Source organism: Seriola aureovittata, chromosome 4 (genome assembly GCF_021018895.1).
Source record: "Seriola aureovittata isolate HTS-2021-v1 ecotype China chromosome 4, ASM2101889v1, whole genome shotgun sequence".
In the NCBI taxonomy this organism is placed as follows: Eukaryota; Metazoa; Chordata; class Actinopteri; order Carangiformes; family Carangidae; genus Seriola; species Seriola aureovittata.
Window position 1 is genome coordinate 2,499,964 of NC_079367.1, and position 72,089 is coordinate 2,572,052.

A 72,089-nucleotide genomic window follows, 5' to 3' on the forward strand; every position below is an offset into this window, starting at 1 on the left:
CCCGCGGTAACCAGCCGCTGGGGCCGCCAGGACAACACCTCTAAAGCAAACAGGCCCGCCTGCTCTTTACAGCAGCTGCATAATGGCGGGCCTTTGTCCCGGCCCGTCCTCCACCCCGGTCCTCCCGCTCCACAACAGGTGCCGCTCAAAGTTGCTCCTCTGATTCATTGTGTCTTCAGTTCCAAAGCTCGTCTCTCTTTACGTTTGTCCTCCTGACTTTCTCTAAATGTACTCAACAAACCTGAACAGCCTTTTATTTCCTGTGGTGCAGTGAAAGCACGGCTTAGCAAGTGTGTGTGTGTGTGTGTGTGTGTGTGTGTGTGTGTGTGTGTGTGTGTGTGTGTGTGTGTGTGAAACGACATGGCTCCAGTGCTGCAACAAGAAAAATTCATTTAGATACGACTGAAATAATGTTCACGTACTGGCTTTTTCCAGAGCTTTCAACCACATCCAAAGGTTATTGAAACCTTCGTCACAAATACGAGAGGATCCGATATTTTACGGGATGAGTGGCAAAGAAAAGTTGAACGTTGTTCGCGCGGTGCTGCAGCGTGATGCGTCGCGTTGTCACAGATCCAACTGCATCAACAGTGAAATGCTGCCGTGAAAACTTTCTGAAGCTGTAAAATTCTGCTTTATTTTATTGAGCTTCCTGGTTCAGTTTTCTACGTTTTAACTTGTGACTCAGTCGATCAGCCTGGTGCTGCACTGGCTCGTCTTTTTTTATTGATTACCTAACCCAGATATTGATCTCAAAAACGATTGTACGTGCCATTACATTGGTCGGCTGGTAGTGACTCATGTCCTGTGTGATAGGAGGCTTCACTTTAAGGTGTCAGTCAGTCTGAATATTAAAGCTCCGTCATCAGGTTTAACAGGTTCTTCAGTTCACGGTCCGACGCTCTTAAAGTCTTAAGACAAAAGTCCGGTAGTTGAGGTCAGGGTCGATGTGAGGTTCCTCCACAGAGGTTCAAGCAGAGGTCAGCTGTAATCAGTTACCAGACTTTTTCTCCTCCTTAATCTTTTCAAGCTCGTGAAGAATAACTGATGTTGATTCATGTGGTGGAAATAAGGTAAATGGAAATAATACGTACATATGGGGGTGTCGTCCCCGAAACCCATCATCTGACCCCAAGCTGGGTTGGGGTCATGGGTGGTATGATGTAACCTTCATTAGATCTGCTGTATAATCCCGACGCTGGCCTCAAACTCCGTCCATCTATAAAACCTTTTCAAACCGACTCTGGATCATATGTGATCACTCACCCGAGAGCTGAAGTTCCTACACATCTAAACCCTGTAAATACAACACAATGACAGTTAGATCCTTTTTTAATATAAATATATATATATATATATATATATATATATATATATATATATTTAAGATGGAAGTGACAGGAAGTGCCCAGAAAACAAAATTAATCCGGCCCATACTCGGGCCACATGCTTGTTTTCTTCTGGCCCAGTAAACGCCCGGTTCCACGGCCCGAATCTGGCCCATATACGGCATGATTATCAGATGCTACTTCCACAACTGGACCAGTTCTTCTGGCCAATACAGGAGGAAGTGTTTGTACATACATGTATGGAATTTCCATATGTGAAATATATGGACATATGAAGTAAAAACATCATATACTTGATATATTTACAGATATGTCTAGCTAATAGAAACATGTATTCATTCAACCCTTCATTCAGTAGAATACAAGTGAACAAACATGATAAAAGTAATGGGTGACAACAGGACACCTCAATAAGTCGAGTTACTGCAAGTACAAAATATAATTTCAGCCACAAAATACCTGAAACCCTAAAAGAATAAAAACTGCATGGTCCAAAACATCTGTCGCATCAGTCCATGTATCAGTTTAATCAGCAATAAAAGCAAGAGAGGGGGAGTGATAAACAAAGGTCTCCTGGAGGAATCAAACCGTGAAGGTTGTGTTTCATATATCTCAGCAGAGCTGAAGACTTTCATATTCTGACTTTAGTTTAGGTATTTGAAGTATTTGGTGGGTGTTGCCGTGGAGACCAGTCCTAACAGGCTGAGACAGCGATTGAAAATATCACGATCTGAATTCAGTCCAGGACATTTGTTGCGTGTCACAACAAAACAAACTTTCACAACTAAATGGAAAATCAGTTTTCTCTGCATCCCAACGGACCAATCAGACGCTTCCTGAAATCTGCTCAGTGGAGGTTACACTGGAGTACAGGCAAATTCATCTTAGAGTGAAGGAGAAGGTTAAAGGTCAGAGAACCACTGATGTCACGATTTTATTGTGTCAGTTAATGTCAATGAAACATTATTTATTTCTTTATTTCTATATATTTTCTTCTTCTCCAGAAATGTTCAGATATTAAAATGAAAAAATGAAATCTGAAGAAGAAGCCTGTTAGAAAATCCATAATGTACAACACAGATGTAGAAAACGTAGAAAGATAAAACTTTATTGTGTCGGTTAATGTCAATGAAACTTTATATATTTCTTGTCATTTAAACATTTTCACACAAACTTTTTAACCTTATAACTTTTTTTCTCTCACCACAACCCAGAAGACTGCGTCCATGAAGCCACACCATATATACATATATATATACATCCATACAGTCAAGTCCATATACAAACACATACACACATGTACATACGTATACAATAACAATAAAATAAATGAATAAATAAATGTATTTAATGAATAAAATAATAATGACGATAATAAAATAAAAGGAGACAGTCACTTCTTCCCACGACCACAAGAGGTCGCTGCCAGGACTGTAGACGTGGTGTATTCTGTATTTTGTACAAAGACTGAAAGTATAAAAATATATTTTTGGTGCAAGATAAAAACACGAAGCGTTACATGGATGAAATAAATCAGTGGCTCCAAACATTTTCCAACTCGTGTCCCACTTAAAAATCTCAAAACTGTTGGCGGCTCACGTCCGACCCTGTAACGATACGGAGGCCGAATAATGTCGCAGAGCTTTTTATTCTAATGATAAAGATCAAACTCAGGACTGAACTGAAAACAGACGAAGCTCAGTTTCTCTTTCTTGTTTGACTCCTTCTTTTTAACTTCCTGTTGCTAACCAGCTAGCCTTGATTAGCACCATGTGGTCGGTCTGGTGGCGACATAAAGGTTCCTTTCACTGTCTTATCGCAGTGAAAGGAGTTTTTCAACATCTCACATAATGTTTTTAAAGATCATTTCATTTAAAACATTTAAAAATACTATTAATATTTAATATTTTGCAATAACTTGAGAGAAACACGACAGACTGTTGGAGACATTATTCTATTTCAACTCACTCCTGCCTGTAGGAGTTCAACATGTCTGACTGTAACCATGACGATTCACAGTCATAGTGAAACCTCTCTCCACTTTACCTTTACCTCACCTTAAGACAGCGCTGACACCTGAGCTGCTAATGACATCCACATCAACAATATCATGTTAGCCACCAAACCAGGTGTCCTCGGTGTATTAATGACCAAAATCAGATTGTTATTGATCTTTAAAGAAATCGAACTGCAGCATCACGTTCTGTTGCCCACAGATACGATACCGTAGATGTTTCTGTGAACTATAGTGAACATAAACACCTGTAATTCTCCTGTATGAGACAGAAATGTTCTGATATTAAAATGTTCATTTATAATGTGAAAAACAAATATAGAAAATAACAATATGTAGAAGGAGGTTTCCTGAGATGTTATTTTTATTTTTATACTTTATTTTGTCGGTTAATGTCAATAATGTCATAGTAATACCATATTTACTGTAGTAGAAGTACACACATCTATACACACATGGAAATCAGATCTTAGGTCTAAGTGATAAATACTAACGTTTGCAGTCAGGAGTGTTCATGTTGTCAGTATTTATCCTAACCTGAACTTCCAAGCATTTTCTTTTTATCATTTCCCCTTCACATTGTTTTTGTGTTCTGCTGTTTCTCGCTGTTTGCTCACTCGCTGCAGAACTGGGAGGTTGGAGAGAGCGAGCAGATGAAAAGGCGGCGATGAAAAGAAAACATGTCAGAAACTGCTAACTGTAATCCCCGTGTCCCAGGCAGTGGTGGAGGTGGTGGAGGCGCAGCAGCAAATATCTGAGCAGAGCTAAAGCCACGGGCTCATGAGAGAGCAAACAGCATTATTGACAGAAACACAAAGGGAGGTTTAAGGGAGTCTCATCCCAGCTGTGTGAAACTTCAGCCAAACACAGCCGTGTGTGAAGAGGGTGGGCAGGTGACAGGACCCACCCCCAGCACCAATGTGTGTGCAGTTTCCTTTATTCTCTCTTTTTGTGGTTTTCAGTGATGACCCAGTTTTTTTTTTCTTATTTGGGGGGGTGGGGGGACAAAGCCCCTCGCCCCCCTGTTGTGCTTGTAATAGCTCTGTCTCCAGTTAATAGGGCCGTCTGTATTTTTGTGTGCGTGCATCTTTGTACACTGATCACGGGGTAACCTAATAATCCCGGTTCTGTGACATGAAGGTGTTGCAGACGTGCTGTCTTTGCCTTCGCCCACCTCCTGCGTGAGTCTTTAAGCCTTGTTACCCTTGACACGCTGCCCTGCAGAGAGTCGTTTGCCTTCCTCGCCGCGGACAGACCGGGGCACTGTTTCCCTTCTCTGAGATCCGGCAGTGTGCCGAGTGTTTGCTGGGTGTTTACCCTCGTGTCTGTTGTGTCAGCAGCAATAAAGAGACATCTGTTTCTGAAGCTAATTCTGCTCATTTGCAACAAAGTGCCCGGCTTAGACCCGGAGACAACGAGGCTCCCCCGTCCCTCACTTCATCGTGTCACTTTTGTTTTGCCAATCTGTCCAAACAGATTTACTGTGACTGAGATGAACCCTCTGAGGTCTGAGGGCATTTCCTCCATCTCTACATGATTTCTGAAATTCAGCTTTTAAAGGGAACTTGTATATAACATCATACTCAAGTGTTTATAATGATGAAGAGATCATTCGGCTCAAATGCTTCAAACCTTTCCTGATGTGGATGAATTTGTTTTGGTGCTTGAAATGTGTTTGTCAAAGTCCGGAGGTTCAGAACAACAGTGCAATACATGAGTGAAATAGTAGATAAATGCCTGAAAACAACTTTGAGCTTTTCTATAAATGATTGATTATGACTAAAGCTTTGAACGTTTTCAGGTGCCTGTTATATATTTCATATATCTTGGGTTCCTTCATTAAAATGGACTCCAGGGGGTTAACAATATACTGTATGTTTAATTTAGGCTCAAGTTTATTAAAACATCAAACATATAACAATTCTGTATGTTTATATGTTTTCTTATTAATTTCTCATTAATCTTAAACATGTCTGGGAAAGTGTCTCAGACATTTCGGATTCTACTGTTTATTATATCAATATATTCTAACAGGCTTTGATGGATAGGTATTTATGTAACGTACGATATAAACATACATACTTAAATGTATATATTTATATAAGCTAGATATATATGTCGATATATGAAATTGTTCCTGTGTCTGTCTGTGATTTTTACATATATGTTTTAATTGTATAGGTACATATATTTCATGTATAGAAATTGAATATAAGGACAGGAGCGGAGGCTGAAGCACCCTGCGGACGAACCAGTGACAGCAGCAGTTAAACCTCTGCTCCAGCTGAGCCTGGGCTCCTTCTGAAACCATTTACTATTATGGCATCGCTTCAGTGCGCCACGTAAACATTCGGAGACGGACTGTGGCCCAGACGAGAGTGTTTTGTTCACGGTGCCACCGAGAGAGAGGAGAAGCCCTGAGTCATTTATTCTGAAAAATGCTAACAGTGGTGACATCACCGCAGCTCCTCCGGACTCCCGGGTCGCGCTCGCTCGGCTTTGGTTTCCAGGCTCCGGGCCTCGCGGCTGTTTGCTCAGCTGACGAAAGGCCTGGGTGAGGACTCACAGCTACACACAGTTTGACAATGTATGTAATTTATCTGTTTTATATTCACTGAGTCGCCAGCGTCTTCGTTTGTTGAAGCTGTTACAGACACAAAACTATCACCTCTGAATGACCAGGATATTTAATGTGTTCTCTTCATTACTCTGCTGAAGCTGAATCAGGAAACTTTATTGATCCCAGGGAGAAACCAGGTTTACATTTACATCCCTCAGAAAAGAAAAGAGAATAGGACGTAGATTAAAAAGATAATGATAAAATACAATCATGAAATATATAAATATGTACTTATGCTATAATATATGAATAAATTTAGAATCTATCTATCTATCTATCTATCTATCTATCTATCTATCTGAGGAGGATCATTGTTGTAACTTTACTACAGAGACCTCTACAGCCACTTTATACATCAAGTTATATAAGAGTTTGAACTTCTCTCCTAAGCTGTTTTCCATTTTTCACAAATCTCTTTCTGTCACTTTTTGCTCGTACGTTTGAGTGCACCACCTTCGAAGCCTTTGTGCACCATGATCCGCATTAGTGTGAGTCACTGGGTCCAAACTACAAAGACGTGCAACTGCAAAAAAAACATCCGTTAAAGAAACAGGCATCAACTCTTACGGTGTATCGTCCATTCGTGTGAATACTGTACCCACTTAGGGGTTGTAGTGCAACAGCAGTGAACTGTGTAGTGTCTTTATGGGAGGTTTAAGGAGGTTTGTAATTGTCACTGCAAAACATGCCATTATGAGGGGCCAGCGGGGGCCCCTTTGCCCTTAGGGGCCCCGAGCATTTGGCAGATTCGCCCCTCCTGATGGTGCGCCTCTGAAGTCAGGATCCATTAATGACTCATTAACACTCTGAACATGAATCAAAAACAAACTGGTTCACGCTCCCAGTCGAACATGTTGAGTTTTGATTGACGCGGCGCTTGTGACTGTTAATGTCACTGAGGGTGTCAACTCCTGACACACACAAACCAAACACAGGGATTCAGCCAAAACCAACACACTCCTGTCACCGAACAAAAACAACCTGGCTCACTCTCACCTGGTGAGTTCACACTCCGACACAAACACGTGCAGAGAAAACAAGGGAGTGGAGCGCCAACCTTTCAAACTGCTCTGTGGGCGCCAGCGACAGCTCTACCTCTCACCTTTAGAGCTGTGTGTGTGTGTGTGTGTGTGTGTGTGTGTGTGTGTGTGTGTCTGTGTGTGTGTTTGCACTGGTCTGGATAAAAGTGTGATGTTTGCTCTCTTAGCCTGTTTGACAGCCGTCTCTCAGCTAAAGCCTCGTTCAGTATTAGCCCGAGTGCTGATGGAAAAATGGGCGTTAAAATCTGACACAACACATTAATTAGCAGTCAGGTTCTTTGTATTCACTGACTGTCAATACTTAACTTCACATAAATGTAACAGAGATTAATGAAGACTTAAACGAGACACTAATTCATCTGAGTCGTTACAGTGGAGTTTGATAATGTTCAATCATTATGAATCCCTATGTTTTCACTTCTTTGTAATACAGCTCCAAATCAACAAGTCCTCCAAACTGATCATTTATACATAATTTATAGCAACACACAGAAGCTAATCTGATGCCTTTATTGGCAGAATGAACTTTTACAAATCACAGTAGAAAAATAAATCTGTTTTATCATGTTATAAAGTTGTGGTTAGTGGTTGATTAAGGTTAAGACCAGAAAACGACTCACTTCAGTTTGGAGAAATATCATGTTTAGGTTAAAACGAATGCTATGTTAAGGTTAGGGGCCTTTGTTGTCATGGTTACAATAATAAACATATGGTTACAGTTTGGTAAAGATTGTCATCTTGGTGTTAAAGAAAACACTTTGAGTTAATCAGGAAGTTTAGCTATTGCTACATAGCTAACGTTAGCATTAGCAGTTGTTTGCTTAGCAGCATCAAACCATTGTCTCCAGTAGTGGAAAGCAACACCAATGTTTTGCTTCTTTTCTACTACTGAAGTTAGCATGCTAACATGCTAGCTCCAGCCTTGGTCAACCCGTCTCGACACTTTCCGATACCGAGTCACTGCGGCGTCCAGTCTGCCCAGAGGAAGAAGCTGCTCAGAGGACTTGTTATAACCACAATGGCTTGAAGCTCTTGCCAAGCTAAGTAAACAGCTGCTAATGCTAACGTTGGCTATGTAGCAATAGCAAAACTTACAAATAGCTCCTTTAATATCTTTTATTTTGTTGAGCCATCCATTCACCCCGACTTCCTCCCCACTCAGAACTTCCTTTATTACAACACCTGACTTTCTCCTTTTTGCCATGACACTAACTACAGCCACCAGAGGGCGCTGCAGCTGCACGTTTACAACATATCAGCCAGAAGAATGACAGATGATGCAGAGTTCAATCAAAAAGTTTGCAGAATGAATTAACGACTTCATGTGTGCACGAATATTTTTAGTAGGAAACAAAATAAAAAATAATTCTGACGTTGTTTCTTTCACAGTATTTTCTAAACAGAGTTTCCTGGTGACAATAAATGTGAGAAAGTTGTTAAAGGACACTCAATTATAACAGTTTATTCCCTTGAGATCATGAACGTGTTCATTCCATGATAATCTGCTTCATAGATGATAACATAATATTTTAGTCTGATGGTGGCACAAGATGAAACAAGAGGAAAGTTCACGTGGTGGAAAGAGACATCCATCAGCCCCATGGCGTTCGGGTCGGCTGATAATCCAGATCTAACTGATGAACTGTGTGTTTGATGATGTTCATACGAAGGAGTTTGTAAACCAGAGAGTCCTGACCAGATTATTCTTCACTATTCTTTAAAACAAAAAGAAATTTAAGGGTTTGTTATCAAAGATGTTTATCTAAAAGAATCAATATCGGCCAATTTAATTTATCTAAAACTCTCGAATATTGATATCAGATCAGAATCAGCCTGAAAAATCCAGTTTCATGCATCTTGTGTACGAGTGTCAGCCTGGTCATGTGGTCACCTAGAATATAAGGAAACTTCCTCCTGGGACCAGATTTCACAGCAATATAAGAAGTTGTTGTGGAAAATCCAGGTCTGGACTGAACTGCTGCTCAGACCGTCTTCCATGGTTTAACCCCTCCCTCTCCCATCAGCCCCCGCTCTGTCTTCCTCCCTCTCTCACATCCAGTGCAGGGCACATGTGCCTGCTGCAGACACACTGTCTTGTTAATTTCCTGATTGTGTAATTATATCAGGATGTTGTTTGCGCTATCAGAGATGTTGCGAGTCATTGTTTGGGCTGTCTGTGTTTCTGTCAGATGAGTGCCACAGATAGCGAACCTCGGCTCCATGCTTGTGCTATCTGAGCCATCGGACAGAGAGCAGTTCCTACACTTTGACTTCCTCACACAACACGCCCTTTCATCCAGCTCCGTGTTCTGAATGACCGAGACGTCGCTGGGAGTCCGAAGAGTTAAAGGATCTCTTACATCTTTGCACAAACCTCAGGAGAAGGTGTGTTCGCAGGCTGAGCGGATGTTTTTCCAGGGCAGACAGAGGAGCAGAGATCCTATCCAGCCCATTAGCTGTAATTGTGCTTGTTTAGAGTTCATTTGACGAAGAGTGGGCCCCGTAGGAAGAAGGCGATAGAAGGGGAGGTGTCGTCCTCTCACATGAGACATGAGGAGGAGAGGAGGTGCAAATGAGTTTAGGTCGCAGCGAAAAAAAAAGGGGGAAGATAGATGAGATAAGCTGTGCTGCCGCTGCCCACCCTTCCTGCCCCTGGTGATGATAATCACTCAGCTTGTTTTGCCTTCGCTGCCTCATGATAGGAGCCAAGAGCTACATGACAAGACACTAAACAAACACTTGAGGTGATAAAGGACAGACGGCCGGTTTACACAAGTGAGACTAGTCATGCTCTAAAAACACTGATACACTGGAGACTTGATGCTTTTTCCTGCAGGAGCCTGAATCCTCTCTTCATTTAATTTTTCTGGCAATCATACAACACACAAATAATCCTGTTTAATCTGCAGCGTAGAGTTTCTAACGCAGAGATGTTCACTGAGTCTTTTCCTGTCCCAGTCAAAAGAGACAAGAATCCTCGACTCAGCACAGAAGTGTCGTGTCTTGACCTCGTTATGAACTGTCACGAATGTTACGACAGATTTCAAACATGGTTGAGCCAAAAACAAGATGGACTTACATGTGGAAGAGCCAGATGTGGAGTCACAGTGAAGATCCTCCTGGTCAAATATTCCTCCAACACAAGAGAAAGTTGTTCAGTCAGATTTTTACTTGAGTTAACCCTCTGATCTTTGTGATAACACGGCGTAGGTTTAAATGTTGTTAGGATCTGGACACTCTCCACTTACATGTTCTTGTGAGATCATACGTGACTCACTGCCTCCAAAATTTGGTTAAAGTAGAGCGACAGACAACAACTAGGATTCTGATAATACAAAATTTCATTTTAGGCATTTATTATCCACTTATCCTCTATTTTACTCATGTATTGCACTATTTCTATGAACCTAGAGACTTTGGTGAACACACGTCAAGCACCAAAACAATTCATCCACATCAGGAAAGGTTTGTTTTCACAAGAGATTTGAAACATTTCAAAAACCTTCAGTTTTTCAGCTTCTGGGCCAAATGATCGTTTTGCAAACGTTCATTTTCTATCTCAATTCATTGTTCTATTGTTCCACATTTACAGAACCTAATGACTCTGAAACAACCGACTGACTGACTGACTGACTGACTGACTGTAGAACCTGGAGAATTAAAAGACTGTAGGATATGGTACAAAGACTGAAGACACGGACGTAAAAACACGATTGAATCAACAACAGTCGTTTTCATATTTCCTTCAGTGATGAAGATGGGTCGTCGTAAACTCAGCAAACATTTCAAACTCAATGAATCTTTCTTTATTTCTAAGGGTCAAACCCTAACCTTCAAACACAGACCTCAGATCAGACCTGTGAAGAATCTTCTGCCTCATCTTTATCTAACGTCGCCATCGTTAGGACGCTGACAGTTCAAACATGGCTGACAGTGGAGGAGTTGGCTGTGAGTCTTGGTCTATCACATTTTCAAAATAAAATAAAATTAATTCACTAACTAAAAGCTCTGCTTCAAAGTAAGAGTTCTTCATAGAAATGTAGTGCAGTCTAAAGTTCAATATTTGTCCTTTAAGTACAGTAATACTCAAGTAAAGTCGTGCTTGGACAACATGCGATACGACCTCATTTGAAGGATCCTGGGACTTTGAATCTGAAGGGTCTGATGTCGTCCAGACGTGTTAATGGACGTGTTCACACATGGTCTTCATGGTCAGTGTTTTTTGGGCTGATGACACTGACGACCTGCTCAGACCTTTGTGGACATGGGCGGATGAAACAGTGCAGGTCATGTGGATCCTTGTGCCCTCGTGGACGAGGAGAGTGTAATTTGGTTTGAGACCGGAGATGAACAGAATCCGATGAACGGACACCAGGCAACACGAGGACGGAGGCAGTGACCCGCCAAAATTACAAACAGTCTTCCTCTGTCATACCTCATTACTACGAAGCTGGACAAACAACAACAAAGTCTTTTTTTTGTTGTGTACCATGATCCTTTGCTCCAGACGTGGAATAATCTTGTAACCTGTACACCTCGTTTGAGATCACATGACTTGTTTGAGCATCCTCAGGTCAGCAGCCTGGGGAGTCCTGCAGTCTGCTGTTAGCTTCAGTGACATCTGTTAATCAGACCGACACAACTGCAGCTCGCTCCCTCCTGCATGACACAAACAAGCCTGACACATGTTAGCATATGTCCTCTAATTGTTTCCTGCCAAAAGCTGCTGTCAGAATCCTTCCTGGACCTGTTTTGGAACACATTATGCAGTTTTCAATCCAGTGTAATGGGATCACCCTTTAAATACCCTTTCAAACAGCTACACTAACAGGATGTGTGACCTGTTCTTCAGCCATCTCCCCGATCAACCTGGCCGCACTGCGTTAAGTAGACACCTGATTTGATAGTGGAGCTTCAACAGATCGTCACAGCCTAAGCTCAGAGGGGATGAGCCACAAATCACCTGCTAAGACTCTTTGGAGTCGGAGCTAAGGTCCTAAATCCCCAAGTTTACCTTTTCTTACCTGTGCTTAGTCCTCTTACTGTATGCTCACTTTGCAGGGAAGCCGGCCTTTCCAGGATTGTGTCCTGGAAAGGCCGGCTGGTAATCCAACACCTGCTGTAAGGACACCTGGTGTCCAGATTAACTGACATTAGATGCAAGACCTGCTTTTACACCTCAGCTACATAACCTCTGAGAGCAAAGGTTTTTCTATTGTTATTCATCATTAGGAAATCAAGATATTTGTCTTGCATTGGCAGGTATCATCATTCACAATTTCATGGTACAGGTGAAGATGTGGCAACTTGGTATTCAGCATATTTGGTATTTATTTAGTTAGATCCCCATCACCCATTGTGTTATAACAATGGCTCCTCTTCCTGGGGTCCCCTTAAATTCATAAACAATACATCAATACACATCCATATCGTTCATACTCACAACAAGACTCACAATACACAACACAACCCCTACGACGCGCATCAACCATATCTGATCCACTCTGAGCTGATTCTGGACTCAAGGAGAGGGAACACCTCTCTCTGGAGCTTCTGGTGACAATTTACTGTACAAGACATTTTGAGAGGCCAAGCTAATATTTCAATTCTTATCTTTCAAAAAGATTTTACTTGGACAATATTGCTGCAAAGTTTAGTTGAATTTTCCATTATTGGTCTTTCATTCAGGCACAAAATCCAGTCACTAAAACATCTTGATCAATTAACATCAATTAACATGAGCTGTAGTGAGGCAGTCATTACCTCTTCTTCTCCACTAACATTTATTGTTGTGTATTGAGTTTATTAAGACTACAGTAGACCTAGCAGAGTAGGATGTACCAGTAGGAATCAGTTGTTATTTGTCAGTTATTTCATCAGAATACATTCTGGCCTGTTCACTGTCTTGTTGTCTGCTTTATTTTTTCCTCCGACTGGCTGCTCTGGGAACAGCTACATTAAATTAAAAAGAAACAGAAGACATAAATTCAGTCTCACTGGGAATGTATTTACATTTTATTTGACTGATATTCTGCATGTACCAGTGTTATGCCTGTGCACTGTGAAAACGGAGGAAACAGGTTGGAGAAAGTGTGGTCATCAAGTCAAATCTTTATAGAGCACATTTAAAAACACAAAAAAAGAGTCATGAATTAAAAGCTGTGTGAAGAAATCAGATTAACATCTCTGTTAAATCTATTCTTAAACTGACTGGAGATTGGACAGCTTCTCCTGCTTTTACTTGATTTGTATTGATTGATTTTTTAAAAATAATTTGTTCTTTATTTATTGCATATTTATTTTTTGTCCAATGCTCTCCTGCTTGTAGCTTGTTATTACTATTATTTGTTATATTTTCTTATTAGTCTGAAATATTTTTATCATCTACTTGTTTTGAAGTTGGTGCCTTGTGTGAAGCACGAGAAACGTTATTATTATTATTATTATTATTATTATTATTATTATTATTATTATTATCAAACAAGACAGGCAGATATTTAAATTCGATTAAATAATGCAGTGGTTATTTAATGGCATTTTATATAGCTAAAAATTGTACAGCAATGCATCATTTGTCGGTTTTAAGCTTAAGCCTAAGCGAGCACGGATTTTGCCCATTTGGGCCTCCCGCCGCTAGGGGGTCTCCAAACTCCCACCAACTGTGGCCTCATCCGGGTTTTTTATTTTTTATTTCTATGAAATCAAATAAATCAATTGAGTATCTGTTTTGAAATACGAACCGATAAATGCAGAGTTTTTTTATTTTGAAATAAGAAAAATATTCTGATTGGTTCTGATTGGCTACGTCTGTATCGTGTGATGACGTGTCAGGTCAGGAGGTCAGGTCAGGTGACCGTGTGGGAATTCAGCGGCAAAGTTGACCGGTTGTTTGAGGAAGGAGCTTCGGAAAACATTGTAAAAACAAACAGACGTTGGAGTAGCAAAGCGAAGGGCGGGAATACAAAATGACATCAGAGAAACTTTAACTTCGGAAAAACAAACTATGTCGACTGTTTTCAAAATGTCGGCTCGCTAGCATTAGCGAAGAGTCGGGAGAGGACGATGCTAACGTATCATCTTTTGCTAACTAGCTAGCTTCTACCGTTAACTAGCTAGCTTCTACCGTAAACTAGCTAGCTTCTACCGTAAACTAGCTAGCTTCTACAGCTCAGATCCTACATCTGGGATCAAAACAAGTCGCCATCAAAGATACTGGACACCGTGTTGGAACTTGACCTTCAGTAACGTGTGTGTAGCCTTGAGGATGTTTGCTGGTAAACACCTGCAAAGGGGTGAATAAAAAATGAACCGAGAACAAGGACTAGTCAACAACGGCTGAACTCTTCATCGGCAGTGGCAGTAGAGTCGGAATTCGTCGGAAACCTGCACATTAATGATGTGGTGAAGTTTTCCAGGAGAAAGGCCAGGAAGAAGACTGTTATATGAGGTAGGACTGTCCCCATTTACACTCTTGTCTCCAGGGTATTGTGTTAATACAGTGAGACACTGATGGTGGTTGTTTTTGTACAATACCTTGTTGTATCATTGTCTATGTGAGAGGATGTGTGATATAGTGGAAATCCTGTATGATACAGGTTATATATATTATTATTATTTATATATAGGTTTATCTACAAAGAGTATTTGTGGATCGCTGTGTGTGTATTGGTGGAGGTGGGGCAGTATGTGGTTGTGTGTGTAGGCTAATAAGTAGATGTTGTTGCTGCTGGCTCAGGACAGTATTGTTGCTATCACGTAGTGTAAATCCTGTATGATAGACTATATCTACAGGTGTTGATACTGTCCTTCAGGTTGTGATAATAGGCTGTATCCTCTCAGTGTAAATCCTGTAGAAGCTACAGGTGTTTCCAACAGTTAATAGCCTCAGCTGAAAACCTGGATTGTGTGTTTGTGGAGGGGGAAGCTTCAACATTTTATTTACTTTATATTACATTCTTAATCAGGGTGACAAGACTGACTAGTTGTAAGATTGTCAAGAACTAATGTGCTTTGTGCAACAGATGAATTCAGACGTCTGTCTGAAGTGTGACTGTTTGTTATAACTAAGCCACAGTCAAAGTCTGTCTTTGTGAAACCAGTGAACACTGAGCAGCTTGGAGGTGGAGGGAGTGATGTGGTGGGCAGAGACAGTTCAGGAGTAGGCCAGGGGAGTATGAGTGTAAAGACACTGGACCAGTGACCTGATAGAGTAATGCCACTAATATGAAGACTTTGAATAAGCAGACCTAATTCTAGAACCAGATCAAGGTTATGACTGTGGACATGTGTAGGTGATGTACTGTACTTTGTAGGATCTCAGGAGTCAATGAGGTGCCTTGTTGTGTTTTGTTTGATCCAATCATGGGCTCTACCTGCGAGCGTGCAAAATGACAAACTTAGCTGTCTTGTGCCTCTCACCCAGCCTTTCTTTAGGTACTTAATCACCTTCAGGAGGATTGTTCCTCCTTCGGCTAACCTGCCCATCAGCAGCATGTGATCCCTGGTAAACCGTACTTATCAAACTAAATACTTGATCCGGACCAGGCCGACAGCTAAAGATGAAGCTCTAAGGAGCCAGTGATTACAGACTTAGTGGAGGACAAACATCTTAAGGGGATATATGTGACCACCCTGCTCTGAAGCCCACCTTTACTTGGCCTGACAGATCAGTGGCCAAACTGCCTCTTCTTAAGCTCTTCTTTCTGGGAAAAGCTGGGATAGATGTGTTTAAAATATTTTTCTCAAAAGACAGAGAAAAGAATATTAAAATGAAGCTTTTCATTAGTATAATAATGGCTTATTTATAAGTATTTATTGTATTTTGGTGAAATAAGAGCAGTCAATTTATTTTGCTAACACAAAGTTCATAAGAATAGTATAAACATTATTCACAACATCAATTAACACAGCCACAAGGAGTAAAGCAATAAAATAATGAGTGATAATAATAAAATAAATTATAAAAAGAAATCTAGATTTTCAGTAACTAGAAAAAAAAGATTTATAAATACAAATAAACAAAAACAAACAATATTCTATTTCTCCAGGTCCTTAATTGTAATGAGTTGATGTCAGACATCTCTGAGACATAAATAAGATGAGATATTTCTTTATTAGTCCCACAGTGGGGAAATTTGCAGTACTACAGCAGCAAAGTGACAGTACAAAGAAAGAAAACTGAAATATGACGATAAAAATACTTAAAAAGATAAATAATACAATAATATAATATGTACAATCAAGTACTTACATAAAATAACAGCAGATATATAATATTGTACAGATGGTGAGTTAAATTATCGCATATGGTGAATTGTCAGTCTTTGGTGTTTGGTCTACTGAGTGCAGTATTTAACACAAAATAGATCAAATAAAGCCAAATACATACACGGACAGATACAACTAGTGTGAATACTGAGTAATCAAATAAAATAAAGGTTTGTGAGTAAACTGACCCCTTAAATTAATGGAAAATGATCTGTGAGCTTTATATGTTGCAAATTTTTTTTTTAGATTATTTATTTATTTAGCCATGCATTTTAAGGCAATGCAGCCCACATATGAACAGGTTGCACAAAAAAGCAGGTTGTTTTGTAAATTATGTTTTATAAAGATGCAGAAGATAAACATTGAGAATTCTGACACACTAAGACAAATGCAGACGCTCCTCCTCTGATATTTGAGAGGACTGAAGCTCATCCCTCTTTGATGTTACACATTTCATCCAGTAGAGGGTGTAGGTGCTCCAACAGGATCTTCTCCTGCTTCCAGGCCTCATTGTCTCATTGTATACCAATAGCTTCTTATTCCACGTCTCCACTGCCTGTTTGTACAGTGTCTGCACTGATGTCATGCTTCTTCTTCCCAGGAGCACAGCGTGAGTCACTGCCACACTCTGTACACCAGTCCATTTTTTTCACCCTCTGTTCATCAGCTGGTGTGAGGCTGCAGGTTAAAGAACCATCTCCTACTTGTAACCGTGACAACACAAGATCTTCAAAAGCAAATTTAGAAATCTTTCAGGACTCGTGTGAGTCTGAGGGAGTTGTTAACTAGAGGCATGCACTTTGAATAAACCCACTAAGCCGCGATGAATCTGGTGGAGGTGGGGGTGGAGGGGGGTTCGGTCTTTGTCTCATGGTGCTTGCCTAGAAAGCCAGACATCAAATAGTCTCCAGCCAGAGGTGAAAAGGGCTGAGCTGGTTAAAGGAAATAATTAGGGATCCAAAGGGTGCGTCTCAGAGCTGGCTCAGCTGATGACGAGGCAGGCGTGTTATTGAGAAACATTTTGCTCATGGCTAATTATCTGCCTCATCACAAGTGAAGTGTTTTTTTGTTTTGTTGAAGATTTCCATCATTAGCTTGTAGCGTGTTGGCTGAAGTCAGACCAGAAGGAAGCAGAGTCCGTCAGTTAGCTAATTTAAGTCTTGTTGACTGTATCAGAGTATGTTTAGCCCACAAGAGCTCCAGATCATGAATTACTATCATGATAATGATCATAATAATAATGATAATAAACTTTATTTATAGAGCACTTTTCGTACAAGAGATGTAGCTCAAAATGCTTTACAGTAAAAAAACAAATAGTACAATAAAAAGAGGGCAGATTGAAGGACAATGGAAATACACAATACAAAAACGGTAGGTGATGAAATATAAATATGAGAGAATTAATTAAAAGTCATGTTAAATAAAAAGGTTTTCAGCTGTCGTTTAAAAAACAAGACATTAAAGAAACCAGCCGATACAATACAAAAGTAATAGCTGCTGTAGAAGAAATGCATTCTTTATTTTACTGATACAGGTTTTCTAATCAAGCCTGTTATTTGAAAATAGCAGAGTTTAACTTAACAAGTCACATAAGAAGTGCTGACCAATAAATTGTATTTTCATTATCATCATGATATGAACATGTACACTAAACATCACACAAAACAACACAAAAGACCGACTGAAACATGATGAATTAGAAAAAATAAATTTATTTACACAAGCCACCATGCAGTTACAGGGTTTTCAAGGTGCAGCACCTGAGCCAAATTAACCTGTTCAACCAAATTGAAACATGTAGAAAAGACACGTTTTCAACTTCTCCACCCATCGCGGGTTGTTTTACACTAGTGCAGCGAGCTAACGTTAAGCTAATAGTGTTATGGACAAGCTAAAAGGTAAAACTCACTGTGTGTAGACTACAGCTTCATTTGTCACTACTATTTTATAAACTTATAGCTACAGCCTGAGACGATGGTGCGATAATGCAACTTAGAGGACTATTTGTTTGATAGAACAGTCATTCATGAGGCTGTTTTTAGAACGGTTACCTTTTTATTACAGATAATACAAGAGGAAAGCATCATTGTTGTGAGGCATTTACTCTTTTATTGCTCTTTGACCTCCAAAGGAGCTTTTGATTGCACAAGAGAAGTAACAGCCTGTAACAGGCCAAACAGTAAATAACAGGATCTGTTAACTATGTTTCCTCAAGTACATAAAAAGAGCAGCCAAAGAAGAAGCTCAGCCAGATAGTAGAGAGGTCAGGAACTTAGTTGTTCAGTTTTATGTGTTGAACAGCTGTTAAACTGGTGACAACAGTTACTGGTTACAGAGATACTTTAGATAATGACTGATGCACCGCTTAGCACACTGTTACAACTCTTTGCAGCCAAACATCATTCCAGCTTCTCACAATTTCATCGTATAGTGTATGAAATGATGTGTAAGATATGTCTAAAATGTATATTTTAATGAATAGCGCAGCCACAGAAAACTTGAATATTTCAAATACCATGTATCTTCATTGAAGAGTTTGAACAAGCTGATCTGTACAGTGTGAAAATAATTGATTTTAACATCATTAAAGTTATGTAAGGGGAAACACTATGTTAAGGGATTTTACCCGTAACTATTTCACTGGTGTTTCCAGTGCATGGGTCAGTAGCTTCAACGATTACTCCACAAGTAGGTCAGGGTCAAAGGTGCTGTTACATCTATAACACAAGCAGAGGAGGCACTATAATTAATTATGAGTCATCAGTGTGACAGACAGATTTGTTTCAATCTGCATATATGTTATTACGCATATTTATTTACATGTTAACATGACTCCTACAGTCACACAAAGCCAAATAACACCTTATCTCATGACAACTATCTCTTCTGAAGTGCATTCCCTGAAATGTCAAACTGTTCCTTTTAAAGAAAGTTAGATCAGATAAATTATGAATTATGATGAATACAAATATATTTTTCTGTATTCTTTTTTTTTTTTTTAATTCATTGTGTCGAGTGATGATTGTGTCACAACAAATGATGAGAGCTGATGGTGAGCCTGCTTGGATCCACTTTAGTAACAAACACACTGAAACACACGGGACCTGACCCGGATCAGATTAGACTGAATATAATCTGGACCAACTCGGGTCAAAGGTCAGACTTTTGTTTAGTAGGAATCAAGGACTGTAAGCCTCGACGTAGCCTGTCACCTGCGAGTTTCTGAAGAGCGGTTTTTGAAGCTCAGTGTGAGCTGCTTCACTGTTGCCATCTTGGCAGTGCCTGACTCCGCCCCTAACCTCCAGCTAATCCAAAAATAAACAAAGAGTGTGTGGAGTTGAGACTTTGGTGCGTGCTGGTTTGTAGCAAGAATACGCTTACCCACCTGTCGCTCAAAGTGGCTACGCCTCCAATTCTCCATAACTTTAGTCCTTAATGAAATGTAAACAGATGAATTATATGGGTGTTCTTGGATGTAAAAGGGATAATTTTCATCTGGAGGGTTGCCACCTTTTATGTGAAAAAAGGTGGCAACTGGTTTGGTTTTATTGGCATTACATTATTCCCAGCACTTTGAGGACATAACATGAACGAATATACGAGACAAATTGCATCCTGTATTGATTCAAATCCACCGACTCCCGGGAAAACAAGTACTAGAATCATTTTATTTTCAAATACGGGACGATCCCGTATTATATTGGACGGGTTGGCTGTTTGAAGAGCCGCAAAATCAGGTCGCCACTTCCTTCCACAGGCAGAAAATCCAGCGCGTTCAAATTCTTCTTCTTTGGCAAATTACGATGGCTCTGCCTGATGCACGGATTACGATACAGCGCCACTACATTGCCATAGTGGCGTACACCTGCAATTGCAGTTACAAATGTCAAATCCACCGAGTACCGAGAAAACAAGTAGGCCTACTAGAATTTTGTCGGTAGGCGGAGGCGGCACGCCTTCCAATTCTCTATGCAGGAAAAACCTTGCGAAAAGCTCGTCAGACGTACAAAGAAATATCGCTGTAAAGAGCAGCTGAATCCTCCCAGCTTCTTTTGTCATAATGATTTAATTTGTTAGTTTTATGATTCTCACCCTCACAGTGATTGAAAATGTGTGATGGTTGTTTTTGTAGATGTCATTACAGATGTGAATGAGCCTCATAAATACACTGCACATCCCTCAGTTTTCTAACAACAGCTCAGTCATAAAAAGCTGTGGCAGATGCTCACAGCCAAGCTTGACTATTATTGGCAGGTAACAGAGTGAAATGCAAGAAAGAGTCAGGAAGAGAAATTTCCTTTTTTATTTTTGATTTCACAATCGTTTTATGAACCAGTTGAGAATACTTTGTCTCCAGAGCTGCTGCTAATTTATGACCCAGCTCAGTTGATGCAGTGTATGTTTGTTGCTGTGTTTCTCCACAGTAGTGCACAGTATCATCATGCTTAGTTTGGTATAGATTTTGCTAAAAGTTTGGGTTTTAAACATTAAAGTCCAGAGACAATACTCTTTACTGGATGTTTGTGTCTCTGCTGCTTTGACTTTCTACATCACCACAGAGGAATGTGAGTTTTTCTGATGTGAAATGTTTTTGTCCAGTGTAAAAAGTAAATAATCTGCCCCCCCCTCCCCCTTTTGTTTCCTTCTCTAAATGTCTAATCCAGGAATTTATTGTAATGATTATTAGTTTTTACAGATGCTTTTATCTGAAGCCACTTTGAAAAGCAGGAATCCTGTTTTATACAACAAGATTTAGCTCTGGTTTATTCTGCTGCCAACCAGCTGCATGTTTGATCAGAGGACACAAACACAGTTTAATGTCCCTCCACCAGAGCTTTGAACCCAGACCGTATGTCCCTCTGGCCCCGTCCTCAGGCATCCGCCTCCCCTGAGCTGTGTTGTGTTCCTGTGGGCTCCTGTACACAATCAATCAAGACTTGAAACACCTTAGCTTGTGCATTTTCCTCTGTGTCACCCTGTACTTGTGGCACATGGATGGTAACCCCCCCCCCTCCTTGTCCTTTCCGTGGCAGATCTCTCTGCATGTGGATCAAATCAGAATTATCCGCTAATTGACTATTTACAGGGCTCGAGAAAAGCCCTAATGGACTTGATATTAAATCCCCCTCAGATATTTAAAGTGTCTTTTTGGAGCGGCTTGCCGAAAAAGCAGGCCTTTTTCTTTTTTACAAGATGGCCAAGTTAAGCCCCTCAGTGTGTCGGAATGGGCCAGCCAAGCCCGGGCGGCTGTTAGATGGGATTATGGGACGACAGTAAGGAAGGGCAGTGCGATGCAGGGGAGAGAGGAATGGCCAGATCTCCCCCTCAATGACTTCCAGATGGACTGTGAGCCCGAGTTCTCTCACTGGAGACACTTGGTTAACTTGTGCTCCATAAGGGGCTTAAAGTTGGCTTCTTTATAATGAGAGTGACTGGAGTTTTATGTGGAAAGTTAGATAACATAAATTTCAATATGCCTGCCCTGCCCTTTTAAAGTACTATTAATGCTTTGACCAAAAAACTGGACTATTAAACTGAAGTCAGGGATCTCTGGTGTAAACTTGTCTTCCTTTGCTTTTAATGTCCAAGTATCTGACCTTAAACTGTAGTTGTTGTTTTGGATAGAACATTTTAACATCGAAAAATTACTATTTCATATAAAGGCACAGTTTGATATGTTTTAATACCTATATCATCAATTTATCTTTTAGGTCAGTGGTTCCCAACCTTTTCCAACTCATGGCACACTTGAAAATGCTGATGGCCCACAACCAACCCCATAACAATACACATTTTATTTTAATTATAATGATCAAACATTCAGGACTGAATTGAAAGCAGGGAAAGCTCAGTCTTTCTTTTTAGTTTGTTTGTCTGCCTCTTGACTCTCTTTCCTTTTAATCCCTTATGTTGCTAACCAGCTATACATGCCATGGATGTCATTTTTTAGCGCACGATCAGCCTGAGATAACAAACAAGTACATGATGTGGTCCGGCAGTAACAACATAAAGTTCCTCTCATTAGACAATGAAGAAACATGAACATTTTTAATGATTTTAAAAAGAGCATTTCATCTTTAAAACATTTAAAAACTATATTTATATTGTTTTTTTTTCATAATTACATCTTGATTTGTCAGCCCATTTTGAACACCTTCGCGACCCACCAGTGGGCCCCGACCCACAGGTTGGGAATCACTGTTTTAGGTAGTATCACATTCTGTTTTGTGTTTTGAACAGATATGACTGGTCCACCTTTGCTCTGTCATCCATGTAAAAGCTGAAGCTTAAACAGGCCTGTGTATGAATTTTACTTTTGCTCCCACTATATTTAAATGTAAAAGCTACTTTTAAAATATGACCTTTGTGTTAAGTTGTCAGTGCTTGTTCAAGTCCAAATAAATGAATTATGTGAACCTTAACTTTATTTTGTAATTGTACACATAGTTAGTCATGTTATATTCATTAACACAGAATGTTTAATTTGAATGATCCATGCCCTAGAATTTATGTTTATATACCGCAAATATGCTACAGCAAACACACTGTGAGAGAAACATAATTCCACTTAAATTAACATTAAAAAAAACATTTGCAGCTTGAGACAAAGGATGTGTATCACTTATTAACATTTAACCAAAACCACAGTCCTTCCCTCACCAGAGCATTCTTGTTCCTGCACCGACCCACATGCGAGACTCGGGATGCGAACCCCGGTCTCCGGTATTAAATTCCTGCACTTTGTACACGCACCATCCACCCTGACCATCTCCCTTTGACTTATGTGCGGTATGAAAGTCAACGTAGAAAAAATGCGAGTGAAGATAATCCAGGCAGAAGTTATATTTCCCCTCGCTGTCTTAGCAGTATATGAACATAATTTCCAGCAGACAGGGGTTTCCATACCAGTGGTTTTTTGCATGTTTTATCCTATTTACTGCAAATCACATAGTTTTCTGTTACAGCTAACCAGTTTGTGTGTTTTAGATTCTTGGATGAACTCTGTCTGGTATTCCAGGCAGCCACTGGTATCCATTTGTTTCTGTGAATGTATTATCTTGAAATTTAACAATAAATCTGACAAAAGCGAACGCAGACTCGATGTTTACTGCGATGGATTACACAACCTGGACGGGTTTCAAGAGGCTTGACGATGGGTTCTTCTGCCATGTGACTGCAGTGAACATCAAAAACTGTGCAGCGTTTATTTGAAAATGCTCAGCAAAGGAAGAGTGTTCATGATTTGTAGTTGAGGGAGATTTGTAGCTGCTTTGGCCCTTTCAGCAAATCAGGTCAGAGAATAACGTCGCCGAGCGAAACCGTGCCCTGACAGCTAAATGAATGTCTGATCGCTATTATCAGGCAAGTTATAGCTCAGCATTTCAAGATAGCTGCCTGATGATTTGTTGATTTGAGTGGTAGCTCTCCACGAAGAGCCTCCCTTGAACTGCATCAACAGCTGAGACAGAGATAGAGAAAGAGGTGCTGACATGAACCAGGACCGAGCCATCAGCATAACTCATGATCTAATAAGAGCGCTGTGCGAGAGGAAGCGGTGCCCCGTGTTGCCGATGTGCTCGTCCCGCTGTCTCCACATTCCTCTCAAGAAATTTGCCTCACCTTGACTTTTAATTTCAGTGTTTACTGATTGGTTCTCAAGTGGATGCTCTGCTGTTAAGTGCTTCCTTTTGACTCTATCAGACAGCACCGTGTAGTGGTTTTTATAATTTATAAATCACATGTCGTACAAACCAGAAACCAGTGCAGCAATGGAGAGCGTGGCGTCTGAGAAATGGCACTGAGGTTGTTTGAAGATTTGTTCTCTGTCTCCATAGATCTTCAGGTTATTGTTTCCATGACTGTACTCCTAATAAAGCTTTCATCTAGTCTGTAATAAGCTGAATCTTATTTGATTTCGATGCAGAACATTAGATTTCATTTCACGTTAAAACCCAAAAGTTATGTTAAAAGGAACGATCTGTGATTTGTTAACAGAACACTGAAGAGAGTGGGGTATTTATTAGATGTATGTATTTATTTTTACTATTTAAAAACAAAAAACATAGACTGTAAATAAGGATGGATGTTGCCTCTTTGACGTCACCCACAGTTTTCTGAAGCTCAGAGTGAGCTGCTCTACCGTCGACATCTTGGCAGTGTCTGAGTCTGCCCCTTAACTCCCAGCTAATCCACAAATAAACTGTGTGGCAGAGACTTTGGTGCATGCCGGTTTGTGGCAAGTATACTCTCACCCACCTGTCACTCAGAGAGGCCACGCCCTCAATTTCTCCATAACTTTAATCCTTAATAAAATGTAAACAGGTGATTTATATAAAAATTAGCTCTAGAGACCAAAGCAGTTTTTGTACCAGGCTGTAAACATGTTTATTTCTGCTGTAAAGTTGGACATTTTATCATGGGAGTCTATGGGGACTGACTCACTGTTGGAGCCAGACTCTAGTGGTCGTTAGAGGAACTTTTCAGCCTCGGAGGTTGATGCTTGATGAAAAACACAACACATGATTGTACAGAGAGGATGATTCTGAAAAACCATGAGATGGTTTTTCAAATTCTCATTTTCTACAATATCTACACATACAGCAGGTATGTATGGCTAAAGTTAGGTACAGATTATGGTTTAGGTTTGGGCTGATCTTTGATAATATTGAATAGTGTGATATTCCCCCCATTTTTGATATTTTTCATAATATTGAAAAAAATACATTTATTTTATATATTTAATTTTTTAGATATTTTATATGTAGCATGTATATATTTTTTCATATATAGCCTATTTCTTCTGAAAAAAAATTAACACATGACTTTGATTTGCTGTTCTAAAACCCTTCAGTAATCTCATATATCACAATAATGTTAAGGTTAGAGAAAGATCGTGGTTGGGAAAGTGAATTGTGAAAGGATGCGACTCATAAACCTCATCCCACCTTCTGCACTGACATTTAACATTAGCACTGGATGTAAATACTGAGCAGAATCATAAGTCCCAGGGATACTGAGCTGTAAAAACAGCACATTACTTGTTCTTTACTGCAGTGGAAGATTTCTGAACAGTTCACACATGATGTAACGGTAATGAAGCTGCCAAAGACTGGCTTTAATTTGAAAATGCTGTAATATGCAAAACCTCAGGTATCAAGAAACGGTAGTTTCTTAAACTTTAGTGTATTGTAGTTCAGTGGTACCATGCTGGTCTTGGATTGAATATAGCAAACAATTAGAGACATGAAAATGTTTATTTATCAGGTGTGCAAAAATGTCAATATATTCAAAAACGTTATATTGAATTTAATAACACGAAATAAAGGAACAATGCGCAAATACATGAGGGATCACCAACATATCCTACAGATAATCACTCCTTGTCAATGCAACTTCAAACTGTATGTGAAGCCACTGAGAGCCTCTTTTCTCAGCTTCCCTGCCTGCTCAGGCTGTTTTGTATTTGCAGTCTTAAGAATTTTTTCCAACTAAGTCATTTGGGAGTGGGATTTGTGTGCAGCTCTCTTTTCCGGTACTCACCATGGCTTAACAGCAGTTCTTTAAGCTCCCATCTGGTTCTGCCTGAGAGTTCTTTGCTGTCCTTTTTAACTAGAATATTGTTTGGAGTCGTGAGTTCGGAGCCAAGGTCTGACAACCAGCCACAGCAGAACGGCTCAGTCTTTCACTCATAACATGAGCACTAGCAACATGCAACTAGCATGGGACAAGACCTGTACACTGACAGCTCTCATGATGGGTGGTTTTGTGCTGCAACTTTCACTTAGGGAAAAGACTGCCTTACATAGCTCACACATTCAATTCTCAGTGTGTGCATGATGAACTGAAGTTTCTCTCTGTTATGTTCTGATATCATCAAACTCACTTTGCAGTGAACTCAATGCACTTTTACCTTAAACATCATGGAGTAGTTAATCTTATTTTGGCATATGTGATTGAGGATTCAAAGGACCTTGGCTCCCCTCACAGTTGATTCTGTATTTTTGTTTTTGTCAACAAATCCAATGAAAAGACCCAAACCAACAATTAATTGATCCTTCATATCTTCCTTATATGAATGGATAATTATGCTAATGTAGATATATAAAGTGTTGATATGGATTGAGGCTCTGACCTATCAATAAATCAGCAAGCTCTGAATCACAGGAAGTAGGAAGTGGTAATAATTTGCTCCTGAGGGGAGTGTAGACTTAGAGCTTACAGGTGGAGGTGGGGCTTTTGAAAAGCAGTAGCTTAGCAGTAGCATAAAGTGACATAGTGTTCATGTGAGTGTTGTGGGAGCGGACACCTGAAGTAAGCTGCCATAATCAAAAGGGTGCGTTTGATCCATGTTGCTACATTAGTGAATTACCATCCTCAGATTGACTGTTTTGCTTCATTAATCAACTTAAAATAGTCCCCAACAAATACACAGTTTAATTCAGTAACATGTCCTGCAAACTAGGGCTGAGTGATTATGAAAACAAGAAAATAGAGATAAAACGATTATTGTGCCGCGTTCTGTTTTGTAACAAATTTCATCTCCCTTACAAAAACCATCCCCGCATCCACTTCCTGGTTACGTTTCGGTGTAGGATAGCAGTGTATCTTTAACTTATATCATGTATAAGCGGAAAAACTACAAAGACGCAACACGTTTTGTTTTAAAATCTGTTTTTTATTTTTACTTTTTATTATTTATTTATTAAGTTCAATAAATGCGTGGTCTTCCCAAAGTCGATGAGTAATCATGATTTCAATATTGATCAAAAATAATCGTGATTATGGTTTTTGCCATAATTGAGCAGCCCTACTATGAACTACAGTTCCCAGCTGTTTGAGGAACAGAGTGAATCTTTTTCTCTTTTGAATGTAACGACTGTATGTACAGTATTTATTTCATCTACAGTAGGAACCACTGTCACAAAGTGTTGCGAGATGGACTGAAAGATTGTTGTTCTGGTTTTTTCCAAGGATTTGTTGACAAGAAAAATACAGAATGTACCAGCCTCATGCTTTGAACTTGTTCTATGTAGCTGTAGCTCTGTACAAAGAGATAAGTCTGTTTTCTTTGGAAGCCTGTCAGGTATCTAAAATGTAAAGTATGACCCTCTGGAGAAAGAACAGCATCTAATTTTCCCTTATCTCTTTTTCATTTTATGTTAAAAGGTTTATCCTCGTTGTTGCTACAGGTTAGCGACCTAACACTTTTGGGAAAGGTCCTGTTACAAGCTGAATGCTCCCTCTGACAAACCACGGTACTGTATCTGATCACAGGCTTTAGTATATATTCTACACATACAGGAGGAGCTCACTGTTCACCAGACACAGTGCAATTTGGCCTTGATTATGACTGTAGTTCGTTACCGTTGGCAGCCTGCAGTGGAGCAGAAACCTTGATTTGTTTCAGACTTGTACATTGGACCGATCTGGTTTCTCCATTAGCTGTCAGTCCAGTGAGTCCCAGCGCTGCTCAGCCCCACTTGGTACTGATAGGACGGATCCCGGATGGATATAGCACCTTGTGTGGGATAGGCTGAGAAATCTCTGTGAGGCCGGAGCGGCGACCCGGGCTTCTTGTGGTACAGAGATGGATGGCCTGACCTATCTCTGGATCCAGCTGGAGAACACGATGAAGAGGAGGAGGACGGAGCTATGACTGGAAGGCCGCGCTGGACTGACGCAGAGTTGTAGACACCCAAGTCGGCCTGTGACCTCGAGACCATGGAGGACGTGGGGTGTGGGACCACAGGTGTGACCGCGGCAGCGTTGGTGAAATGAGCGGTGAAGGGCTGGTATGGGACGCCCTCCACGCTGTAGCGAGGGTACGGCTGCATCGTAGCCCACATATTACAATTTATGGATGGGGAGTTGGCCAGGTCGTCTGCGTCCCCTGCCCCGGATCCAGACTCTGTCTCCATGCTACCATACATACAGGCCTCTCTGGAGGTGATGGCCTCTGTGCAGTATGGGTGAGACAGTAGGGACGACTCATAAGAAGGAGCTGAGCGGAAGTAATGCTCCTCTGAGCCTGCAGATGAGGTCTCCAGGTATGGCCGCTTACATCCCAGCTCCAAGTGTCGGGCGTTATCTGCAATGTGACAGAGTTAACTGCAGTGGCTTTAAAGGAGAGGAACCGTTATTGGACTGAACGACGGCTGAGAACATACCTCTGTGTTTGAAGCAGTGGTACAGAAGGCTGGGGTCTCTGCTCTGAGGGAAGTGGTTTGAGATGGGATCTTGGGGGTCTGAGTTGGACAAAGGAACCCCGGTCTCGTACTGATAGGAGGACAGGACTTGAGGGTGCCCTGTTAGAACTCCTGCCCCGAGCTTCCCTGTGAGGTGATTGTGAGAGGAGAGGAGCCTCTGGCGAACCATGTTCTTTGAAATCACTGGATATTCTTTCCTATAAAGTCAGTAGTATCATCAGAAAAGAAACAGAATCAGTTTGTCTCGTCTTTCAAGGAGACAACGTAGATTGTTATATCAAGAAATAACTTCTGCAGAGTTGCAGAGTTTCAGCATATAATCTACATACTCATTTCAGACGTGGAGGCAATTTGAATATGACCTCTAGTGACTTTGATAGGTCATTGCATTTTTCTAGTTTTTGGCCCATTCCTCCTTTATAATCATGTATATCTTTGCCAAAATTGCAATATTGGTTCTAATTAAGATGCTTATTTGCTGCTATGGCGATGTAACATGATTTTGCCTAGAGCATCAATTTTGCCAGGGGGACTCCAGACCCCACCATTTCCAAGTGTTAAGGTAGCTATAGCTTCTTCTGTTGTGTGTTCTATGGAATTACATGACTAGCTAGCACATTAGCGGCCATTCTAATCAGAGGCTAACATCCTAGTTTGGTCTGGACCGCACTCATAACTCCAGGTTTCTTCCTGGCTTATAGCAACGCTGGAGAGAGTTTCATGGTTTAGTCAAAAAATGCACAATAACCTTCATATACAAACTCATCTGCTGCACTATGTAGATATCAGTTCTACTCTCCTGGTTCCTGTTTGGTGTAAACGTACCCCTGTAGTCTTGAAACACGCAGATCTCCTTCTTCACTGCCTCGGAATCCTTTGGCAAATGGGTTGTTTTCTATTTTCAGCTGAGTGATCTATAGAAAATAACATAACATTAAAGCTCTCATTCTCAATAATACAAACCAAAACCATAGCATAGCAGTTAGCACAACATTTCTGTCTTGCTTTAATATTATTATAAATTATTATTTGTATTGTATTATTATACAAATTAACTAAACTAAACTAAAGGAACACTGGCTGTTTGCAACCTTAGGGTGGGGAACTCTTACACTCTTTACCTCATTTCAGTTTAATCAATCTGCACCTAGAAACAACAAGTGTAACAAGGTACTTTTCTATTTTTAAAAGTATGAATTTTGCATTAACTTCATGTGTTGCTGGTTGCTGCCGTACCTTGTGGTTTTGATAAGAGGTGACGGAGATGAAGGCCGTCTCATGAAACACATGAGTGCAGTAGGCGGTGTTCTTGGATCCAAAGGCATTGTTCTCGTCGGCTTTCACTATGTGTAGTCTGGGCTGGTACTTGTGCATAGAGTTCAGGATGATCTGTGGAGGAGAGAGGAAACACATTTCAGTTCAGACTTACTGTAGCAGCAACACTCAGCCACTGTGGTGGGGTTCATCGGGTAAACAAACACCAGTTCCAAGATGGCTGACATTTCTGGCAAGGAAATGTCTTTCTTTACATAGAAAGCGAAATTTAGCACATTGAAAATGAAACTTTTACAGTTTACCCACATACATTACGATAGACTGGCCCTTAGACTTATCTCACCCCCAGTCAGCAATTTATTTATTTATTCTTAATTAAATTATGCGAACTTTGCAATTCTGGCACCTTCATTTTAAACTCAAAGCCTTACATATTTGTCTTTTCTTATTTATATATAATAGTATAAGTACATATTTTTATATTTTATGATTATATTTTATCTTAACCTTTGTAATCTACTTATCATCCTATTTTCTTTTCTGAGGGAGCAACTGTAAGCTAACGTCATTTCCCCCTGGGATCAATAAAGTATTCTGATTGTGATACATTTTCACAAAGTAAAAGTCCTGCTGAAATAGAACAATCATATGGATTTTAATTATTTAAAATTATATTTAATTGACATTAAGAACTGTGAGTTTGACATCTTTATAGTAAAAAAACATAGGATTCAATCGCAAAATCATTGAAATCTTTCCATTGGGTAAAACTTTGTGGTGTTTCCTATGCTGGAAATGGCAGACATCTAGGAAAATGGTGGCCTTTTGAGATTTCAAGGGGATTTTTCAAATGAATAGCCTCAAAAGGAATAAACATACCAATTTTGATCCTTGTATCCACATTTGAAAGATTATAACAGTTATCTGCAATGAACATTGAGCCTCTGATATGAGTAAATGACCTGGGACGTAATTTAAAAGCACCTTGTGATAATGAGTGAAGTCAGTATGAGAAAGGACGGAGGCGTGGTGACAGTGTTGAGGTAACAACAGCTAAAAATATCAGTGACTTTACTTTTACATGTGTTGAATCAGTGGATCTTCCAGTGTCTTGATGACGGTGTCACATGAACGACAAACCTCCAAGAGGTAACGGGTTGTGTCGTGTAAGAAGTCATGAAAACTGAGCTGCACTATAACAACACTTTCTCCTTTTCTCAGAGGAGCTACTCAATGGAAAACACAGCTGCTGCTAGTAAAACTAATAGTGGATAAAAGTTAATCTTACCCATTGCCCATGGTTAGCTAATGAGCAAGCAGTGACAATAGGCCACATTATTGTCAATGCTGGATAACTGGAACACCTACATATACCCATAATTACTTCTATTAGTTGCAGCTGTGTCTCTGGTGCGGTGGGAGGTCTGTTGACTCTTCACAACTGACCTTAACCACGTCCAAGTTTCTCCTACTCTACAGTAGTTTAACAGTGTTTTTGCAGTTAATGTACATGAAATTTAGTTTTGTTTTCCATTTATACTAACAGAAAATGAAACAAATTGTGTGCAAAAGGATTTCCATCAACCTGTTTAACTTCCATCCAAACAGTTTTGATGTAGTAGTAGTATTTTAATAGTAAAATTCTGGATTTAACTGAAAGGTAAAAGTAACTAGAGACCACGGACTCACAAGGTGAAAACAATTCCAGCTCCTCTGGCATGGCTGCTTCCTTCACTTTCACTCCTTCTCACAACGAATAAAAACTATTTATCAAGCTTGACTTAAAAATGCTCTTGAATTTAAAAGAGCTCCAGAAGCCTCTTACATTGGTTAACAGTAGATCCCAGACAGCTGCAGTACAGAGACAGAGCTGAGCACATCTGTTCACCATCTGATCAGAATAACAATAATACATTAGCTGATGCAGTGTAATTAAGATTAGAATAGATTTAGTGGAGTATTTGTATTTGAACATTTGAGAGAATGTCACATCACCTTCTTTTTGGAATTTTTCATGGCTGCAAGCAACAAGAATAAACCTGGCAGGGTCACTGTTTAAGTCTGTCTCTGACAAACAGCAGAATTCTGTTTTTATTTCAGCCACTTTACAATTACTTCATCCCTATTTCTCCATTAAACATGTATTATACTGTTTTTGGTTCAACTTTTTAAAACAATTATAAATATGTATAATTTTAATGATAAAAGGATCTACAATGGCAGATGTAGGGTCAATCCATATCTCTTGAAGAAGTTACTCCTTTGAGCTCACATATGATCAATCATGTGATCATCTGAGAGTTGCTCTTAAAGGCTAATATTACACTTCAGTGTAATTGGGGCTGAGTAGCTGGATAAATGTGTGTTATTGCTCACAATCAACCAAAGTTGACACTTTATAGACTTTAAGAGTTTTTCTTAGACGTTTGATACAGGTTCTGCTCTCTACATTAAAGTGACTATATTTTAGGATAATTGTAGTAAACACTGCTACTTTTACCCTAAACTAATTCAACTGTGTGTGTTGTAGAACCATAACTCATAAATGCCATAAACTGTATATAACTCCCTCTTGCTCAGTCTTTTTATAGTGTATTGTGGGAATTTTATAGACAGCTAAATTTCCAGTGAACCACACTCTGAACTCTGAACCAGTCTGAGACTAAATCACATCATAAAATGTGTAATGAGCGTTTAATGAGTGTGTTTATGCGTCTTTTTTTGGGATATTATTGTTAGACAAGTAGTTGCTTGATAAGGTGAATGATCTGTTGTAATGCTGTCAGCCTGTCACCATCTATTTTCTGCTGAAATCCATGTTGACATTGAGCCTTTCAAGTGCAAACTCGTTAGTATCAATTAGCTCAGTGAAGTGTTTCTCCTCATCTTTCATCTCCGCCTCACTTGATGAGTTGTGTATCAGTGTAGCAGGTAGCATGTGTTGAGCGCGCTCAGTGTTTCGGTTCTTTGGGTGGCTGCAGGTCGGCTTGCTACCATCAGTCCGCTCACCGCAGCCCAGCGCTGTGCCCAGTGAAGCGTTAGCAACAGTACGGCGGGGTCATCACTAGTCCAGCCCTGTCAGGGTCGATAAACGTCAAGCCCTGCACCTCGGCTCCCCTCCTCATTTGCCAGACACTCTCTTGAGGAGCCTCCTCCTCCAGGGGGCTCCCAACGAGAGGCAAAGGTTGAGGAGGGCACGGGGAGCTAGGCTCAGGTTGAACGGCCCCGCGCTCACGTGCTCCTGTTGCTGAGGCAGAGCTGGAGACAGAGATAAGCCATTGGTCGGTTCACCACGGGCTCTGTGTTGACCTTTGTGTGCTCTGCTGTCTGGCTGCTGTCTGAGGGTGATACTGGAGACTCCTGGGTGACTGTCTGAGCGCAGTGATCAGGGAAGCCTACGACCTAAAGAAGGCATCTGCTTTCATCTGCCTCGATATAAGAACATTCAGACAGGATTATTTGCTCTGACTGATGTGTGCGTCTTGAAAGGACGATAAGTATTATTTTATTACCATAGCACATAATGAGCAGACCAGTCAGTATTACAGATTATTCCCAGTCCTCTCTGTGCTGTATGGTTAAAGTCATGGAGTGGTTGTAGTTATGGAGAATAGCTGTGGTTAAGGTAAGTAAGACTCTGAGTTATGGTTAGGTTAAGACTGATTGACTGTAAAATGCTAATTCCAGTCTCCTGCATGAAAGTCAAATGTGCTACACAACCACCCTCACCTCCTCACCCTTACTTCCTGTTAGGGCTGCATGATAAGCAAAAAAAATATTATTTTAATTATTTTGGAAGATATTGCATTTCATTTATACTTATGCGCCTATGGTGCTAACAATGCACAACAATGTTGAGACACATTTTACTTTTATCAAAAAATTGCTTGTCCTGCGATCTAGATGTTGCACTCTGTCTTTTTGCTATTTCAATTATATTATTCGATTATGGATGCCATTCTTTCAGATACTGAGCTGAGCTGTTTGTCTTTAGATTGATTAGCGTTTTAGTTTTGCAAAATAAACTTATTGTTAGTCATCACTCGTGTGTGATCTTCCCTCCTTTTTCCAGGCTTGAGCCGGACTGTGACAAATCGAGGGGATGAAGTAGTTTGGTAAGATGAAACTTAGACTTTGTGCTAATTTGACCTGGTTTGGTTTGTGCTATCTCCTGTGGCAATGGGGGTTTGCCAATTAGTATGTAGACAGTTGGTGCTTTGATATGTCTATCATACACGAGTAAAGTGTTTTTTCTTTTGGGGGGAGAGTATTTTTCTGGTCATTTTGTCTCTATATTTGTATTTTGGTTTAAGTGTCCGTTTGGCTATTGGAGTTTTCTCCCATTAGGTTTTGGTGCAATCTTATAGTGAGATTATTGCAACTTTCCATTATATTTTGATTAAATGTGCAGCCCTTGTTAATGATCAATACCAGTGACTCTTGTGTCTGAAACAATGCAGCTCAGAGCATCTTGACTAACAGTAGAAAGTCTATTCCAGGTTACTAACATCTGTTTTCCATCAGTAAACAGCAGATAGTTTGTATTGCTGATTGTGAACATATGATTGATGCAACACAGAGAGGAACAGTTGTTTGAGACTGATTCTAGAGTCTTATCCATTTACATGATGTCAACCCCTGAACAGACTCATTAACCCACATACCTGCATATAAAAAGACATCATAACAGCAGTTTTAAATCTGGGAAAATTCACCTGTAATGAACTCTACCTACATTGCGAAGAAGCAGAGTGAGAACTGTGTTTAAATTAGTCATTTATACGTAGTCCGTGATGAACATAATTAGTGCTGAATGGGAGTCCCTTCACCCTCCTTTGAGAAGCTCTGCCCCTGCACACCTCCTGGTCTGGGCGTCATCTGGGCTCTGCTTGGCCTCTAACTCGCTCTGTTCTCATTACGAGCCCTTATCACTGGCCAGGCACTCAACTCAAGCTGACAGCAGGCCCCGCCACTGATCTGAGAGGTTATGAACCTAATGAGCCCGCCCATTGATGGGATGGCTTCAGACAAGTTATCCCAGAGTTCCCCTGGGGAGCGCTGCCACAGTCACACTCTTCACCTCCCTCTGCCTCCTCTCTCTCTCTTTTCCCTCCATTCTCTACCATGCAGTCCTTCACTTTCTTCCCTCCTTCTTGCTGAAATCTTCCTGTGGAAAAACAGCTTTATGATGTTTCTGTTATTTATATATTTATATTTAACATTATCTGTGTGTTTTAGAGATATTTACTTATTTTAGTGTTGAAGGAAAAGTTAAAATAATTTCTTTACTCTGCAATACTAAAGAGATTTCACCTGTAGAAACTTGAATATGTATGTATTTTGTATTGATTAAGACTGGTTTATGAACTTTAAACTTTATAATATAAGTTAGATCTTCACCAATTCACTCATCATTTGTACTCTTTTATTAATTGTTTTTATTCCTCCGCACCAGTCAGAGCAGGAGCCATTTTGTTTTCGGGTTTTCAGTCCGACTGTCCGTCCCATTCTCGTGGACAGGATATCTCAAAACACCTGGACTGAACTTCAGATTGAAATTGAACGTCTTCATATTTGGCATAAATGTTCACTTGGACTCGAGGATAAACTGATTAGATATTGGGGGTCAAAGGTCAAAAGGTGAATGGCAGGGAATGGTGAACTCACAAAACGTGGTTTTGACCATGTGAACGCGATATCTCCGTAGTACCTCGAGGGAATTTCTTCAAATTTTGTAAAACCGTTCACCTGGACTGAAGGACAAACTGATTAGATATTAGTGTTGAAAGGTCAAAGGTCAAAGTTATGTTGACCTCAGAAAACACTTTTTAGCCATTACTCAACACTTCACACAGAAATTAAGACATTTCACACAAATTTCACCAGATGTATTGGAGAAACTTCTATACCTCTTTTCTCTGTTCAGTACCAAGTGCAATTATTGTACTGTTGTTTCAGACAAGTGCAGTTTTAAACTATGCAATTGCTCCATAAATTGTTCCATTTATATTCATGTTGTATATTCTAACCTATTGTAATCACCTATCAATAGTAGTGACACATATCTTTGTATATTTCTTTACATATTTGTATTTTTTATAATGTAAGGACATATTTTTATATTTTGTTTATATTTTATCTTTTTATCTTTATAATCATACTTCTTATTCTCTATTCTTTGCTGTTACATTTCCACTTTTGAGGGAGCAACTGTAATGTAACCTCATTTCGCCCTGGGGATCAATAAAGTATTCTGATTGTAATAATCAATCATTCCAATTGGTTCACATTTTATTCGCCGATTTAACGGCTTAAGTCTTTAACATGACAACAGTTGTCAACACTGTCTCAACAGGTCCACTGAGACGAGCTTGAGTCAGACCGATGATTGATTTTCATATTCATTCTGTGTACTTGGCAGCCAGTGAATTTTAGATTTGAAATAAGAAAACCAAAATCAGGAAACAGCTCCTTTCCCGATTTTTAATATCAAAACAAAAAACAGTTTTCGTTTTCCTTTTTTTAAATGGTAAACAGAAAATGACAAAACCAACCGTTATATGTTTTTCGTTGAGTATAAATGGAAATCAGGAATTGAAAAAACTCATCTTTCTCAATTATGCATTTATGTTTTTTGGTGTGACCCGGAAGTTGTAAATAGTATGCCGCTTGTCCCATACCAGGAAGTCTGGCGCATTATTTGCAGTGATTTTGAATCATGATTTGGAGGCGGACCTTAAAAAAATGTCTTTGCGTCTTATGTGGGTTTTGGTGAAGAACTCAGAATAAATACAGCGTGTTGTGGTAATATAGTTTTGTCAGTTTTTTTTTTTTATTATGAAAACAAAAAACTGGAAACTGGTAGTTTTTCCTCTTTTTCTTTCCCTAAATTGTAATTGAGAAACAAGCTGTTTCTCGATTTTGGTTTTCTCATTTCAAAATGAACATTTGTTAGCCGTGAAGTACACTGACTAGTAAAATGTTTATTGGAATGACGACAGAACAGGAAGTCCAGGGTCTGTGTAGGTACTCACATGCCCAAAAGGGTCCAGGTGATTGTTTGTTAGCTTGAGTTTCTGAAACGATATGAGTTGCCTCATCCAGTGAGCTCCTGTGGCGGGAGAGTCTGGGTGCACATAGAGTCTGCCTGGCATGGCTGGCTCGGCCTTCCCCGCCACCATCCTGAAAACAGAGAGAGAGACGTGCAGCAAACTGAGATGGAGGAAGGAATAAGGAAATCATGTGGATTTATGTTTATACGTAGCTGCTTTAAAGAGCCAGTGGCATTCAGTGTTTCAGGGTCTCCTTTACAGGATTAGAGCGCCACTGCTCTCAAGCCCTCGCAGTATTAAATCCCTCAGACTGGGAGGCGTGGCCTCTGCTAAAACATCCTTACTAATTACACTTCTCCAAGGTGTTGCTGAGGAACACCAGAACCCAGCGACTGCAGGCCACGCCACAAGACCAGAAACAAGTGGCTGTAAAATCTCCTCTCTGCTGCAGACTCTGAGAACTTCTCAGCTTTTCCTGGCAGAACTCTTTTATTTTTTTGACCCAGCCATGATTAGAAAGTGGTTCGAGCTCTTCTGTCGTACCGCAGTGTCTTCCCCTCTAAATACAGGTTCAGCTGCAGAACCAGTCCAATGTAATCCAACCGTTTTTTCTCTTTGACTATATTAAGAGTAAAATTAAAATTAAGTTCAAACAAATACTATGATTTTGTGTGTTGTATCCTCACAGGATGATTTCTTTCTTTCTTTTGGGATTAAATTAAATCCTGTGCATCTTTGGCTAACAGAGGGAATTATGGTTATAGTGCATCTTTTTTAAAACGATATTATTTACCCAGTAGAGACGTGACTGAAGCAGCATGTGACACTCCATCCCTCTGTGTCATGGAGAGGAGACAGGAGCAGAACATCGGTGTCACGCTCAGACTATCTGGTGACCTGTGGGGTTTACAAACTACGACTCAGGGATTTACCTGTTGGGGGCCCACTGCAGTTAGGTCCCTATTGCACACAATATAAACTGAAACAATGACTCCTCTAGTGCCTCATCTTACTTGAAGTGTAAACAACCTAACATATTTAATTTTCCCAACAAGCGGACACACAGTGGATCTGGTTGGTTAATCCAGGCGTGTTCACGTTCTGTATTCATATTCACTTTTCAACAAGGAAGTCGCACAAAATAAAAGAAAACATTTTTGTTTATCACTTTTTTCTGATAAAATGTTCTATTTTTTTACTCTTTAGTTTAGTGGAAACAGGAAATAGTGTGTCTGTTATGTACAGGGTGTCAGGGTCAGGATGGTGGTGTTACCAGAGGTTTCTACCTGTCACAGAACTGACATTAATGTTCACCTGGTTACTAACTGTAACTTTCCCTCCATCCTCTGCCAGGTGTTGTAGTTACCCAACCCTGACTAAACCTACACCATGTTTCTTTTGCCATAAACACAATCATGCCCTTATGTTAACCTTATTGTAGTTTCCATTAACAGATGTAGAAGGTGAATATTTTGGATGTAAAAACGTATTTATTCAATTACAACCTTCTTGTCAAGTGACAATGACACATTAAACATACCTTTGTTTCCCAAGACTCTCTTAAATCAGTTTCTTTAGTGACTTTATCATTAGACACCCGGAGAGTGAGTGGGATCGTAAACATGTCTCCTGGTTCACCTCTGCTCTTGTGTTTTGACTGTGACGTGCTGTAATGAATCCTCACAGCTACACAACAATATGTATTCACTGTTTGCTAACAATGCTAACATTAGCCACCAGGCTGTAGCAGCCGAACTGAGCCAGTGTTTGTTTTTTTACAGGATGTTTTATCACAGTTTTAAAGATGATATAATCTTTGTTACCACACACACTTTTCTTCTTTGTCCAGGCAGTAATCCTCCTATTTATTGGTCTGTGATACTATTAAATAGATAATTAAGTCTCTTAAAAACCCTCTGGAGTCCATCTGCGGCCACTGTTTTAATTACAGTTATATAACTTTATATATCATGTAGAGACAAGCGGAGGAAATCAGTTGGAAATGCTGATGTGGGACTTTCTCACATGATCACACAGAGTCTAAATTATTAATATTTTCCATGATTTAGTGAAAAAGGCACAAAAATAAAATCCTTGTGATATATTCCTAGCTGTTTATAATTTGTCAGACTGACAAACCATGCACATTTTAAAAGGTGCTACACAAAGACAGAAATTAATGCATTAAAAAAATCATCAAAATGGACTCCAGAGAGTTTAATAGTTTGGCTTGTGTTTAATGATTATCATTACGTGATTACAGGACAAAAACAGACTTGACAGAATTAAAAAATAAAGTTATCAGTAATTACTTTAGAGCAACAGGACAAAAAGGGTTGATATCTTTTTCTTTCAAAAGCTGCTGCTGATGTGATGAATAGAAATACATTGAAAAGTCTCTCAAACCCTCAGACAAACTCACCACTTGTTATCACAGAACTTGTAGCGGTGGTCATCAGCTGGGACGATGTCGATCAGCAGGATGTACTTGGTTTTGGGGTTCATCCCGGTCACTTTGACCTTGTAGCTGGGAAACATCCTCCTGTTAAAGGATCGAACAGAGAAGCTGTTCACACAACTCACTTCATCTTAACACAGAGTCACATGATTATCACTGACTGTTAGATTAATTAGCCTCATGTACATAAGTTCTTATTCTCGAACGGTGGTTAGTGCGGATGGAAACATTTTAATAAAGATATGATCTAAGCTTGTATTTCTACTACACAATATACGTAAAAATGTATAACATTCATTTATAAATTCATGTTTCTCATACTAGACTTTCCTTTTTTAGCCTAAACTGCATAAAAATGGCGGACGCTATATTTAACTTAATTATAGTTCAAACCTACCCAGCATTAAAATTCTATTAAAATAACCCAACATTTTTTAGCGTGTAACAGACATCTGCTTGTATCTTCTTAAGATGGGATCCTGCGGGCCCTTAAAGTTGTGTGGATACGTGTAGCATTGTCACGGATAGTGCAGACGGAGATCCGATTAGCTCTTACTGATGCTCTTAAGGGAGCGGGGTGACCGAGGTCCCGTAGAGATCAAGGGACTGAGACACGAGTAGGGTGAGAATCTGGCTTCTCTGAAACTTGAAATACCCTTTACCTGATAACCTCCCTAAGCACATTACTCTATTACAGAACCAGGACCCAGCTGCCAAAGCTCTTCGTGATGTTGTCCTTGCTGTCAAAATCTTCACATTTCTGGCCTGGCAATGATTTGTCTCCCTGCAGACATTAACCTGGGAGAGGACTGAAATCCTCTCATACTTGTGGTACAAAACCAAACCAATAAAAAGAGCGGGAACACGCGCTTATCTTTCATCTTCTAAATGCCGAGACTAAAAAGACAGAATATGCCAATACAGCAGTGGAGGCTGTAAAACTGACCTCTGCTCTTTCATCCCATCTGCACTAAAGGGAATCTCACAAAGGGTTCGGGTGAGTCTGCGCCTCCTTATAAAGCCCTAAGTGGTTTTTAATGGCGCCCCGGATTGAACAACAGTTTAGTCTTGTCGCTGCTCAAGAGCCCACGGTCAAAAGGGCCTGCAGTGTATCTGTGGGTGCTGCCCATGGCAACGTGTTCAAACAATGGAGTACAACGGTGGCGTCGCATCAACCCCCCCCCCCCCCCCCCCCCCCCCCCCCACCCTAACATCTCCATACTTCTTGTTTGGTTCAGATGCCTGTCTTCAAAGGCTCAAAGTGCTGGACACCACCTGATCATGTTACTGTAAATACTCTCTCACATAACAGAGAGAGAGATGGGGGGGGGGGGGGGGATTGAGGGCAGGTAATTTAAATCTCTCTCTCTTAGGCTTCAAATCCAATCATTAGGAGAGATCAGTCCCGGTATCATCCTCACTGAGAGATGGGTTAATCCCAGAGGAACATTCAAAACTGACCTCTGCTCCACTCACACCACAGAGACACAGTGGATGGAGGCCTGTGTCAACACAAGAGGCCCTCGCATTGGAAGAGTATGACTGTAACTACCTGGTGGATCTGCTGCTGCTGCTCGCCCTTTAACTGAGTCTGAACAGGAACAGATTCACTGCGGTCTCCTGTAGAGATACTGACTTATCCTGGCTCTACAGTCACATACACTACGCTCATATTATATGGTTCAAACTAGGGGTGGCTCGTTGTTGACGTCATTATTCGAGTAGCGTTTCGTTACGTGCACCAGCTGTGACGGAAACTGCAGTCTTAAAATGCTGTGATTTAAGTTGATGTATTATTTATTTTAACTTTGACTTTATTGTTTAGGCTGTTGATTGAGAGTTACGTGTTAAGCAGTACAGTACAGAAGTCCATAAAGTGCCGGTATTTGAAATTGCACTTGGTTTCCATTGTTGGCTATTTATTTACATACATGTGAAAGTATTAGACAGTGATGTTCTCCGACAGACAAACAGTAGGGGGGGGGGGGGTCTGGGAGAAAAAAATAAAATAAAAAATACGATCTTCGTCCAGACAATCACACCTGTTACATCCTCCCCACCTGCACCTCACCCTCACCTGGTGATAAGCCACATGTTTCACGATTTACCTGTTTCTCTTTTACTCAGGTGAACCAGGTCTGGGCTGATTGATGGGAGAAACTATAAAGTCAGTGTGGCTCCCCGTTTAAACTCTCTCTCCTGCATCTGCCAGCCCCTGCTCTGCACTGTGTCTTTGTTTTGATTGATGGATCCGGGAGTCCTGTTTTTGTGGTTTTATTTCTGTTTGGTTGAAGTTGGGTTCTTTGTTTTAGGGTTAGAGGGAAGACAATAGATCCTACGACCCGTTGTGGGTTGGTCTGGCAGCTTCCCTCCTTTTGTTTCCTTTGGCTGGTCTGTCAGTCTTTAGTTCTTTTTTTTCTGTCGTAGTGTTGTTAATTATGGTTATTCAGACTTATTGTTTGGGGAAATAAATAATCCTTTTTTCATTGCAACGTTCTGGCTCAGTTGGTTGTTGTCTGTTCGGGTTAAAAATCTGGCAGGGGGTCGTAACAACACCTGAAAAAACATACATATGTGACCACTCATGTACACTGAGCATACGCAGAGCGGTATAAACAGGAAACAGATTGTTTCTGGAGCAGCACAGACAGTTGTAGCATTTTAATGCAGAATTTAACTGCACAACAGGTGCTGGCAAAGACGACAAGGTCTCCGCAAAAACAAGCACAGTGTCAAGTCCATGATGTTTCCTCTCAGTATGTTTCAGATGGTTTTTGTTGTTAGCATCATCCACCCTTCTGGTTGGTGTTTGCAAATAGAACAGATGATAGCCTAGTTAGCTTAGCAGCAGGGCAGGTAATGAGTCAGGTGCATCCAGGAAACACCCTCAGGGATGTTGGTATTGTTCTTGTGACAATACCACTAGTATTTCTGTATACCGTGTTTGCCCATGGCAAACAAAACAAAATAAAAATAGATTCCACTTCTACTGCTAGAAGACAGACTGGTTGGTTGGAGCTTCATCCTCCAGCAGAATAATGACCTAGTGAACCAGACGGAGGCTTCACATGATGAAGACCAGCACAGTCTCCAGACCTGAACCCTGTGCAGCTGGTTTCAGATGAACTGGACATAAAATGAAAGTAGTGCTGCACCAAATGCAAAAAAAAAAAAAAAATCATTATTTTGGCAGATGTTGTAATTGTGATTTTAGTTAGAATGATCATTTTCACATTTTATTTTCACTGAAAAAAATATAAAAATGATGATGATGAGGTGATTTTTGTTGGCACTGTACCAAACAGACATGTTCCTTTACGTCTGGAGAATATGATTTGTAGGTCGGGGCGTCTGTAGCAGCAAAACGCTTATGGTGCTAACAATGCACAACCATGTTGATACACATTTTACCTTTATCAAAAACACTGCAGCTCCTGTGATTTGGATATTACACTTGTGATTTTAATTATATTTCAATTAATTGTGCAGGTGTAAGTAACAAACATCTGAGGGAACTTCTGCAACAGAGTTTGATTTCTATTTTAGAAGGAAGGACAGGATCGAGTTCAGCTGCTGGATGAGTCAGAAATTTAGATTAAATTTAGTTCAACAAGAACGAAATATAATATATATATATACATGTACATATACATAAACGCATATGGTAGTGTGACTAAGTGAGTGAGTTTAAGGGGAGCATGAGAAATGGAAGGTGGAGAGTGTGTGTATGATATCAGTGTCAGTGTGTGTGTGTGTGTGTGTGTGTGTGTGTGTGTGTGTGTGTGTTCTGTGCCAGCTGTTTCTCTTAACATTCCCACATGTTTAGGCCCTGCAGTGATCCATTCCCTCTCTGGGAATCTCCAGTACCACAGTGAGATCAAAAGGAGCGTTGGAGGGGGGGAGGGTGGAGGGGTTTGGGGGGTGGGATGATGAAGCGCTACAACCTAGCAGACTCGGCCTATTGTGGGCGCCGGGTTCCTCTTATCAAGCGGCCGCTGCGCTCTTGACGGGCTGTATACAGAGGGAGAGAGTGAGGGAAGAGCAGCGCTGGGTGCTTTGAAGAGGGAGGATTACGCCTGGACAATGACACTCACAATAACAAGTCCTCCAGCCTCAGCTAGGTGCTGCATGGGAGTGGACCGAGCTGGTCTCCTCTCATAGTGTTGGGGGAAATGTGGGATCCCCTGGGTGACAGCCTGGTGGTTCTGTATCTGTATCTCCTCCCCTGCCACCTCTGCACTGACCCCCCCTTCACATGTTACAGCAGAGGACCCCAGACTTTTACTTTTTACATCAGGGAAACACTTTATTAATTTTTTTACTACATGTTGAAGAAGGAGGTCGTCAGTTTTCGTGAGTTTTAACTTTAAACTTTTTTTAAAAGTGCCAACACTGTTTCATTGTAAGTGTAATTAGGCTGCCTCAAATAATATATTTTTTATTAATTTAACATATTACTTTGCATTTTCAATAACAACCAGTCTTACTTGATTTTGACATTTGTTATTTCTGACAACTACACATCTAGAAAACCTACAAGCAGTAAAGTGTGAACTATTATGTCACCAATGTCAGCGGTGACAAAACTTTTCTTTTTTATGTAGTTTCTGTATTTATATATGTATATAATATATATATTTTTAAATGCCATGTTAATTCCATTTTGTTTTAATTAATACATGGAAATGAACATATAATGTGGAGCACACAGCCCTAAGAACACACAGTCAGTCCTTCTCCACAGTTTGGAAACACAGTGACAGCTTCACAGCTATGGCTTTATATCGGTGACATGCTGCTACAAAGATCTTAATTTTTAATGTAGAATCATCTTTAATTTGGTTCATTAGCTTTAAAATATTGTTCAAACCTCTGCACATTTTTTATTTCATAAATGAAACTAAAATGCAAACTTTTTAATACTACGAAACCTACATTTTACTTGTTCGTAAAGATTTCAACTGTATCTAATTTTTTTAGTGTACTGTGTGAGACACCTAATTTATCATCAAGAAGAAAAGCCTGTTTTGTTTTTAAGGACTTTCTTTCTTCTGTTTTTAAACAATTTTTTCCAAAATACTCGAAGTTCTCAAAAACACGTCCCTCAGGATCTGAGCTGCTCTCACACGTGTCTAAAAACATCATGAAACACAGTTAATTCTGACTGTCTGCAGTTTTAACTGACAGTCAGTTCATCATGTGTGTGTTTAGAATAATACTGATAACACTTAACAATGTGACGTGGATATGAAACGTCCATTCACCGCATCACTCTCACAGCAGCCCTGCAGATCCACACAGCCATCACTCTACTGCGTTTTCACACTTCCTCCTGACCTTTGACCTTTCAGTTCCACACAGATCAGCACAGTCACTCACAGTCTTCTACTGCAGGAGAAGAGCAGATATACCTGCATCACTTTCTAACTTCCTGGTTGTTTGTTCAGCGGCTAACTGCAACGACACTGAATGTGACACCTTGACATTGTTAGCCACAGCTGTACTTTATAACTTGTGGAACATGTCCTCGTTTTTACAATCTAACCCTGTGCTTTTGGGCCCCTAAGTCGGGGTTTGGACCCTTGAGAGGTTAAATACATTAGAAAGCTTCCAAGATTATTGATGAGATAGGAAAGTGGACAACTAGGTTTCTGAGGTTTTTTTGTTTTCCTTTTAAAACATCAGATTTATTTCCTCCTATATCAACTAAAATCCTCCACATGAAACCATCTGAGAAGACACAAAAATAACACTTGGTTGAACTGCATAAAACTTAAAAATGGAGCCAAGCTATGATGAGGGATTACAAATAAAAAGTCCAGGAACAACAGAGCAAAACCACTTATTTGTAAATCTGTGTCTAGTCGACTGATGTAAAATCATTGTGCTGAAGCAGCGGGTTAGAAAACATTTAAACATGTCACCAACACTCATCTGCGGATACATGAAACTGAAGCTTTGGTTATATTCTGATAAAGAAGACAGACTGTGGACTAACAGACTTCCTGACACTGATCCATCATCTCCTGTCAGAGGCTGCTCTGCTGAACTGGTGTTAACGGACAAACGTCTGAGCCACTCTCAGGACCTGACACGGATGAACTACAGCTAAATGCAATCGCAGTTAGCACTATAGCAGTTACAGCTATATATCAGCACGTCCTCATTGTCATTGTGGGCAAGTTGTTGTGCTAGCGTTAGCATTCAGTTCAACGTCACAAAACTACTGACATTCCCATCAACCTCAGTTGTACTTTGCGTTTAGTACTTACTAGCAAAAGTTAGCATGCTAACTTTCGGTAAACATTATAGCTGTTACAAATCAGCATGTTTTCATTATCATTAGCAAAGGTTAGCATGCTAACTTTCGGTAAACATTATAGCAGTGATACAACAGCATGTTTTCATTGTCATTAGCAACAGTTAGCATGCTAACTTTTTTTAATCACAGCAGCTATATATCAACATGTTTTCATTGTCATCGTGGTTATGGTATGTAGCTAGCATTAGCATTCAGTTCAAAGTACCGTTGTGCCTAATGGCTGCCTCACAGCACGGCTGTACATTTTTATCTTTTATAATACTATTAAATAAATAATTTATTTGGCTTCTGTTTAATGATTTATCATTTTACTCTAATTACAGGAGAAAACTGTCACTGTTATAATAGATTTGACAGAATTAAATAATGAAGTTATCAGTAATTACTTTAGACTGCTTGAAGAAAACCTGAGCCTGATTTAGATTATTATTTATTTTCTGATCAGTGATTAATATTTGACACATTATTGGAAAATCAGTGGAAATGACTTTGATTTGAGTGAAGAATGAAGATGTACAGAGGAAGCTGTGATCACTTACAAAACGCTCAGATTTAATGCAGCATTAAACAGTGTTTTACTGGGCTACTACAACGAGCTCTTTGCTATAACAGATGTCAACATTACCAAATATCTGCTGGCATGATAACAAGCTGAGTAGCTCCACATGCACTATTCATAACACACTTGAATAATTCAGTCTGGTTTGATATGGTTTATAGTGAGGTGGTTTGCGGAGCTGCTGCCTGTGAAGGATGAAGCCGGCGTTTGTGACCTTCAGCAGCGTCTCTGCCTCAGACTGACTGGAGGTGAAGGCAGACAGGTTCCCAGCACAGCTGCACAGCTACACCACTGCACAGCCCTTCAAAGGGCTTTAAGGATTGAGAGCCCACTTTATCAGCTGGACAAGGGAAAGCCCATCCCTCACAGTTATGCAGCATTAAAGAAAAAATGTGGTGACCTTTTACATTTTTTACTGGAAAAAAAAAACATCCCATGAGGAAAGAGAGGCGGAGGTCGGTTTGAGAGTGTACTCATTCTCTGGTTAATGTCCAAAGGCCTCACTATCTAATCCTCAGGTCACATTAAATCCAACAAGCAGAGCAGTCATTTGTGTTTTCAATTACGCTGCAGGAACGTCGTGTCTCTTCCTGAAAGTTATAACGGCTATATGTTACTATTAGCTGTCTAAACAGATGGTCACAGAGAGGTATGATGCTCGTTTTGCATAATGAAATCTTTTTATCACTTTCACTGTAATTTTCCACACGCTTTACATTTCTGGCCCGTGGAGTATGAACCGCTTTTAATGCGTTACGGGACAAAAGTTTCCAATTTTTTCATGTCGGCAAAAATTATTCTGAACTGTTTTCATAGAGGGAAAATTGATTCAAGCCACAATATCATAATTTTTATGGTTAATAAGCTTTTTTTTTTTTTTTTAATTTTGTTAGCGGTACCTAGCTTTGCTCTGCACACTCTGCCCTGGGTTGGTTTAGGGATGATGTTGCTGGACCTCATACCCCCCCCACCCCCATCCCTCATCCCTCATCCCCATTTATATCTGTTTTTGTCATTTACGTTCAACTAATTAATAAATAAATACATAAATAAACTTTCTTTTTAATGTTATTTAGAGCAACTTTGAACTCGAGTAAAGAGTTAAAAAGAGACGTGAATGACCTAATGAGTAAGTTATATAGGTGGAATTTGAAATTACTTTTTTCTGTCATCCTCTTATCTGACTGCAGTTACATTTTGAATTTTTAAAAACCTGATCCTACTTCTAATACTCAGAATAAGCTCTGCCTTGATAATCCAATAAATAAATCCAATAATACTCCAGAATCTATAATAATAAACAATGTGCATAACAAGTATTTTTACTTTTGATTCCATATTTTATTTCTCGTACTTTTTGTGAAGTAAAATGTTGAATACAGGTCTTTTACTTGTGACGGATTAATTTTTTACAGTGTTGTGATTTTACTTTTACTCCTGCAGAAGTTCTGGCTACTTCTCCCACCACTCATTATTATAAGGTAATTTCTAATAATGTCGGATGTCCTGCCATTGACGCACATACACGTGTAAAACATGAAGTTTTAGCATTTAAAGTAAAATTTAGAGGAATGATTTCCCATGTTTCGGTCTGTATTGTCGTGTTACTGACAGATGTTATGCTGCTTTACTCACCTGCCTGCTTTAGTAATGATCATCTCTGTGCCGGCCTCGTGGAACTTCTTCCACAGCTCCCTCTCATGAAGGACGACCTTGATGTTCTCGATGTTCTGAGAAGGAGAACGTACGTCGTTTAACCATTTCCTCGAATTAAGAAATAAGGTATCAAGAAAAACACATCTGCATGTAAACGCACTAATGAGCCACTGCTGTTTGTGTCACATTAAAAAATCCATTCGATTTATTTGTAATTTAAAAATCGTAATCAGCGGTCACTTCATTTAATGAAGTTCTAACTACATAGAGAGTGATTCCTCCATAATTTAGCAGTGCACAGATCTCATGTATGAACTGTACCTGGTCAGGCTCACTGGAGCTGGGAATGGCGGAAGCTGCAGATAGGCCCATCCGTGACTGGTCTGGAAGGAGATCTGTCTCCACGCCGGTCTGGACCCGGCTCATACATTCATCCGTCACAGCTGAAGCCTTCTCCTGCAGCATCTCTGCAGGATTAGACAAATACTCAGCTGTCAGACGCATCAGTGAGAGGCAGTGACAGCACAGAGAGACGTCCACTGTTCCTCAGACACTTTTCAGATGTAACACAGTCTCGCCACTGCAGATAATACGTTATGAATCCTATAGAAATGCACCACTGGTTGCTTCACTGCCATCAGATGTAGACATACAGTATGAAGCATGTACACCACTGTATGTGTGTAGAACAGCCTTGTATGAGTAGTTTAAGTATAAATTCAATATTAATCTACATTTATTTTAATTTTTAATGAGAATTAGATAAAATGATTAATTATGTAACTGTAATAACGACGACTGTTAAAAGTTACATTTGTTTTCCTGCATGTGAGAATTATTTATATTATTTTTACTTTATAATAATTAATCACTGACATCATTTAATAATCTTTCCAGTCCCACTTCACTCTCTGGATCTGCAGCTCCAACACATCATGACACTTTATTTTAACACACCTAAAATTTACCCTCAATAATATTTTATTTACAACAATTAAATTTAAATAATTGTCATTTTTATCATCGTATATGAGCATGTTTTCCTCCTACACAGTGATGATGAAACCAGCTGATGATTCCACTTTATCTTCTGCGCATGCTACAGATAGATACTCCATATCTTCTGTTTAATATCAATATAATTTAAAGGTAAAAGGTTGATGTTGCAGCCGATTATCTCCCACGTTTTCAATGGGCTTCTAAATGTAAATGTAAATATCTAGTATTGAATTGTAGTGTATAAAAAGCCCTGTACATGGTGCCTGTAAAAGCTTTGCCTTATTAATGCAAATCAGATATAAAGCTGTCAAACATCAACATAAAAATCCATCCAATACATATTTTTTAACTTGGCTCTGTCACCATATGTTCAACAGGACAGAGCAGCAGGTCAGGTGTGTGGACTGACGTGGTCGTCATCAGTTGCTGCCGTTTGTTGAGAAACTGCGTCAAAGTCGCTCAGACGTGGAAAATAACTGGTGGTGAGTCGAGCCACAGGACGAGGGTCAGGTTAACACCAGTCTCTGTGTAAGTGAGAGGCTTATTATTGGATTCAACCGAACCTTCAGCTAACGACTGAGCACGAAGTTCACACTGTTTACTATAGATTCAGTATGGACAGTAAAATAAATTCCACATAAACAAAATCAATAATCAGATTTAAGCTGTTTGGATAATCAATAATAAAACCATACCAAATCATTAATAATACAGTATGATCTCCCACTTTAAAAAATGTTTAGGTTCAGTATTTTTAGTATCTTTAAAGATAATGTAGTCGTTCGGGGTCTTATCCATAAAACCTCTATTGCTTCCCATGATGCAATGGGCCAAACATCTCACTAATGCAGCATTTTTCTATGAATTTTTCCTTAGAAAATTGGAGCCGTGAAGAAGTCGCAAAATCCTCCGTGAATTTAACTTCTCCGTACAATTTAATATATTAATTAGAGCTCCGCAATTAATCGAAATATAATCGAAATCCTAATATATATATTGTTTGTTACAAGATCAACAAAAATCTCATCAGTGTCATTTTGAATTTGTTTTCTGTGAAAATAAAATTCAACACAACGGTGATTCCAATAGAATGGCAACATCAGCCAAAATAATATGATTTTTGTTGCATATCGTGCAGCCCTAATATTAATGAACTAATAATGGTCTCCTGTGAACATGTGCGGCTCGTACAGACGTGAAACAGTTCGTCCAGCGAGTCGCACACAGACACAGCTGCAGGCAACATGCAACAGACTGAAGAAGAAGATCTGGGACACGCTGAAGAACTGAACTGAAGAAATCTTAGTTAAACAATGAAAACACGACAGGAATTAAAAGCAGTTGTAAACGAGAGGGAGAAGATTTTTAAAGCCAAAGACAAAACAACCAAAAAAAAACCCAGGTGAAAGTCAGTGGAGGATAAATTCATGCTTGTCGTTGTGTTGACGGTCGTGTCCCCCCCCCCCCTCGTCTCTCACACCTACAGAGCTGCTGCAGATTGTCTTTCACACTGCTTTATAAAACACAGCTCTGCCTCGTGCACACTCTGTTCTCTCAGAGCTACTCAACTCAATTATTTCAGCTTCAAACATATTTATTTTATTAAAAATGCTCATTGCATGAATTAAAAGCCCTGCAGCTCTTCAGACAGACATATTTCATACTCCGGCTATAATCCGTCTTTCAGATCCTGTTCCAGCTACTGTAAGATCTCATCACTCTACTAAAACTTTATAGTGTTCTCTATTATCTTAACAACCAATCTGAGTAGGAAACAAGACAAAAATAAAACTACCTGAACGCCTGTCAGTGTAAAACCTGTTGCTCTTCCTCTCCCTGCTCCTGAAGCCTCAGCGGCGTTCTCTCCTCAGGGTTGGACACTGAGGGACGGAGGCCTGTAAACACAAGCGTGGCCGCTCTCTTAGCCATGAAAGTGGAGAGGCGGCGTCCAGTGTAAACTGATGGAGACGTCTGTGAAAGCTAATAAAGATAAGGCCTGACGGAGCGAACCTTTCACTGGTCCCTGTTTAACCGTGAGCCAGGACTTTGTTTCTGCTCCCGTCACTGTGGACATTCGATCTGAAAACTATTCAGGACACACTCTCCTGCGTGTGCTGTGGCACATTGAAGCCTGTCAACACCACAACCAAGTAAATAAATAAAAACAAAAGTCCTGGCATCAGCGTGTCAGGGGTGTGAGTGGCTGTGTTTAGATGAGGGAGGCTGTTTTGTGCCTGATGTTTGTACCCTTCCAACTGTTTGCTTTAAATTAATCTGCTTGTAAAACCTTACCACGCACTTAAAGAAGAAGAAGTGATGCGTGTGTTTGTAATGTTCCTATACACATCTGGAAAGAGTGGAAACATACAAAAGATGAATTTGAGAAAAGGCTCAGAAACACACAACAATCACATGTTTGACAACAAATTTAGTGTTAAAGCTGCTTTGTTATTTTCCATGTTGCTGGTGCAGGTCACATGGTCGACCACCATCAGCATGCATCAAACTCTGCACTGATCACATTATGCAAATCCTCTGAGGAGGCCTGCAGGAAGTGGTGAACAAGGTTTAAAATGCAAACCAAAAAAAATAATATAAGATGTTATTGAGAGATGGACGTTTCACTGACACAGCTACAGGTCACACGTTTCAATCTGCCGCCATTTTATATCTGCAGCATCAAACCGTGAAGTAAATGACCAGCATGATAAACACGTAAATACACTTTCTAGCATCTTGAGTTGACAGCATTTAATTCCACCTCACTGCAAACACACAGCAGCCTCAAACATTAATGATTCAGCTCGAGGAAAATCTGATTAAAAAGATCAAATATATGAAACAGATTAAAACTGAGGCCTCGCGTTTAATCCAACAACAAACGGACTTCTTTTCTTTTTCTTTTCTTTTTTTACAAAATAAAATGCGACGTTCACAGGTCCAGAAACTCCCTCAGTCACTTTACAACCAGTCAGAGGTGGATTTATAATCCTGCTCCTTATTAAAAAAAATATTAATATCCAGTGACTTAAAACAAGAACACGATCAAATCTTATTTTCCATATTGAAAAAGGTAAAATTTAAAATCATATTTAAAATATTCTCGCTGTAATTTCATCACGTTAACTCTGGCGCATGCTTACAACTGTGCAGGCCAATATTTACGCAATTAAATAAAAGTAATGCCTTTTGTTTTTATAATTAAAAATAAAAACACGTTAAAAAAAAGTCGTGAATAATACAATGTTATGATTATAAATGGTTGTAATAGTAAAAATTACAATAAATGTAAATTAGACATATTTCTGCACCAGTCTGTTTGATTATGATGTTATATAATTAAGATAAATAAATAAAGAAGCAGTGTGAGCTACATTAAAGATAGAGAGACAGCCTCGGTGTTGAACCTTCACTCTCTCCCCTCACCGTCTCTCTCCTGTCACAATAAAAGCCTCCACATCAGACCGTCCTGGTCTAATAATCTCACAGAGGATGACACCGTTTCCTGTCCTCACGCGCCTGACACAGGCCGCGCTGTTTACAAACAAACAAGCAGATAATCAGCAGATAATCGATTAACAGAGCAGCTAATCAGCAGCCGCGTCTCTCTACTGTACCTCACGCAGTCAGCTATCATCTGCTTAAATCCATCCCCGCGCACCGCAGCTCTGTCTCCGGCTCGTGAACAGCGGGGTGTCCCCCCCTTCCTTCCTACCGCGCCTGCACGTGTGCTTGCTTTTTTTTTTTTTTTTTTTTTTTTTTAAATAAAGCGGGACTCCTGAGCGGGACTCTGGAGGCTGCAGCAGCGGCAGCAGCAGCGGCGGGTGTCCGCTGGGAAGTGTCGGTGGGCTCGGCTGCCTTAGTGCCTTTCAGCTCCTCCAGCACCGAGCTGCGGTCTGCGCCTGTGCAGTGCTCGTTATGAGAGAGGGGGGGGGGCTCAGTGGGGTGATTTTTCTTGGAATCACACACACACACACACACACACACACACAGAGTTGATGTGTGAAGGCAGCAGGGGCAGAATGATTTGCCCCCCCACCCCGCCACTCCTCTCACCGGGCTGGCCCTGGCGCTGCGGCCGGGGAGAGGAGCCTCCCAGGCGGCTTGTATAGAAACTTGCTCGCCCTCATGGAATCAGCCAGTAACACCGAGATCATTACTGCAGGTCAGCGGGCTGGACTGCACCTCAGGAGGCCTCTCATTCACCTGGGTGCACCTACAGCTACAGCGATCAATAATCAATAGCCTATATAACTGAATTAACATTTAAATTTAATAAAAGAACCTTAGATTAAGAATAACCTTTATTTCCCTCAGGGAATGATGATGATCACCACTTCAGGAACGAGGCTGAAACAGCCTGAAGCGCCAAAACAAACACTCCCCCGCTGACTGACGCTAAAACTCACATTAAAAACAACCGTCATTAATATTTAATTAAAAACACACTAATAAGCTTTACCTTAAAACCACTGTAGAGAAATAAATCCCAGCTGTATGAACCGACACAGGCAGAATTCATCAAAAAAAAAAGTAATAAAAGTTTTAATAAAAGTTAGAAAAAAATATATGACGATTGGTCACATTAAAAGGTGCGTGATGACGTGTCTTATCTCCAGAGCGTCACACTAAAACTTTTATTTACAAAAGGGTCAGAAAAGCTTTGTTCATGTCTCAGGCCGGAACAGCATCAGGCCCCGGGTCATGAGCACAGACTGCTGCAGTGTTCTCCAGAGGTCAGTGTGGTTAATGTGTCTAACACCACTGCTCCAAACCAGCGTTAGATTAACGATTATGGATTAGTTATTAAAATTAATTTTTCTCTTTGAGTCGTTACGGTTTGATTTTGATCCTCGGCGGTAAAACAGGAGAATTTAAAGTTTAGAGAGAAAGATCTGATCTACAGGAAACAACAGAGGAGCATCACTGTCTCAATTACAGAGAGTAAAATTAGTTTAAAATAAATATCAGTTGGTTGTTTTCCCGCGCTCGGCTCATTGTGGATCCTTCATCCCTGCAACTGACCCTCTGATCTCTGCAGCTGCATCACGGCCTGAGCGGGAAACCCTCAAAATAATATTAATAGAAATCTTCAGCAGTTATGCAGTGGTGTGTGTGTGCGCGTGCGTGCGTGCGTGTGTGTGTGTGTGTGTGGTGGATGAGTGAGTGACGTGGAGGCCGCGCGCTGTGTTCCCAGGTGAAATATGCGCTCTGCGGGTTTTGCGGTAAATGAAGCGTGAGTCCGCAGCGCGGGAATAAATCAGGTGCCAGCGTGACTTACATGTCTGCTGGTGACATGAGGGAATGAACGGCCACCGTTTGTCATCATCACGTGTGTGTGTGTGTGTGTGTGTGTGTGTGTGTGTGTGTGTGTGTGTGTGTGTGTGTGTGTGTGTGTGTGTGTGTGTGTGTGTGTGTGTGTGTGTGTGTGTGATAGCGCTGCTGACAGACGCTCAGCCATGACTTTCTCCAACTGTTGAAAAGTGGAGATTGAGCTGCTGTTGCCTCCATTTATTTCCGCCTCACTTCCACTTTTACAAACATCAACTCCGCCATTTTTTATTTAACGTCCATCACTTTCTTTTTTTTTTACACTCAGCTTGTTAATTGATCCATTAGCTGCAGCAGCAGCAGCAGCAGAGCCTGAGGAGAAGCTTTCACTGTGATGTGGCTGTTTGTCTTAGTAAACGCCCTTTATTCCGTCAGAGCCAATTAGACAATCAGTCCAATTAGCCAAAACACAATTATACTGCAGCCTGGACTCATTTAGAGCCTGTGAAGTGGAGCACATCCAGCATTTTGTGCATTAGGGAGAATTAGGAGCTTGTATCAGCCATGCATGTTACTGCCTGTTGCACAGAGTGTAGGTGCAACCACACCACCTTTGTTTCACCTCTTTCATGCTCAAAGTCAGTATTTTATATTTTCCATTTTGCCAGCAATGCACCAGACTGCGTAGACAAAAAAAAATCATTTTTTTTTTAAATGGAAATAATAGAAAAGTGTTGGTAAAGAAAGCAGTGAGTTGCTTTGAGTCAGTGTCTGTGCGTTCCTACCTCCTGCTTGGCTCCCAGCTCGGCCTGACCTCTGCTGCTCCTTCAGCCTCCTCTCCACTGGGCGACTGTCAGTCCTCCCTGCGTCAGCCTGGTGCAGCCAGTCAGCCAGCACCTCTGCGAGTATCTGCCGCAATCAAAAAAGTTACTCTTTTTTTTATATATATATGAAGCCTAGCAGCAGAATTGAGCAGCTGAGGTTCTGGAAGGGGAATTGAACCTCCACACACTCCCACCGTCACGTGGTCGGAGCAGGAGGAGGTTTTCTTAGCTGCAGGCGGTCTGACACCAGCGTTACGCTGCAGGGAAATATGACTTCCATTTGGTGATCAGTGGACGGGAGACGAACGCCAGTTTTCACAGGACTCAGATTTAAGTCTCTGAACTCTTTGAAAATGCCTCAACTCCATTTTCATTAAACCTCCCGTCAGTGTGAAATCTCTTAATGTGTTTATGGGATTTAAGACCAAAAAAAATCAGGATTTACTCGTCGCTGAAACCACAACCACATTCAATTTTATATTAAAGATTATATTATATACTTTATTTATATATATATATATATATATATATATATAATATATATATATATATGGCTGTGTGGGAAACATTTCTGTAGTTTCCAGTTAAAAAGTTTACAACTTCACTGTCCAGTAAAAAAAAATGTATTTCCAAATTAATTTTTAATTTTTCAAATAAAATAATCTCCTTTATCCTCCTCTGCTGCTCCTTCATGAACAGAGGGAATTATCCCACTTTTTTTATGATAAACTATTTTTAAAAAAACATGAAACACATCGTCACAGAAAAGACAGTTTTCTCTTTTTGCTCATGAAAACTTTTAATTTTGTCATTTTAAATGAGACTTTTATGAGACAGTTTGTGGAAAATACAAATTTAATTTCAGCGATTTATTTATTTATTTATTTTACTGGAACATAAACAGAATGTAAACATGCAGAAGGTTTTTAAATCATATTAATAATAAATCTGGAAACAAAGATTTCTACAGTTTTTGATTTGAATTGAATGTAATATTCGTATATTATGAAATGCTTCGTAGACGTGGTGTGTTTGGCCACTCACTGTCACTGTGCAGCCAGTTGTTGATGTTGTTGTTATTATATCATCCAGAGGTGAAAACTCTTTTTCCCGCTCTGAGGCACGAGGATCAGACTGTTTTCAAACTGTGAATCTGCATTTTTGCATCAGTGAAAACAAATCTTCCACCTGTCTGAATGAATGACTCAAACTCAAGCTGCTCTTTTCTTCTGAATTAAAGAGAGATTTTCTTTTTCTTTTTTCTTGCTGATGTTAAAACGTAGGTTCTTCTTCCCGGGGTCTCCTCGGCGCTTCACGTCTCAGACACCTCGCTGATTGTCAAGAAGAAGAAGTGGTTCATCTTCAAAGTGGCGTCGTGGGGAAAACGGCTCCGATTCCACCCGTTTGAGGCGAAGCTGCTGTTGGTGTTGTGGTTGAAAGAGCGAGGGGGTGTCACATTTACAGTGGTGGGAGTCTGGCCTTCTCTTGTGTAATTGGCAGGAGGTGAGTGGGGGTGGGGGGGTGGGGGTGAGGTGGGTGAGGGTGGGTGGGGGTCTGGTTAATGCATGCCACCACATTTCTCTCGCTGTCTGTTCTTGGCCTCCTTTCTCCCAGAGTCAAAATGGCGGAGGCTGAGGTTTCTTTCTTATTAGCTGAATACAGTGTCACCCCCCCCCCCCACCCCCCCCCCCCTTCCCCATTCTCCACATGGCTTCATTTCTAATCACTGATTGGTCATTTTCACTCCTCCTGGCCAATGTCGAGCCCCAAGTGGCCGCAGTGCGTCACAGACGAGGTGGAGATTTGTGTGTGTCGTCCCCCCCCCCCCCCCCCCCATCATCCCCTCCCCTCCCCCCTCAGGCCTCCGCTGTATTACCGCTCATGGCTGACCTCCAGTACACTGCACAGGCCCACTTTAGCTCATATTATGATGGATTTGTTCTGAAGGTCTTATTGAGTGTTTGGATTAAATATCTGATTGATCATGTGACGTTCTTCAGGTTGATTTAAAGATGGAGGACCTTGAAAACGATCTCAGTTTTTATCTTCTTGTCGCTCGTCTGACTTCACGTCCTGCTTCTTCCTGTTTCCCGCGGACAGATGAAGGTCGTTACTGGACGGTGAACGTAGCGCAGCGTTAGACGCTTTTCTCCGGAGCCCAGGAGGAAAGGCATTATGGGACTTAGATTCATTGAGTGTGAACACGTTCGCCATCACAACTTTACGAGGTGATAATACGTTAGTGTTGCGTTTACTGGCTACAAAATAAATAAATAAATAAATAAATAATTTGACTGTTCACTAAGTCTGATCCCTTTGTTAGCTGTTCGTACGCTCAGGCTCATATTTGATTATATAGATTATTTCAACATTTCCATTTTTATAATAATAATAACTTTATTTATGGAGCACTTTTCAGACAAGAGATGTAACTCGACGTGTTTTACAATAAAAAACATCTGAGTCCAACCCTCATTTCACTGCTTTGCTTACTGCACAGTGACACACTTTGAACTGCTGTTTACCGGCATCATATTAAACCTGAAACATAAAATATAATTACATTAATATATAAATTATAATTACATTAATATATAAACTACAATCATATTAATATATAATGTTAGATATTGTAAAAAAAACAAACACCTGAAACACAAAAACATAATTATGTACCATATATATGTGTGTGTGTGTGTGTGTGTGTGTGTGTGTGTGTGTGTGTGTGTGTGTGTGTGATAATATTGTACATCAAGATATTAAATTTTGTAAATTTTGCTTCCAAATTCATGACAGTTTTTGCAGGAGTGTTTCCTTGACTTCACACAGTAAAAGACAACAGCTGGTTTCTCATTTCTACCTGGCAACCATCTGATTTTTTTATCAACAGATTATATCTATAGCTAGCTAATTAAGGTAGCGTTAGCGCCATGAGTTTCCAGCTTATTGTTTTAAAATGAGAATCTTAAATATGCACATTATGTTTTCAAACATGGTGTCATGCCACAAGTCACTCCTGACTGAATCACAGTGTAGAGCTAGCTGCTGCTAGCATTATAGGTGTGTGTAAGGCCAGACTTTATAGCTAACATCATGAACTCTTTTAATTTAACTTAATGGACAGATCAGATTATTATTATCTTTCATCTGTGTCGTCATGGAGACGGATCTGTTGACTCATCACAAGCAGCCTCAGTGGCTACGATGGTTTCCTCCATATCATTTGTGGGTCTTCTTCAAAGTCGCTGTGATCCAGTTCAAAGGTCCAGAAAAAGCCGGGAGTCTAACTGGACCTTGACTGGGATCTGGATCTGTGTCCTGGGTGTTTTGAAGACGCTGCGTTCACAGAAAATGCGATGTTGTGCTTCCCATAAATGTAATTGAACTTCCCGACATTCCTGCGTCTGCGGGGTGATTCAGTTCCCCCCCCCGAAGGGATCGCTGCTATTTTGTCATGGGTATGAACCTTGGCTTCATTAGACGTGTTGTCGTGTTGTTTTCAATATGTCACGCAGTACGTCTTCATTATGTGCCGGGGCTGAGCTGCGCGGTCACATTAGCTCCAGCTCTTAATCTCCTGTGGCCAATTAAAGGAAGAGCAGCGGTTTGTTTCCACGAAAACCTTCAGAGTCACACACACAGCGGTTTGACACATTTAGAGGTTGGCTGAGAGTTTCCTGCTGCAGCGTGGGGGAGTCGCTGCCCCAAGTGGCAGACATGTGCAACAACCGTGTTATAGGTGATTAACTGCTGCTTTCAGGTATTTGAATCATGCACTGACATTTAGACCCGTTCATGTCCCACATCATGAGAACAGTGACTCTGATATGTCTTAAAGAGATAGATCATCAGTGTTCGCACTAATCACAACTTTAATGAGTGTGAACATTCACCTCAGAGCAGTTAACCTGAAGCTGGGGGCAAACAACCACTCTTCCCGTTAACAGCCTTACACGTTACATTAACTTGGTCGCAGCTCCGTTATTTTGGCACATGTTGCGATTTTAGTCACAATTTCAGTTTGAATGATTATTTTTGAGTTTTTTATTTTCACTGAAAATTAAAAACAAAAGATTTTTGTTGATCTTTGTTGGACAAACATGTTCATTTACATCACATTGGGATAATATTCAATTATATTTTTGATTAAAATTGTGCTGCCTGACTGACTGAGTGAGTAGCTGGTTTGCATGAAGTTACATCTGTTATAGTGGGCGGTTTATTCCAGAAGAAAGTTCATCCCAAACTGAGATATTAGGTGAATTATTGATCATCCAGTTCAGAGTTTTTCCTTTGTCCTTTGTCCTTTGTGTCCCTCTCTCTCTCTCTCTCTCTCTCTCTCCCCCTCTCTCTCTCCCTCTCTCTCTCTCTCCCTGTCTCTCTCCCTGTCTCTCTCTCTGTCTCTCTCTGTCTCTCTCCCTCTCTCTCTCCCTCTCTCTCTCTCCCTCTCCCTCTCTCTCTCTCTCTCTCTCCCCCTCTCTCTCTCCCCCTCTCTCTCTCTCTCTCTCTCTCTCTCTCTCTCTCCCCCTCTCTCTCTCTCCCTCTCTCCCTCTCCCTGTCTCTGTCTCTCTCTCTCTCTCTCTCCCTGTCTCTCTCTCTGTCTCTCTCTCTCTCTCTCTCTCTCTCTCTCTCTCTCTCTCTCTCCGCTCCACCTCATAATCTCTGGCGTCTCACTAGTTCCCGGTGCTTGTATTTAAACAGTGTCATGCCCTTTGTTTTTCAGAGGTAAGTCCCCGGGCCCTTTGAAGTGGGCGCCATGTTTGCACTGTGACCGTTTAATTTGGAGCGCAGCCTGATGATATTAGTGTCAGGGTCAATTGCTGATTTTGGTGGGACTTCAGAAGCTGCTCGGCCGGACCGTACGTAGGCGTCATGTGCTGCTCGGTTCAAGATCTGGTCAAACCCATAGTCTTAGTTACACACACACACACACACACACACACACACACTCCAGCTCCTCCAGTTCCTCTGATCCCTGAACATGTGACAGGGCAGACATGGGACCCGGTTATTCTGCCGACTTCACCGACATGAGCCCAGAGCCGTGGAAGTTGTTGCTCAGACCTCCCATGATGGAGCCTCTGAAATCCCTCGTCGTCTTCCTCCTGCACCCGGATCGACCGCTAGGCCAGAATTTAGCTCAAGAGTTTTCAGTGAAGAAATGTTTTCACCATGTGCACAGAACATGGACGTGATGCGTTTGGACTTCCCCCGCTGCCTTTCATGTGGGTTTCTAACAGCAGATGTAGATGAGAGAAGCCTGGCTCTGATTGGACTCTCACACAGAGACCTGAGTCAGGAGGAAACAGAACCAGTTACAAACCTGGGGCCAGCTGCACAAAACACCTTAAATTTAAGATAATTTAAGATCCAATTTAAGGTTTCCTTAAAATAAAAACAACTGCACAAAACAACTTAATTTAAGATTTCCTTAAAGTCACAGTTAAGATTTCCTTAAAGTCACAGTTAAGGTTTCTTTATATGACGGAAAAACTTCTCCTTAAGATTTCTGTACAAAGTTAAGTGGCTTAAAGTGTTTTCTGAGGTCACACTGACCTTGACCTTTGACCTTTGACCACCAAAATCTAATCAGTTTGTCTTTGAGTCCAAGTGAATGTTTGTGCCAAATTTGTAGAAATTCCCTCAAGGTGTTATGGAGGTATTGCATTCGCAAGGCCAAAATCACGTTTTGTGAGGTCACACTGACCTTGACCTTTGACCTTTAGCCACCAAAATCTAACCAGTTCATCCCTGGTTCCTGGTGAATGTTTGTGCCAAACTTGAAGAAGGGCTGTCAAGGCAAACTTCATCATGTCTGTGTTCATGGAGATAAATGAAGAAGAGTTTTCCTCGGTCTGAAGAACCTGCCGGACCTTGAACCAGAGGAATTGATTTATTGATTTTGCTGTATGGATTTGATCGGCTCCTTTTTGGCCAGAACAGACAGGTTGTCATATTTTGTCTGGATCTTCTTGAGACTTCTTCAGTTAGTTTTCGTTGCAGTTTCTTCCCACATTTTTTGTTTTCTGTTGCACGTCTCTTCCTCCTCTCACCAGTTTGGTTTTCTTTCCTTCTTTTCTTCTGCCATTTTTTTCTTCTGGCAACTTTGTGAGACGACACGGATGAGAAGTTCAGCGCTATCACAAGTGCTAATGCTAGCAAGCAAACAGTCCCCATGGAAACAGTAGAATTTTCCCGCCGTAAAATCTCTTTCATTGCTGCAAATGCCTTAACAAAGGAAACATTTTAAGAGATTCTGTGTAGCACCCTTGAGTAACTCTCAGCTGAGGAGAAATTAACCCTTAAGTGTCAGACTTAAGTAGAAAACTTAAGGTGCTTTGTGCGACCGGCCCCTGATGCTTATTGGACCCTCACACAGAGACCTGAGTCAGGAGGAAATAGAACCAGTTACAAAGCTGATTATATTTGGGTGGGGTCAAAGGTCAAATGTCATGATGACCTCACAAAACTCAGTTTTGGCCTTTTGGACACGATATCTCAGTAACTCATTGACAGAACTTCTTCAAATTTGGTAAAAACATTCACCTGGACTCAAGGATGAACTGATTAGACTTTGATGGTCAAAGGTCAAAACATTTTTTTAGCCATAACTCAAGACTTCACAGTAATTAGGAGAAAGTTTCACACAAATGGTTGATATTTTCTCTGACTCTGGATAAACAGGAAGTGACCTGGAACTAGTCTGAGTGGCGGAGGGATACGACCACGAGGAGGCGATTCTAGTTTTCCTTAGTTTGGACGCTAAGGTCTTTTGTGCAACAGCTTAAGTGACTTTAAGTGATTCCTTAAGTAAAAGGCCAAGATAAAGAGAAAACCTTAAATACTTAAGGGAACATTTTAAGGAAAGGGAGAAGAGAGTTTTCATTTTAAGGAAACTTTAAGTTGGACTTGAGGTGGGAACTTAAGGTGCTTTGTGCACCTGAACCCAGAGTCTTCATCAACAGGTGTTGGTGAGCGTGACACGAACATCAGACCGAGCAGCTCATACATTCATGTTTTCATGTGAGCTCCACATCTTGGAGTCTCTTCTTGTGTGAGACGTTGTGGCGTTCCTCAGACTCCCCCTGTCGTCGGACCGTCGTCACTGGAGCTAAATGTGAAACAGCAGCGACACAGATCGTGTGACGGGGACGGGCCGACGTCTCTCTCATTGTTTGTTGCAGGTCATTAAAGTTAAATGGGACTCTGGGATTTTATAGGGACTAGTTTCTGTCCCCGCGGTCGTCTCTCTCTCCTCTGCTGCTGGAGCTAAAAGCTGCGCAGCACTTCACTTTATCTGTGTTTTTATTGGGTGTGAGTGAGTTGTCAGGAGTCATCTAAATGTTTCTCTGCGTGTGTGAAGCCTTTGTTCTCATGCAGGAGAAAAACCCAGAGAGAAGATTCCCACACTGATGACGTGTGTGTTCATATTTACAGGAAGTACAAATACTTCGTCACAAGTAAAAGTGCAAGAAAACTCCTAAAAATGTAGTTAAAGTATTAAAGTGAAAGTACAGACAGACGTATTATTGTAGACGACGTCATTAGATGATTAATCCTGAGTTCAGTTCCACAGATCTGTTTTCAGTTTTCTTTGATTATTGGTCAGATAATGGATCATTTAAACATTTATTGAAATGAAACCATGTGAGAATCAGTGTAATAAACATCTCATAAACATCTGAGCACACTCTGTTTGTAGGACGTCAGGTTATACGTCATATTTAACAATGTTGTATTTGAAAAGTTTGATATTAATAAATCTAAATGTAGTGGAGTAAAAGTTTTTCCCTCTGAAGTATAAAGTTCATAAAATGGAAATACTCAGAGTTGTACTTCAGTACAGTCCTTACGTTGCACCACCTCCCTTTAGATTCTCAGTATGTGGAGACGATGTTTATGAAACACTGTGGAGCAGTGGTTCTCAAACTGGGGTCCTGGAACCCTCAGGGGTCCTCGAGCGGGTTCCTGAGGGTCCCCAGCAAACACTTCAATCACTTTAATTCCATCCATAAGAAACAGTGACGGAGTGTGTGATTACTCTGGTCGTGGGTTTCACACAGTTTGTGTAATAAAACTTCGTCTGTGTCAGTTCAGGATCCTTTGTGAGGAAAAGCTTGAGAGTCGCTGCTGTGGAGGATCTGAGTAACTCGTCCCACGCTTCCTTCCCTTGCATGTTTTGAGCGTTATCTTTTTTCAGATATGGAAATGAGGTCGGATGTCTCTTGATTAACCAATCACATGATTGTCTTATAGAAGCCCGTCTGGCAGCAGTGACAGCTCCCAGGTCCGGTTTCTACAGGTTGACACATCTGGATCTGGTCAGTTTACCTCACTCTTCCTGTCAGATCCTCTCTGATTGGATGGGAAGTGTCTGTGAACGGCCATCTTCAGATCTCTCCACAGATGTTCTCTGGCTTTAAGGACAGTAAGAGACTCTCCGGCCGTCTGCGAGGTCGGGACGGACGGACACGAGACGTGAGACATGAGAGATGAGACGACATCAGAGGTCAGTCCAACAAATGAAGATCCACGTTCTTTTGTGTCATTACGAAAACACCTTCAACGAGTCACCGTCAGACTCAACTTTGTTCTGCTGCAGAAACAGGAAATAAACTAATTCTCCGTCACTTCATCAGATCACAGAGTCACATGGCGTCTCCTCGCTCCTGCGGGTCGTCGTCTCATAATTAACACACTTTGCCTCTTCAACCATGTTCACGGGTCCCGGATGAAACCAGGAAGTAAAGTGCTCGATGTCAAGTGTTGCATTCAGGGAACTGATGAAAGCTCGGACAGAACCGGGTCTGAAGATCGTTTCAGGACGAAGATACTGTGAGCTTGAGTTACATTTTTAATCATCTCATTTATCTGATTGTTATTGATTATATTGATCAGAGCGTTCCACATTCACCATATGACATAGATTATAGGACATAGATCTGAAAACAAAAGAACTTCATTGACTCTACAGCAGAGTCAATGCTGTTGAACTGATATGTTGCTGCTGTTCATATCAGTTCCTCAATATACCTGTACAAGTTCATTTATTCACATATTTCATTATAAAACAAACAACAACAAATGAACAACATGAGGACAATATACCAGAGGTTACAGACAAAGAACAAAAAGATATAAATATAATCTTCATGTTTAGGAAACAATTTATTGTCTCAACATTTTAATCATTTTCCATCTTTAGTTTCTAATTGAGCCTGAAAAACTTGTTTTTTTTGGCCACTTGCAGCTCAACAAGCTGTAAACAGCGTCAACATGAAATCACTGCTGAGAAAGCTGATGCTGAGAATGTGTTAGCAAACAGAGGCTAACTTCCATCATCAGCACAACATGAAACGTGTCGTGTTTCTGAAGCTCTGATGAATAAAAGTCCAACACTGACTCTTCGTTCAGCTCTGAGAGAAACATCTGGTTCTTTAGCTGCTAAATGCTGCACCGTCTTCACCAGCTGGTTTCTAACTGAACTGAAACAGTAAAGCTGCGGTCCTAAAACTGAAAAACAACCAGCTAACTGTCCTTTTCTTCCTGCCTCTCCTGCTGCGTCGCTGCAGTTGTAGGTGAGTTAGTTCCACCTGCAGCTCAGTGGATCAGTGTGGACTCATTGTGAGGGTGATGCGTCGCGTCACACACATCCTTCTGCCTGTGAACGAGAGAAGAGAAGAGCCACTCATAAAAACTGCTCCTTTCATATTTATTGAAGTCAGCTGATCAGTTGTTGGCATACAAATCTCCATGGTAACAGCTTTGCATAAACAGATATAGTTTGAGAAGGATAGCTGAAGGAGGATCGGCTCAGACTGCGTCACGTCAGACGTCACCTCTGCAGAGGTCGCTCCAAATTCAAAACTAAAATCCTTCTCCGCCACATTTCTCTGTAGCTTCCTGGTCTGCAGCGTCACTCCATCTTAAGCAGCTGCTGTCCAGAATAAAACCTAAAACAAGGTCAACATCTCAGGTCAGAGTGAAGTCCTGCGTTCACATCAAATAAAAGCAGCTTCAGTCAAACAGTCCTGCTCGCGGTTCTCAGAGGCCGGACTGATTAAAATCAGCAGGCTGCTGAAGCAGAGGAAAAACATGGCTGCTTCTTCACTTTCTCCATCACACACTCTGAAACTAATCTCCAAATCTTCATGTTTACAACCGGCCAACATGTCAGTTAGTAATAAACAGCTCTTATAAATCCTGCGCTCTGTCTTTGTTTCTGCAGAAGCAGCAGCATCAGTCAAACTCCAGCCGGAGAACAACACCCGTCTGTGGAGTAACTCAGAGTTTATCTAAGCAGGCGTGGGTGTATTTTACATGCGTCTGAGTCGGGACAAGTGTTGGGGGATGGGGGGCGGGTTGTATGTTTTTAGAAGAGCTGCAGGGTTCGGTCTCAGCATCTCGACTCGGCCCGGCCGTTCGTTCATCATGACAGAGACTGTTAGTCTTTGCTAATCTCCTGTGTTGATCTGGTGTCGGCCCCGTGTGTGAGGCCAGGCCTCTTAGTGTCGTCAGAGCAAATGATTTCTCCGAGGTCAGACGCTCTCATCCCACATACTTCCTCTTCTTCTTCTCTGCCCTCTTTAAACACGTCCTCCAGGACTCTGCCGTGATCAAAAGCCCACTTGTGCAGAGGCCTGGACGTGCAGCAGGCCGGAGCTGTGTTTGTGATTCAGGCTCGGAGAGCGGCGGGCGCAGCCTCTCGCCGCCGTTTGATCTAGGACAGTAAAAAGCCGCCTCCTCGCCGAAGCCCGGGCTGTTTCTTTTAGCAGTAATGAGTGACAAGATGGAGGCTGCCCAGCGTGGCCTTCTCCAGCCACTTCATTAGCCGCCCCGCAGTGTTTGGCTTTGCTCTGATTTACGGCTTTTCCGTTCGACTCCTTTCAGTTTGTAATTTGTCTCCGGAGCAGCGGGTCATAGGAGGATGTACCATGACACACAGTCTTTACATAGAGCCCTTACATGTTATATTTATTCCACATCGTGCTGTAATGTATGCTGCGGAACAACCAGGCGTGCGTGAGAGTCGGCACTTATACAGCACGTCGCCCCACGAAGCCAAAATAAATTTGGTGAAATGGTTTTTCTCCAGCGAGGTTTCATGACTCTTCAGTGAGATGAGGTAAAAAACAGTTTGTTAGGATCCACTGAACGTCCTATTCCCGCTCCTCTGCGTGTCGGCCTCCACTCCGCCCGGCTCCGCTTCTCATGGACGCCACATTACTGCAGAAAAGTGCATGTTTCACCTTCTCAACCCTTCATAAAGAGGTTTATTGTGGTTGAAAGCCGCTCGCTCGCCGCTCCTTCTCCGGCTCCAACGCGTCTTTGATGTACAGTATGTTTAGGATCAAACACGACTCTAAATTAGACGAGATGACGCTCCTCTGCTGGCAGCGCTCCACGCCACAGTGAGGATCACCAGGCGCACAACAGCATCACAACACCTGCATGTTCCCGCCTCCATGTCTGCAGCTTTAATCACATCAACCTGCTGTGATGAAGGTTCGCACTTTTATTGCTCAAGAAGAAGAAGCTGCATTTATTTATTTATTGTTTTCATTTGTCTTTCCCAGGTCGAGAGTTAAAGTTCGTCTTTCATCAACAAACAGGCAGCAGTTTCCCTCCATCACCGTCTCAGGTAAGTGTCACACCTGTCATCAGCTGTTCGAACTAAGACTTTATCTACGGTGTGAGTTAAAATCATAAAGTGTCACAGCTGTTTGAGAAATGAGGAAACATCTGTCTGAGGTGTTTTATTAACATCAGAATTATAATTTAATCTGTATAAACTCTCAAAGAGAAATTTCACGAGTCAACAAGTGATAAGAAACAAACAATTCTCTCTAACACTTTAAAAAATGTATTTATTTTTAACTTGCATCATATTTACTGTTGCAGTTTATTTTTTTAATGATTATTTTGTTTATTTTTACAGATTTTTTGTCCAATTTTATTTTATGGCTTATTTCAAAATGTCCAGATCTGACTTCTGTATTTTCACATGATGCAGATATTCAAAGCTCACAGCTTCATATTTGGATCAGTGTTTCCTGAGACTGAGACTGTGGAGATGAATATTAATTCAACACCACGAATCATCATCTGTGAACGCCGAGATGTTATAAAGATTATAAATTATATTTCCTGCAGTTTGTTCCTCTTCAATGTGCAGCTTCATTACACTGTATAACATCATCGATGAGACTTGTAAAGTAAGTAAGTACGCCACCTAGTGGCTGTTTCTTTGGTAAGTGGCTCTGCTGGAGATGTGACCTTCTGATGGTGCAGGGGGTTCTGGGTAATATGGCTTGTGTGTGTGTGTGTGTGTGTTTTATCATTTAATAAACATAAACACAAATAATCAACCTGCATTAAAACTGAAAAAAACCTTTATGAAAGAGACTGTTTGTAGATCTATATCTATCTAGATCTGATCTGACTGGACTCTGTGAACAATAACATTAACCTGACCAGAAAGTCACATTTCACAGTGCATGCTGGGAAAAGATCCATTTGCTATTGACCCTGAACTCCAAAAAAGAACAATAATAATTATAATATATAATCAATAATTAATAAGAAGCTTTAGGTTCTGTTCTATATATAATCCAAATAATACACATTTATGAAAGAAAGACTATTTGTGAAGAATCCGCAGCTATAATATAATATAATATGATATAATATGATATAATATGATAATAAAGCTTTTGTGGCAGCAGGATTATTTGCACAGTAAACACTCACGGTCAGTCCACAGGTGTCAGTGGTTTGTTGTTCTACTTTCTGTTCTAGCAGGAACGAGGCGTTCGAGGACGATGATGAACAGTGAGAAACTGTGACTCAGTCTGATACAGGAAATGAAATCATCACCGCCGGAGTGAAGTGTCTCCAGAACAGAAGTTGTGGACTTCCTCTCTCCTCACTCTGTGTCCAGGAGGGGGCGACGGGCCTACACACAGCTACAAACCCCCCAGAAACAGCAGGACACACACACACACACACACACACACACACACACACAGTCTGACTTGTTGCATGTGTTGTTTCTCCTGCTCTGAACGCACCATGACCATCAGACATGAAGGAGATTATAAGTTTCATCACAGCAGAAAGAAAAATGTAGGAAAAACAAAAAGTGGAACATTATTCCTGTGTTTCATTTACAGCTCTTATATTCTGTTATAGGAGCATGTTATTAACTCTTTCTACTTCTGTGTGTGTGTGTGTGTGTGTGTGTGTGTGTGTGTGTGTGGCACTGGCTTGTAGAAGTGTTGCAGTCTCTCTCCTCCTCCTCCTCCCTGCCTCCTAATGAAGGACAACAGAGGCCTGTGATTGGACCCCTCCCTGCTCCATTGTGGACCAGTGTGATGGCCGCACCTGAGCCCAGCGTCCAATGGGCTTCCTGCGCCGTCAGCAGCGCTCTCTGGAGACACCACACAGGTTTCTGGGCTGCGTCCCAGCTCTGTCAGACAGATGCACCGCGCCGATACCGGCCCGTCATTCACAAACACAGATACTGGAAAGTGTTTCCACTGTCTCTAATGTTTATTCAGCAGCTTGGAAATTTCTAATATCTACATGAATCCTGTCAGAGATCAGCTTCTGTCTGTTTCAGCTCTAACAGTTCACATGTGGAACCGGTCAGTGTCCACAGGTGTCCGTCATGTCATTATAATCAAACTAATCACATATGATCTTAATATTAACATTAACTGGCTCTAGGCCTGAATAACACAATTAATTCATCTTTGAAATAACAACAACTTTTCAAACTACTGAGTTTTAAAGTCAAACATTGATGGATGATTTTATTAGAAATGGAAATAGTACTACGACATAAAAATACTCCAATATGAGTAAAAGTACTTCAGAACTGGTTTCTTATTGTTTTATTATTAAGCATTATAATATCAGTGTATGATCATTATTGATGCTGTGATGTGAACGCAGCATGTTGGTGTTCATTTAACACTTCAGGGTATTTTAATCAGTGACACTGTGTTGTATTTATAAGCTGATTTTACATTAAATTAAATATTAATATTTTCCTCTGAAATGAGGAGAAATATAAATTTGCACAAAATGAAAAGATGTCGGAGCTGCGCACGTGGATAAATATTTATTTACCTTCCAACACTGAATTTCTTCTGTGTTTTACTGAAACAATAAACTTAAACCAGCTCAAGTCTGTTTCCTCCTGCAGGGTTTAAGATTTCAACTTAAACAAACTAAGGAAAATAAGTTGCATTCAACTTTTAAATTTGTTTTTTTTGACACATTTTGACAAAATTACACGAACTAAAAAATATCAAGTTGGTAAAAACCACAAAAAATTGTGACAATTTCATGTTAAGACAACAAAACTTTTTTTGTCCAGCATAACTCGTGTCATAATTATGTTTTTGAACTCTAATATTTTAATTAATTGAACAACAAAGTGACTATTTATCACTTTGACGTAAAAACATTAAGTACATATATTTTTACACCCATTTCTGGAGTTAATTCAACCATAGAAATATAAGTTAAGGTCACAAAGTGTGTGTTGTTGATTGGACTTGAACCAATTATTCTGTAACAGCTTTAAACATTTAAACATTGAACATTGGTGCAGATTTAATAAACTAATAAGCTTCACAGTGAATGACTGTAGAAATAAAAGGAAAGAAATGTGAAAGTTTTGCGTGTTAATAAAGCTCCGGTGTCTCCGGTGTATTTTAATGTGGGAGCTGCTGAGTGATGCGATCCACTCCGCGGAGCACGGGGAGGTGGAGGCCGGACCCCGCGCCTGATGTCCGGGTCTCAGAGGGACGCGGAGCTCCTCCTGTGGGCCCGAACCCCGCTTCAAACAACAACACAGGCCCGCGCTGATCATTTAACAGAGTTGTGAATAATCTTGGCCTTTTTACCCCACGCCGTCAGCAGCCATTAGTGATGATCCACGGGGCCTCCACAGGAGCCTATTGATCACTCATAGACTGATTGATTTAGACAAATACTTTTCTCTCCCAGAGCGCGAGGTCGAGTCGCTCTCTCTGTTAATTGAAGATAACAGAGGGGCAACAATGGCCCCCGTAATAGAAGGAGAGTTTTGTGATTATCGCTGCAGAAAGAAAAGAAAATGAAGAAGAAGGGGAGGAGGAGAGGGAGGGAGGGAGGGAGGGAGGGAGGGAGGAGGAGGAGGAGGAGGAGGGGGGACTCTAATTAGGAAGCGGGGCGGTGTGGAGGCTGTGGCCGGCAGGCAGGCGACAGGCGCCGGGTCCTGGACAAAAGGCTGTCTGCTGCCCTAAACTCCCCCCTGCTTAACCCTTTAAACCGAGACACACATACACAAGTCCGTCACACACACACACACACACACACACACACACATTTTCACTATAAATACAATAAAAAAACACAAGTATTCTCAGAGAAAAATGATAAAAAAATCAGATGTTGACACATTTGTCCTGTGAAAACCATATGTAATGTGTGTGTGTGTGTGTGTGTGTGTGTGTGTGTGTGTGTGTGTGTGTGTGTGTGTGTGTGTGTGTGTGTGTGTGTGTGTGAGATGCAGCAGCAGCAGAGAAAGCTCTTCCTATAAATACTGACATTACTCCAGTCCTTCTAAAAATACCGCCGGGCCGCACAATACTGAAGGAAACGCTGATTGACGGTGACCGAGGACCCGCTCAGAATAGACCTGCACGGACACACACACACACAACACACACACACACACACACACACACACACACACACAGCTGATACACGACCCACCACTAAAAAGCTTTAAACACATTAAACCTCATATTTTTATTGTTATTTTAATTTTCATTTAAAGGTTCAATATTTAAAATTTGCGGCCGAAAAGTTTCAATTAATCGAATTTAAATGTATTTATCATAATAATGTGAATTAAACACCATTATATTTTCTTATCAAATGTTTTTCATGTGAAACGTTTGACCGACAGAGGGCGCTGCTGCCCCACGTGTGTGTGTGTGTGTGTGTGTGTGTGTGTGAGTGTGTGAGAGTAAAAACCATAGATGACTTCATAAAGAAATGTCTACAGCTGCTTTTCTATAATTAGATGATTATAACAACAATGAAAATAATAATAATGATTATAATGAAACGCCTTCAAGCTTTTCAGCACAACGATTTTTTATTGAAATTGTGAGACAATCAAAAAAAAAAAAAAATACCCGGACAACCAGCATAAACAAGATACTTTTCGTCTTTAAATATATTTATGAATAGATATGAACGATGCGCCCGTAGAGGAGGAATTGCTTTGAACGTCTCCAGGCTGGAGTGAAGTAACCTGAGGTGTTTTTGAATCCACGTGGAGTCAGTCCGTCTGTCTGTTCCTCTGTGTGTCGGTGGGTGCGGACTAAAACATGGCACACACCTTTCTCCTAAAAATCAGCGACGCTTCTTACAATTTGTCAAACCAACAGCGCTAAATAGCTTCTTTTTAATTTACAGTATATGGTCATGTAAAATGAGGAGGGGGAGGGGGGAGGGAGGAAGAGGAGGAGGGAGGAAGAAGAAAGAAAAAAAAAAAGCAACGAGTTAAATTCGAAATATATACACGCTAATATACAGCCTTGAATAAATTAATACCAATTGCATATTCTTGGATCTTAGCTTTATTTACAGATTGTTTTTATTTTTAATTACATAAATATTTCAGAAACATTTTTTCTGGCATGAAATGATGAGCGGTTCTTTCTCTTGCAGACGGAACGTTCAGCTTCCGTCCCTTTTGAAATCATCAGGCCCGGAAACAACAACAACAACAACAAAACAAAAACAAAAACAAAAGTTTTTGGACGCAGCTTGAGACCTGCCTGTCGGCGGCGTGAGGAGGCTCCTGCTCCGGGGAGCAGAGATCAGGGATCAGGCCTGGATCCTCAGATGCTTCAAGTCATCACTCTCTCTCTCTCTCTGTGTGTCTCTCTGTGTCTCTCTCTCTCTCTCTCTCTCTCTCTCTCTCTCTCTGCGCCGCTCAGTCTGTGGAGCTGCAGGAACTCAGGCAGGTTAGACCGATATCTGGGGCCCGATACTGGCCTCTGTGGTCCGCCTCTGAGATCATGGATGTGACAAGAGTTTGTGGAAATGATCAGTGTTAGTCTCTCGGACACTTCCTTGAACTTAAGAGTTTTGTTTAAATAATATTT

General features: G+C 40.7%; 2 protein-coding genes across 2 annotated transcripts in view; both read right to left on the reverse strand.

The window, feature by feature from the left end:
• Positions 1-25,533: 25,533 nt before the first annotated feature.
• Positions 25,534-52,687, reverse strand: tbx4 (T-box transcription factor 4). Its single transcript, XM_056373297.1, has 9 exons — positions 52,438-52,687; positions 48,143-48,288; positions 47,801-47,895; positions 39,249-39,368; positions 36,809-36,956; positions 29,736-29,888; positions 29,325-29,413; positions 28,461-28,696; positions 25,534-28,381 (listed from the first exon to the last, which is right to left on the reverse strand). Exons 2-9 carry the CDS (start codon positions 48,284-48,286, stop codon positions 27,732-27,734), a joined length of 1,635 nt encoding a protein of 544 aa, XP_056229272.1. The 5' UTR covers positions 48,287-48,288; positions 52,438-52,687; the 3' UTR covers positions 25,534-27,731.
• Positions 52,688-71,540: 18,853 nt separating this feature from the next.
• The window catches only part of tbx2b (T-box transcription factor 2b), an 8,775-nt gene continuing 8,226 nt past the window's right edge, over positions 71,541-72,089 (reverse strand). The window contains exon 8 of the mRNA XM_056374000.1: positions 71,541-72,089. This exon is cut by the window's right edge and continues 901 nt beyond it. The gene's annotated coding sequence lies outside the window, so the exon portion shown is untranslated.

Excerpts from the sequence above, each read along its gene's own strand:
- tbx4 (XM_056373297.1), bottom strand. The coding sequence starts at position 48,286 with ATGCTGCAGGAGAAGGCTTCAGCTGTGACGGATGAATGTATGAGCCGG. Across the intron at positions 39,369-47,800 it reads ATCATTACTAAAGCAGGCAG|GAGGATGTTTCCCAGCTACA; the intron begins GTGAGTAAAGCA and ends ATCCTTTAACAG. Across the intron at positions 29,889-36,808 it reads ACCTGGACCCTTTTGGGCAT|ATCATCCTGAACTCTATGCA; the intron begins GTGAGTACCTAC and ends TCTCCTCCACAG.